At 37.9% G+C, this 60948-nt stretch overlaps 2 protein-coding genes and 3 long non-coding RNA genes across 6 annotated transcripts; 4 read left to right on the top strand and 1 right to left on the bottom strand.

Annotated features, from left to right (window-relative positions):
* Positions 1-621: 621 nt before the first annotated feature.
* LOC147475627 (uncharacterized) lies at positions 622-1593 on the top strand. Its single transcript, XM_086585474.1, has one exon. It carries the CDS (start codon positions 622-624, stop codon positions 1591-1593), a length of 972 nt encoding a protein of 323 aa, XP_086441600.1.
* Positions 1594-3130: 1537 nt separating this feature from the next.
* On the top strand, positions 3131-3925 carry LOC147475626 (uncharacterized). Its single transcript, XM_086585473.1, has one exon. It carries the CDS (start codon positions 3131-3133, stop codon positions 3923-3925), a length of 795 nt encoding a protein of 264 aa, XP_086441599.1.
* Positions 3926-8436: 4511 nt separating this feature from the next.
* On the top strand, positions 8437-9841 carry LOC147475625 (uncharacterized). Its single transcript, XR_015208624.1, has 2 exons — positions 8437-8571; positions 8837-9841. It is a non-coding gene; the product is annotated as an uncharacterized LOC147475625 (long non-coding RNA).
* A 178-nt stretch (positions 9842-10019) lies between these two features.
* On the bottom strand, positions 10020-11805 carry LOC147475624 (uncharacterized). Its single transcript, XR_015209464.1, has 2 exons — positions 11574-11805; positions 10020-10650 (listed from the first exon to the last, which is right to left on the bottom strand). It is a non-coding gene; the product is annotated as an uncharacterized LOC147475624 (long non-coding RNA).
* A 2633-nt stretch (positions 11806-14438) lies between these two features.
* On the top strand, positions 14439-23623 carry LOC147475623 (uncharacterized). Of its 2 annotated transcripts, XR_015208044.1 has the most exons (4): positions 22217-22543; positions 22702-22772; positions 23048-23122; positions 23238-23623. It is a non-coding gene; the product is annotated as an uncharacterized LOC147475623 (long non-coding RNA). The 2 variants fall into 2 exon arrangements; XR_015208043.1 differs by lacking the exons at positions 22217-22543; positions 22702-22772 and adding an exon at positions 14439-14955.
* The last annotated feature ends 37325 nt before the right edge of the window (positions 23624-60948 follow it).

Raw genomic sequence — 60948 nt, 5'->3', positions numbered from 1 at the left:
CCAAGATTCGAGAGATACGATGGAACGGGAGATCCGGCAGATCACATCCATCACTTTCGGCAGCAGATGCCTCTCTGGCAAGAGGCGAGGTACGATGGTCTGCGGTTTATGATGTTCCCGGCCAGTCTTAAAGGGGGGGCTTCCGACTGGTACTATTGGTTACCGTCAAGGAGTATAACCAATTTCCAAGAGTTGGAGCAAGCGTTTGTTGATCATTTTATACATCAGAAGAGGAGGGTGCTAGACATCGCGACCTTATTTAATGTCAGACAAAGGTCCGCCAAATCAGTCAGGGAGTATCTATGTCTCTTCAAGGCGGAGACGCTTAAAGTGGAGAATTTGGATGAGAGGACGGCGGTAATAGCGTTCGAGAGGGGGCTACGACCGGGGACGGCGGTACATCAGTCCGTGGCGAAGAATGAGATTGCAACACTGCACGAGCTATATCCGCGGGTAGAGAAGTATATTAGATATGAGGACACTATGTAGAAGGACTCAAAGAAGGGAGCCAAGGCAGTTACAGCGGTAGAAAAAGGAAGAGAGCGCAGAAAGACAAAGGGAGAAGACAGAGGTGGGGAGAGGTACCGCGGTCAGTCATCACGGCCGGGGAGGGGAAGAGAAATGGTGCGCAGGGAGCAGAGGGGGAAAAAGCCATACCGCGAGGTGGAACAGGTGCCCTTGGCGAGACCATTGAGTGAGATACTGCCGTTGATAAAAAACTTGCCGGGATATGAAGGGCCGCGAACCTTTCCTGCCGAAATGCCTAACAAGCCGTACTGCGAGTATCACCAGGTGCACAATCATGAAACAAACGATTGCTATGCCTTAAAATGGTTGGTTCAGAGATTAGTAGAGAAGGGAGTGATGAGGGAATTTGTAGCGGAACCACAAAATAGGGAGCCGGTGCCCGCCGCAGGAAGAATATTGGGAACCATAAATGTTATCTTCAGTGGGGAAGCACTGAGTCACAATGCCCACCGGGATAAGGTCAGGAGGACAGCGAGTATTCAACAAGTCAATGAGTCCCACCGAGGGCAGAGATACGGCACGGAGCTAACGAGCGGGGAAGAGAGGATTGCATTCTCTAGTGCAGATCTCCGAACCGTGGACACTCCACATGAGGATGCGCTAGTCATTACGGTAGCGATGGGTAATTATGTGGTCAAAAGAGTCCTGATTGACTGTGGCAGCGCCGTGGATTTGCTGTTCAAGGGAGCTCTTGAAGAGATGGGGATCGACCCGGGGCAACTAAGACCTCCGCGGACTAGTTTGTATGGATTCAATGGGAGCGTCACGGAGCCTATGGGTGAACTTCTGCTGCCGGTAACAACGGGTTCGGTGACGGTGTTCTCAAGATTTATGGTGGTCGACTCCCATTCCCAATACAACGCGATCCTGGGGAGGAGATGGATACATGAGATGAGAGCGGTACCCTCGACCTATTATCAAGTCATACGCTTCCCTACCCCTGCGGGAACATACGAGGTTCGCGTAGATCAGGTGGCCTTCAAGAATAGTCACCAGAACACCATTAAGAGGATGTCCCACGGGCCGGGATGTGGACCGGTGAACCCTAGGAAGAGGCCGGCATAGCAATTATAGTGCGGGGCCGTGGAAGGGGCTGAAGAGGCCGCGATGGTTCCGAAGACTTTAGATGAAACAGAAAAAGTGAACTTGGGAGAGGGCGGAGAGGAGAAGTTGACGTTGATTGGGTCGAGATTGACGGGCGAATGGAAAGATAAGTTGGTGCAGTGTTTGGTGGAGAACAAGGACGTATTTGCTTGGGGGATAGAGGATGTCACAGGTTTAGATCCGGAATTCGCATGTCATCGCTTACATATGAGGGAGGGCCGCCGGCCGGTGAAGACGAAGAGAGAGGGGATGAGAACTAAATACGCAGAAGGAATCCGGGAAGAGGTTGCCAGGCTAAAGAGCGCAGGAATCATAAGAGAGGTGGAGTTCACGGAATGGCTGTCCAATATAGTCGCGGTTCCAAAGAAAAATGGGAAGGTGTGAATGTGTGTTGACTTCACGGACGTAAACCTAGAGTGCCCGAAGGACAGTTATCCTATGCCGCGAGTGGACGAATTGGTAGACAGGACGGCGGGATTCAGCATATTCTCATTTATGGATGCGACCATGGGGTACAACTAGGTTGCGATGTATGGACCTGATCAGGAGAATACCTCATTCGTTGTGGAAAGAGGCACATACTGCTATACGAGGATGCCATTTGGGTTGAAGAATGCAGGGGCTACTTTCCAGCGATTGGGGGAGAAAATGTTTGAGGGCAAAATCCGAAGGGGCATTGAGATATACATCGATGATATGGTGGAGAAAAGCATGTCAGAACCAGAGCACCTGGAGGGGTTGAAGGAGATGTTCTAGATACTGCGGGTCCACAATTTGAAACTCAACCCAGAGAAATGCACATTTGGAGTTACCATGGGGAAATTTCTGGGGTATATTATGACACAGCGGGGAATAGAGGCAAACCCCGAACAGATAAGATCACTGGTGGAGATGCCGCCACCACGCATGAAGAAGGAAGGAGGTGCGGCCGGTTGGAGAGTCGCGGCTCTCAACAGATTCATCTCAAAGTCATCCGACAAATGTAGGCCCCTGTATCGGCTGTTGAGGAACACCACGAATTTCAAATGGACAGCGGAGTGCGAAGAGGCATTCCAGGGGCTTAAAAGGTATCTAGAGGAAACGCCGCTGTTGTCGCGGCCCGAAGTAGGAGAAAAGTTATTTTTGTACCTGAGTGTCACAGATTATGCGATCAGCTCGGTCCTCGTCCGGGTAGTGGGTAAAATAGAAAGACCAGTGTACTTCCAGAGCAAGACCTTGTTAGATGCGGAGACTAGGTACAGCCGAGTAGAGAAGTACGCCCTTGCCTTGGTGTTCTCACCGGGTCAAACCCTATTTCGAAGCCCACGCAGTGATTGTGGTAACCAACTTGCCCCTTAAGCAGGCTCTGAGGGCAGAAAAGTCAGGGAGAATGCTGAAATGGGCTGTGATGCTTAGTTCATATGAGATTCAGTATCAAGTTAGGACGGCTGTGAAGGCACAGGCAGTGGCGGAGTTCTTGGCGGAGTTCCCAGCAGAGGATCCTACCTAGGGGGAGGAGATGGTTTTGGAACCCGAGAGAGAAGAGGAACTGGATTGTTTGAACCCATGGGATGTACGGAATGGTTGGAGGGTGTTTGCCGATGGATCGGCAACGGATGCAGGCATCGGAATAGGCGTGGTATTGGTCACTCCGGAGAACGATAGATTAGAGCAGATGATGAAATTGGGCTTCGCAGCATCAAATAACGAGGCAGAGTATGAAGCGGTAATCGCGGGCATGAGAATGGCAGAAGGCCTGGGCGTGAAGGTACTCACCGTATACTCTGACTCCAATTTGGTGGTATGCCGGGCGAATGGAGGGTTCATGGCTAGATGTCCTAGAATGGCAAGGTATTTGGGGGTCCTGCAGGTGTGGGCCTCAAAGTTCGACCAAATCCGATTCATCCATCTGAACCGTGGGGAGAACCGCCACGCCGATGCTCTGGCCTACATGGCTGCCGCCAATCCAGGGTCTGAAGAAAGGACAATCAAGATAAGGAAATTGAGCAGACCGAGTACCGAGGAAAGACTGGAGGTAATGAGTACAGCGGAGGGAGACGATGGATGGATGGGGCCTTTCAAGCAGTTCTTGGAAAGGGTTGAGGTGACCGACCCTAGAGAAAGGCGGAGATTGGAACAAGCGTCTCGGAGATACACACTGATTAGAGGAGAATTATATCGAAGAAACTTCAACGGGCCTTTGTTGAAATGTTTGGGGCCGAAGCTGGCTCAAGAGGTGCTCGCCGAAAACGACGGGCGAGATCTGCGGGAGCCATTCGGTTGGCCGGACGGACGGCGGTACCTGTGTTGTTAACACAAGGTTACTTTTGGCCGCACATGAAAAGAGATGCTGTGGAATTTGCCAGAAAGTGTGAGAAATGTCAAAGATTTGCTCAATTAATATGGGCCCCAGCAGAGCCGCTGCACTGTGTATCTAGCCCATGGCCATTTGCAATGTGGGCCCTCGACATAGTGGGGCCGCTGCCCACGTCTAGAGGTAAGAGGAGGTTTCTGTTGGTCGCAACGGACTACTTTACAAAGTGGATCGAGGCCGTACCTCTGCAATTGGTAAAGGAGGTCCAAGTGATCAAGTTCTTGTGGGAGAACATTATTTATCGTTTCGGGTTGCCTTATGCTATCATTACGGATAATGGAACGCAGTTCACGGGATCGAGAGTTAAGAGCTTTCTGCAGGCCTATCATGTGAAGCAGGGATTCTCGGCCTCGTACAACCCTGAGGGCAATGGGCAGGCGGAATCCTTCAACAAGACCATACTAAACAATCTCAAGAGAAAACTGGAGGACAAGAAAGGGTCTTGGGCCGACGAGCTCAATCATGTACTGTGGGCCTATCGGACAACTCCGCGGACCACTACAAAGGAGACCCCTTTTCGTTAGCATATGGTGTGGAGGCCGTGATACCAACGAAATGGTGGCAGCGACCACTAGAACCTTAGCCGCCGAGGATGGATCAAACCGGGGCATCCCGCCGGAGATATGAATCTAGGCAAGAAAGAAAAGACACACCGCAAGCGCATCGACTAGAAGAGTACCATCGCCGCCTCCAACGTCAATACAACAAGAAGGTGAAACTAAGGAGCTTTAAGGTGGGAGACAAGGTACTTCGGCGGGTGACCCCCAATACCGTGAAAGTGAGCTTAGGGAAAGCCGGGTCCAACGTGGGAGGGACCTTATTTGGTGGTTGAGGTGGGAGGATCGGGCACCTACAAAGTCATGGACCTTGAAGGGAAAACGGTTGAAAACCGTGGAATGTAAGGCTGCTGAAAAAATTTCATGAGTAAATGTAATGGAAGTGGCTATAAACTGCATGAGCTAGTTGTACATATATAAAACCTTAGCACTTTTGAGATGGGTAATGTCGCATGAATTTTTACTGCCTTCAGAGTAAAGGGAACGGAAGGGGGGAGCCTTCCAAGGACGAGAGGTCTAGAACTCAGTCGGGGCAAAAAGAGTTGTCCATGACGGTGCGGTTCAGTCGGTTGGCCGGGACGAGAGGAGTCGCCCCGGACAAGATATGAGATGCCGGCAAGAGGAAGCGAAGAGGCTTCCTATCGCCGCGGACAAGGGGTCCGACATGTGTAGAGAGGAAGGGCGGGGCCCCGACCTAAACATGGGGCAAATGAATAGAGCGCTCCCGACCAAACGGATGAAGACGATGATAGAGGTTCACTATGGTTAAAGTCACACAGGTGTCGGAGGCCGACAAGAACACTTGGAAGGCATAAAGACAAAATATAAGATAAATACCACAATCAGTTATCCTCAACCAGATAGAGTAAAAATAAAATAAAATGTATCATAAGTACTACAAAACTGCAGCAAAAGAAGCCTGGCCAGGGCACAAAATGGGCCATTTCAAGTGAAACACACTCAAGCATTTTCACGGATCACTGACTCGGCTTCCTCGATGACGGCATCCGCAGTAGCGTCTATCACCCCGACCACTAGGACAGCGGCCTCATTGACCACGGGAGCAGATTTCAGAGGTGGTGCAGCAACCTCAGAAAGGGGGGCAGCGGCCGGGGCTTCAGGAAGAAGCCGTCTTTCTTTGATAAGCCGCTCATGCTCCTCCTTGATCTTCTTGGCCAATCTCTTGTCAGCCTGGGCCGGAAGTGATCCTGGAGCTCGTCCATGTCGGTGTCATGCTGCTTATGGAGAGCTTCCATTTCAGTCTGGTGCTTCTCGGAGAGGGAGGCAAGAGCGGCAGTATGCTGCGCTAGGAGGGTTTCCCGCTGATTACTCAAGCGGTCATTAACCTTATCCATGTAAGCGAGGTGGGCGGCCTCAGCAGTCTTCAGCTCGTCTTGTGCTTTGAGCTTCTCTAAGTCCGCGGCCGCGTTCTTTTGCTCCAGGCGGGCAACGTCACCGTCCAATTGGTCGATCCTGGCCCTTGCACCAAAGAGGCCTCAGATCATGTAAGAGATGTCCAAGCTCATCTGAAAAGAAGTAAATGGAGTTAGAGTATTCAGAGGGAGGAAAGGAAAGACACCCAGTACGAAGGAGAGAGTACCTTCTCCCAACCAGTGTAAAATGAGGTCCGGTGAGAGTCAAACGTTCCCCCGTCGGCATACGCCATGTCCCTAGGAAGATGAGACTCGTAGAACAGAGAAGAGGCCACTGCAGCGTTGTCCAAGGCCGAATCGCGGATGTTGAGAGTGCGGTTTCGAACCTTGAAAGTGGGGCAGAAAGTAGGAATGGGCTCAGTGCCCCCTTTTTCGGAGCGGAGAGCCACCTCCTTCCCAGACCGCTACTCGGCACGAGAGGGAGCAGCAGGGTGTTCGGTGGACTGATGGGCAGGGTCCTCTTCAGACGCCTGAGACCGTGGACGTTTAGACGCCGGGGGAGGAGAGGATTGAGCCGTGGCCGTAGGGACAACAACGGAGACCGCCTCCTCATCTGAGTCGCTGTCAAAGAGCTTACGTTTGTGGGCGCCCATGTCTGGATGGGGAGAAGTTGTGGAGGGTGAATGAGGGGACGAGTATTGGTCTTCCCAAGCGGTCAGGGACCGATAAGGGTGAGGATCAGCGGAATGATGTGGTGAAGCAGAGGATGAAGGTGGGGGACAGTGGACTGGTCTGTGGTGGGGAAGCTTTCTTGGGGTGGGGCTTCTTCTTGGGAGGGGGTGTGTCCCGAGGCTTTCTCTCTTTGGGCGGTGGGGGGCGATAAAAAGGGGAACAATATTTTCCAATAAACTTCAGTTGAGGATCGGAGAGGAGGGGAGTGGCGGTGACAGGATCAATCCCAAGTATCGCGGATTATGCTGGTCCCAGGTCGCGGATCTTCCGAAAGGTGGTGGAAAAGAAATTATCGTAGGGCTGCGACTTTGAGTCCGGACGCCAACCTGTAAAAGAAAACGGTCAAGTTAGGTGGGAGAACAAAAGACCTATACCAAGGGGATTAGTAGAGAGGCAGACTCACCGCTGGGGAGAAAAGCCAGGTGATTAAGGTTCAGGTAGGGAGGAAGATCCGTGGAGAGGAAGTTCCCAGAGATGTAAAGGGGAAATGGTGCCACAACTTGTCCGAGGAGGTGACACGGAGGATAAAGTGCTGTTTTCTAGGGTGAACGCAGAAAGAGTGGTATCCCATGCTGACATCCTTGGTGCTCTTTTTTATGTAAAAATGAGCAGTCATGTCGCAGAATGTTATTTTGGGGACTTCGGACCGGTTGTAGTGGTTCGCAGCATACATGACCCTCCAGAAATTGCCGATGCCTTGGCAGGGAGGGATGTTGAAGTGATTGCACACCTCGATGTCAAGACGGGTGAGGGGCAAACGGAGGCCAGCTACAATCTGCCCTACCGTGGCTACTAGACAGCCCGGTTTGTAGGGAACCAAGTGAGGGTAGTGTGTTAAGGCAGGGACATGCTCTAAGATGATGTCGGCGGTATTCTCGTAAAGCATTTAACAGCTTCGAGGTTAGGTCCGTGGGGCGGGGGTGGGGGGGGTGGGGCAAAGCGGGCTTCACGGGTGGAAGGAGCCTCGATCCGGTCGGGGGTGAGAGGGGAGGCGACACCATGGGACGGGGGGAGGAGGATGAGGTGTCGGATCCGAAACCGACATCGAGGTCGGGGAAGAAGTCACCTGTCCAAGACAGATGGAGAGAGGAGAAACCGAAATTCTCAAATTCAAGAGAGAAACACGCAATATAGCAAATAAATGGACTAGAGAGGAAAAGGGACCAACCCGAGGGAAGGGGGGAAGCAGGAACAAAAACCTCAAAGAAAAGAAAACAGAAGGACGACCTGCGCGTGACCGAGAGTAGTTAACCGAGGAGGAAGAGAGAGAGGGAGAGAGCAACCGGGAAGAAAATGAAAGACCGAATGGAGGAGAGAAAGAATCGAAATGGCTTTTATAAGAGGAAGGGGCAAAGAGAGTAATTGAAGGGGGCTGAAATCGAGGCGACACCGAAGGGATCGGATCGGTGTGTGACGCGTGGATGCACAAGGAACGAGGGACACAAGTCATAATTGCGAGGGGACTCGTGAGTCCAGCGGTGAAAGAGAATTTTTGGGGCCGCGGATAGAACACGTGACATGGTGAACTCTCAACTCCCCGATCACCAAATGGTCGCGGACTCGAGAGGGGGTGTAGTGGTAGTATGGGGGTCCGAAATATCAAAGGGAGGATGCGCCCGAGTCGACAAAAGGAATTTAGCCACGGCGTACAGGATCAGAGCTAAGGCACATGGCCGCAGTACGGAAACCCTACACGCGGAGAGAAGGAGACCGCGAGATTGAGGGACAGGTGGAGGGCCTGGATGGAGGAAGAAAGAGATATAAATAGAAAGAGGAAGAGAGGAAATGAGGAGGATTCATTAAGATACGAGGGAAAACCTAAGAAAAGAGAGGAGAGCGGCCAACAGAGAGTAGGGGAATAGTGCTTTAAGAACCAGGGAATAATGACAGTAACAGCGATCGGGTTGTAACAACTTGGATTTTGGTATGTGTTAAATTCCATTTTGTTTAGGACATCATTTTGGTCGTGAATCTGAATTATAAGGGTAATTGACAGTTTGTTAACGATTTTGTGGGGTAAAAGGGAGGGGTTCCTGCTATGACAGTTTGTTCTTAAGGTGCTATGATATGGAATTTATAGTTTTGCCACATTTGTTTGTATAAACATTATACACTATACAACTATACCTTGTGTAATGTTATACAATGGGATTCCTGAAGATTCAATTTTCTTCTCTTCAATTGTACAGTATATGCTTGCTTCTCTGAATGTATGCGCACAAGAGGTTGGAATGCGAGAGTGGGGAAATGGTGGTCCTCTTGGAGCTGGCAATTTGATGCAGAATCCAGAAGAAACATAATTTTTTAAGTGATGGGTCTTGGAATACGGCAGATTTTTTCTTGAATGGTAATCTGGTATGTTGCTTCTACATGGGGAGAGGCTGTGTCTGACGGCATAAACCATATTTTGGGGGACTGGAGTAAGCATTTCTGGGAAATTGGCAGGGATGCTCTGGCACTATGGCACCGAATCTCATCCATCTGAGTTGACTGTTGGTTACTACAATACCTCTATCAGAGATGGATACCTCCCCATAGCTTGCCTCTTTGGTAGGTATGGAGTGATCTTATGCTGTGTTGGCTTTGAAATGAGAGACTCAGAGGAGAAGCAGATGCATCCACTCAGCAGTTCAGAAGGGTTGCTTAGACAAATTCTGTTGGCTGCCAGGGCATCTGATCTACCTCTTGATGGTGAAAATTCTGCCGTAAGACTCAATAACTAGTCATTGCAGTAGGTGCTGAAGATGTCCAGGGTTTATTCAGACGGTCTTGACGAGCTGTTCTTCTCCTTCAACTTTCTAAGAATGGGGCAGACTCTATTTGAACGTGATAACTGGACCCGCTTCACTGAATTTGTGAAGCAGATATCACATGGTAGTAATTTTCAGGCCAAGCGAAATTTTGGAGGGAGTGAATTATGCTTGTCCACATCAGCTGCTAAGAAGGTCCGAGTTGCACTTGCATATTGTTGAAAGCCTTTTTCTCAATATCATCAACTGAAGCTGTATACATTGATTTGACAATCATTTGAGATCTTGTTCATTACAGAATTTGTAACCTTACTGTACTGTTTCCAAAGAAGATGTAACTAAGCTTTCTTGATTTTTTAGAAGAGGATGGCTTTTTCTCAGTGTTTACACTCTTGAAAAATCAATTGGATCTTTTGCCTCTTTGAGTAGTGTTAATTCACTAAATCATTTTTTGCAATTTCTGACTGAAAACAAAATCAATGCCGCAGAATGAAATACAATTGCAAGTTGTTTATCCAGAGGCTTTAAACGCAAATATCAAAATGTCAATTACTCCTATGTTAACACCTCTGCAGTTCGCTTTCATTGGTTTCATATAAACACAATTGTCACTATCTTGAAATTTTTACAACAGATATCCTTGATATCACCATCAACATAAATACATAATCTCTAACTGTTTCAAAAATCAGCGTTATAGTGTTACACCAGCACTTATCACCAATTTGGATATATATAAGTTAAAAGATTTCAAAGACATACATACACCCAAAGTTGGACACAGACAGAGATCTATAAATTGATTGAACTGAACTGACTGCTACAAATAATGTCACTCAAAAAAACTTATGGACTCATATTTTTTAAGTTCTTTTACAGACGTCAAATATCAAGGTTGATGAAACGAGTTTCCGTCATGCTCACGGTGGTCATCAACTGGCAGAGTTATCACAAGAATATCTAAGCTAGTACCTGTTGCCTCGGGCATGATTTCCTTTACATCAGATATCCTTGAATCTGTTGCCTGGATATCACTCCACTCACCATCCCCTATGGATTGGGGATGAACCTGATCAACATCCAACTGAACTACACCATCCCTAGAAATTGATATTGATCTCGAATCGCTGAGACATGCTTTATCCACATTCTCATCTGACAAGTCCACGTGCTTTGTCAATGGAAGCAAGTCAATAGTATCTGAACAGGACTCCATCCTCTCTTCAAGAACCTGCTTTGTATCACTTTGTTGTCTGTCAAAATGATGACAACTGTTAAGTTTTCATAATTTGGAAGAAACGAAAATGGGTTTAAACCTTAATAAGAACTCTTAAACAACAATGAACCACTCCGACAAAGATTCATCTGATTGCACACGTTACACTACCTTTTTCTTAAGGATATGGATTAAATTTTGGAAACATGAATGTGTGCTGCTTTACACTACTGATTCTTGTAGGGGATTTACAAGAAATGCTTGCTGCTTGAAAAATGACAAGAGATTTGAAGTCATTATGTATAGTGTGACCTTTGACACTAACAGAAACCAGCCTGTCAAGCCTTTGGATGTGTTAATTAAAATTGGGTGGACTTAGAATAGCTATCATTTATAAACAAAACTTGCACTTTCAGCCATGCTTTTACGTTGAGATTCATAAAACCATTCTTCCTATGAAATGCAGAATCGTGCTTAAGGTACAGTTATTCTGACATGGCCTAATGCTGAAAATCAAGGCAACCATAGATCAACATGACAACAACATATTATATTGAAAATGAAACGTACTTATTCATCAAATTGAACAAAATATTGACTAATAAAACAAATAAGATAAGTGAACTAATAAAAGATGGTATGGTGCAATATGGAAAATCAGAAACGTAATGCAAAACTAGGTTTGGAAGCAAGCGATTGATCATAGCTAGGAAACCATCAAAAATAGAAAACATAACAAATTTTATGCAAATTGTCTGACAACAAGAGATCAGAATATAGAGCCTTTCAACTTGTGCTTGCAATGCATTAACATATGCCAGAAGCTCTTCCCTGTTTGTGAAATTGAAAAAGAGAAAAAACTCTGGGGTGGTGGTGGTGTGTGTGCGGGAGGGGTGAGTTCCAGTAAAGTTGCGGTAGGAGGATGGAAGTTGTGTGTGCGGTAGGAGGAAGGAAAAGTACCATTTTGGGTTATTCCAATTTTCGATTTCCAGTAGTAGTGGAGGAGAGAGAGAGAGCGCGCGAGAAGGTAATAAGGGTTTTTGATCGCAGAAACAGAAACGAAAAGAAAAATGGTCTCTTGACTTTGCTTACGTGGACATGACACGTTACCAGCCACCTCAGTGTGTTGGTTCACTGTGTCGATATCTTGTGTCAGTGTAGTATTAGGGGATGCCCAATACTTTTCACTCGTGCTAACTCAGCCTGCGTACCACACTACATGTAGCTGCAAGAGCTAGTCATTTCGAGATAGTAAATTATCTAATTGATTGTGCTAAAACTTATTTCAGTTCACATTTAAGGGCATCACCAATGGGTCCTTCATATAGCCCTCTATCTTCAAATTTGAGGGAGCAAAGGAAAAACTCTCTTCCAATGCAACCCCTATACGGGACTCTAATATTACCATCCTTTATAACTGTCTCTAATTTTATCGGTGATTTTCCACTTTCCAGTTGCCCCGCATTTTCGCTATTTGACTTTCAACCCAAGTTCGAACCCCAGCGTGCTTACTTGTTGTGATTTGTTTTTCTGTTCAATTACAAAAAACAAAAAAGAAACAATGTTCAAGCTGAGAATCGAACATGCGACCTACCACTTGAGAGGCCACATAGAATATTACCGTACCCACAACATATGAGCTATGATAGATTTCTAAACATTTAATCTTGATTTTGAAGGTGTGCACTATAGAACCCAATTTTGAAGATCCTCTATACCAATTTGCTCCTTCATACACACCTTGAAAAAGCTGATGTGGCCCTCTATTTTAAGGGCCTGCATTGGTGATGCCCTAAGAGACCTAGAAATAGGCCAAGGTGAAGCAACTGAAAGCAGTCTTATAAGGAAGGGCAATGGAAAGAACGACATCGTGATGCATGAAGCAGTGAGAAACTGTAACCTTGAGATGGTAAAATTGCTCATCAAAGAAGACCCTGAACTGCTATGTTTGAATAGCTATGCTGGTGAGTCTCCACTGTATCTTGCGGTGGAAAAGGGGGAGCTAGATATCATTAAGCAAATCTTGAAAGCTGAACATGTTTCTTACAACAGTTCGAGATCTCTACAACCGGGTACAGAGATCATCTCTGTAACCGTGTTATCTCGCCGTTGATCCGAATCCGAGATGTGTGTGTGTGCCTCGATATCTGTGTGTGTGCTCCGAAATGTGTGTGTGCGTGCTGAGATACGAGATGTATGTGTCAATCTCTATACCAGTTATAGAGGAACCAGACTCTTCTTACAAAGGACCCAATGGTCGAAAAGCTTTACACGCGGCCATTATTAATAAAAAGCCAGGTAATATTATTTTATTCTTTCATAGAAAATTAGAAATAATTAACAGTAAATGGATCGGCTCATCCACAAACTAGAATGATTGCATACAGCCTTGACGAAAAAAGAAAAGATTTAAAAAGGATTATTCACGTACACGTCCAGTGCCCATTTCAAAACTGTGTCATCTCTTTGTACGGGAGCTAGATTAAAAGCACAATCAGAACATTTGAGTGTTTTACTTGTTTTGTAGCCCACTGCTTGAACCAAATCTATAGTATAAACCATAGTACAAAATATCTCGATATATCACGATATTTGAAGATATTTATCCATATTTCAAAAAAAAATATTTAAATATCACGATATGTTTAGAGATATATACGACTGCAAATATCAGTTATATTTCGATAATATTTGCGATATTTGTGATATTTATGGGTATTTTGTGATATTTGGCGATATTTTGTATATATAACAATTGTATTTAATATTTACCATTATATTTCAAATAAATATAAATAATATATCATGATATATCAATAAATATCCACAATATCTACGATATTTATTGATATTTTGGATATATCCACGATATTTGCATGTGAAACAATGTCAAATATCCCCAAAGAGAGGGATATATCCACGATACATATCCAGAAATTGAATATCGATAAATACCCATATCCTGATATTTTGTACTATGGTATAAACTATAGATTATTATCTATCCAGTGTAGTTATTTGTCATTACCAGAGCTGTGAGTGTATGATATCGGTCTGATTATATTCTTTATCCAGTGTAGTTAGGTAATAGTCAAGGAAACAAATTTCGGATTTGATGAATTTGAAAAGCGAAACTTTCATGAAATGTTCTTGAAATTTTTGGAAAATATTGAAAAATCAAACAAAACCATTAATGAAATGTTCACTCATACAGAAACTTTGGATTCACTGAAAGTATGGATTGCCACGGAGAACAAAACTTTCCCGAAAATTTCATGAAACTTTCGGTAATTTAGTTTTTTTAGGTAATACATAGGTTGACATCTAGAGATTAACTTTGTAGATCATAAGTCATACTATTATTTTGTGTACTATTGATGTTAGATTCAACTTCCCGCTTTGGTAAGGGTTGTCAGGTTGCATACCATGTTCTCTGTAACTGATCCTCCCTATAACAAGCACTTATATATCAGGGAGAACTGTGAGTTTCATCATACTTTGGTTTAATGAAACAGGGAAGGGTATGCCTCAACCCTACAACTTAATCCAAAATAGATCGAAAGAAAAAAACGAGAAGAAGAAGAAGCTTTAGAATCGATTTGATGTTAATAATTATAACAGATGTAGGTGACTACTAGCAAAGTCGGTAAAATCTTTGGGTGATGATACCAGAGGTCTGCTCAAACCCCACTAGCATCAAAGAGTTACTGATCTAATTTAAAATAGGCTTGCCAATTAAAAAAAAAATTATAACATATTAACTTGCTTTTTATAACGACATTATTAATCCTGCTCGGTACTTCGAACAGTTATAGCCAAGTTGTTGCTAAAAACAAAGCCAGAACTCGTGAAACAGGCAGACAACAATAGAAGAACTCCTCTTCATTTCGCATCAACACTTGGGTTCCACGAGTTGGTGGCGATGCTATTGGAGTTAGATTATTCGCCAGCCTATTCTTTTGACATAGATGGATCTGCTCCAATTCACATGTCAGTTCATTTTGGCCGGATCAGAGTAATAAAAGAATTGTTACGGTATTGCCCAGATCTAAAAGACTTGGTCGATAGAAAAGGCCAAAATATACTTCATATGGCCGTTGAATGTCAGCAAGTAGGCGTGATTAGATACATATTACAAGAGAAGAAGCTTGAGAGCCTTATAAATGGCATTGATAAAGATGGCAATACTCCTCTGCATTGTGCTTCTATCAAAAGTTATCCTTACATGGTAAATCTTCTGGTTAGAGATAAGAGAGTAGATGTCTCGACTTTAAACAGAAAACGGTGGACAGCATTAGATATCGCAAGAATGCAAAGTTATGAAAGTAAGGAAGATCATCAGGTATGTAGTACCGTTTCATTAATCTAGCTATTTATTTATCTAAATTGTTCATTTGTGTTCATTCTTCTTTCTTTCCCATTACTATGAGAAAGACTATTAACAACTAGGAATCCAATGTACTGATGATGTAGAAGGGGCTGGTTGCCTCGGTTCGATAGAGATAACAAATAGGTGTCCATGTAGTAGACAATGTACTTACGGTTCGAGACTAGATCCAAGGGAGTATGTGTTCAAACATCACTTTTCTAGTTTTCTTGCTTCAAATAAGCTGGAAATTCCATCTATCTATATGTATAAGTATATAAGCAATAATATATATTATTTAATAGGTCATTTTCCTGTCTTTAATTAGTTGAATATTCTAGATGTACATGTGTAGCAATTAGTCTTTGCAACCTTGCTGCATTTTGCAAGTTCACCGTGTTGCAGTTGGAGAAGAGTTCGGATGGAAATGTTACACTGCGGGATATATCAAAGAATAATGTCAATTGACTGGTACAAGAACAAAGCCAATACTCTCCTGGTGGTCGCAACCCTAGTAACCACAGTCACATTTGCCGCAGGATTCACAATGCCAGGGGGATGCCAAAGTGATGATTCGCTCCAAGGAATGCCAACTCTAGTGAAACATAAAAAGTTCGAAGAATTTGTCTGGTGGGATGCAATGGCCATGTTTCTCTCCATGGTGGCCATGATTTCCCTTGTCTGTGTACATTTTGTTCGCCGTTTGCCACCTACATTCCTTTTGTTACATTGCTCACAAGTTTTTACCGTCTTGGCACTTGAATGCATGGCACAAGCATTTGTTTCAGGACTAAACTTGACGCTGGTAGAAAATAGAAATCTGAGCGAAAACATCTCTAGATTTGGATGCACAGCTTACTTAATTGGTTTAGTGACTGCCTGTCAATACCTTATACCAGTTATGTATATTTTTCCAGGATACATCCGCTTCCGGTCATGGATCAACCAAATCTCTGGGGAGGTTTTTAGATTATTCGATAAAAATAAGCTAGGACACAGGCGAGATGACATGTCTTTCTTATTTTCTTAGTTATTGAGCTTCAAAATGTGTATCATTTAAAAATTCCCACTTTGAAGTGTATATATAACTAGCTAATGCCCTTGCCAAAATGTTTTAGAATTTCTTGATTTTTTTAATATTATTTTTCATTGATTTTTTTTGTTGGGCGTTATCCCTCACATGAGGAAGATTGGCAAAACAAGAAGCTAGGTTGTATTGGGAGAGTGGATGACATTGTGAAGTATGGTCGGCTTGGTCCTGCCAACTTTTCCACTCATGGACGGCCCATCAGAACTGTCTCACTTCTAAAGTTCCTACTTCGATACTGTTTCAAAGTCGGTCTGGTCTGACCAACTTTAAGAAGTGTGGACGACCTAGTTGAACCGACCGAGATTCGTTTTCGTTGAAATATTTTGAAATTTCATAATACTATAAAACCAAAGTTAGGCTTTGAATAACACAAATCTTTGAGAGAAACCAATTTTGAGAGCAACCAAAATTGAGAGGAAACCTTTGCAAAGAGAAAAAGTTTGTAAGGAGAGAAAAGAGATCTAGTAGGTTTGGAGAGACTTGAGAGGAGTGATTGTAATCTTCCTTCTCATACTTATAAAAGGATTTGCTCTTGTGGAAGTAGGCATCATTGGCCGAACTACGTTCCATCTTTGTGTTGTGGTATGTTTTACTTTCTCTAATATTTCTATTGCTTGTTTGTGAGTTATATATATAGTTTAGGTTTGTGGTTGTTGGTTGTAGTGAAAGATTAGATTTTTGGGTTGGAGTAGTAGATTGTCCAAAGTGCAAGCTATCTTAGTGGAGATCAATTGGTATCGTTTTCCCCAATAAGTGGTATCAAAGCCAGGTTAGATTAATCACAGAAGATAGTTATCTAAATCTTGCCTAGAAGGTGTTTGATAAAATTCCTGAGAGGAGGTTTAAGTTGAAATAGCTTGTTGAGATAGACCATTCTATAAATACTCGCATGACTAGTCTAAATAAAGGTAACTACACTATTTGGAAAGCCAAGATGGAAGACTTGCCCTATTACAAGGACTTGGCACAACCCACTAAGAATGGAGGAATAAAACCAGAAACAACTGTCGTGACTGAGTGGAGCAAGCTTGACAGGAAAGCAATTGGGTATATTCGACAGTGGATTGACGACAGTGTCTTCCACCATGTATCCTAAGAGACTACCGCTTTTGGCTTGTGGAAGAAACTCGAAGACCACTATGAGAGGAAGTCGGACAGAAACAAAGTGCTACTCATTAAGAAGTTTGCTAATACGATGCACAAAGAAGGTTATTCAATATCTGAGCATCTTAATGACGTACATAATACCATCAATCAACTGCATTTGATGAAGATTCATACGGGTGACGAAGTTGAGGCTTTGTTACTATTAAACTCTCTACCCGACAGTTGGGAGACTTTGGTAGTTTCTTTTGGCGGAGCTGCCACGGATGGAATTGTTACGATGGAAATGGCTACCGGGGCATTGTTAAATGAGGAGACAAGAAGGGGTTCACAAAGCTGCTCCTCTCACTCAGAGATCTTTGTCATAGAGAAGCGGGGGAGAGGTAAGAGCAGAAAACCATCTCATTCTAGAGGTGATGATAGAAGCAAATCTAGGGGTGATACTAATACTCCTAAGGCAAAGAGACAATGTTACTATTGTGCCACCAAGGGTCACTTCAGGTATGAATGTAGAACACTGAAAAGGGATGAGAAGAATAACTGTATACATGAAGACATGGTAAAGAGGAACGGAAGCACAGGTCGAGATACTACCGCACTAGTAGACGATGGTCTAGTGGGAATTGTGTCAAATTGTGGTGAGTGCTGTGTTAGTACCTCATGCTAGGATATAGAGTGGGTGATAGATACAGGAGCGTCCTATCACGTCACACCGCACAAGAGCTTCTTCACTACCTACAGTTGTGGTGAATTTGGTGAGGTAAAGATAGGTAACAGTGGCGTCTCTAAGATTATAGGCATTGGGGATGTTCATGTAGAAACCAATGTCGGCTACACCTTGACACTCAAGGATGTAAGACATGTCCCTGACATTCGGCTAAGCCTAATTTCCGCTAGGAAGTTAGATGATGCTGGCTTTCTAAACTTGTTTGGTAACGGGGTATGAAAACTGAGCAGAGGTTCCATTATAGTAGCCAAAGGGAAGAAAACTTGCATGTTTTACAAGACACAGGCTAGTTTGTGTAAAATAGAGTTAAATGCGACACAAGAAGAAGCTTCCTCTGAACTATGACATAAGAGACTATGTCATATGGGAGAAAAAGGCATGGGAGTTCTTGCCAAGCAAAAGGCCTTGCCAAACATCAAAGGTACGCATTTAAATAGATGTACTCATTGTTTGGTTGGAAAATAACACAGGGTGTCTTTCCAAAGATTCCCCTCTCACCGCAATGAGAATGTCCTTGAGCTAGTACACACAGATTTATGTGGTCTTATGAAAGTGAAGTCCCACGGGGGAGCTTTGTACTTCTTGACTTTCATTGATGATGCATCAAGAAAGATATAGGCATATAGTCTAAATACCAAGGATAAAGTACTTGGCGTGTTCAAGACTTTCCATAACATGGTGGAAAGAGAGACAGGGAAGCCTTTGAAGTTTATTCGTTCAGATAATAGGGGAGAATACATTGGGTCATTTGAAGAGTACTGCAAGAGTCATGGGATTCGTCAAGAGCAGACTGTTCCCAAGACACCACAACAGAATGGTATAGCGGAGAGGATGAACCGTACCATTGTAGAGAGGATGCGATGCATGTTGTCTCACTCTAAGTTACCAAGAAGTTACTGGGTAGAAGCAATGCGCACAGTCGTACATGTGATCAATCTATCACCTTCGAAACCTCTGAATAGTGATTATCCAGAGAGAGTATGGTTAGGCAGAGATGTTGATTATGGATACTTGAGGGTATTTGGATGCAGGGCATTTGTTCATATTCCCAAGGATGAGAGATCCAAGCTTGATGACAAAGCTAAGTAGTGTATTTTTCTGGGTTATGGGGATGAGAAGTTTGGCTACAAACTTTATGATCCGATCAACAAGAAAGTAATCCGAAGTCGAGATATTGTGTTAGTGGAAGACCAAACAATAGCAGACTTTGAGAATGGTGAGAAGCTAGAAGTTTTCATTGATGATCTTGTTGAGTTAGAACCAGAAGTTCCTACTGTGGAATGTGTAGAAGGCATTGAGAATGCAGAGAACCATGGGTTTGAAGCTCATGATGATGATCCTATTGCTCATGATAGGATAGAACCTATTGATATAGAAGATGCAGATGAAGTGCATGAACCACCACCTGAGCAAGACGAAGTGCATCCTCCTGAGCCACAAGAAGATGGGGTAAGGAGATTTGAGAGAGAAAGACAAGCTTCAACCAGGTATCCATCACATACGTATGTTTTACTATCTGATGGTGGAGAACTTATGTAATATCAAGAGGCTCTTGAAGGTATAGACAAGGAGAAGTGGTTGAAGGCCATGCAAGATGAGATGAGTTATTTGCATAAGAATCACACTTATGACTTTGTTAAGAAACCGAAAGGAAGAAAAGTTCTCAAGAATAAGTGGATTTTCAAAGTCAAGCATGAGGAGAATAATCCACATCCAAGGCACAAAGTTCGCCTTGTTGTGAAGGGATTCGGTCAAAGGAAAGGTATTGACTTTGATGAAATTTTCTCTCCTGTAGTTAAGATGACTTCTATCAGGGTGGTATTGGGTTTGGATGCAAGAATGAATCTAGAGGTTGAGCAACTAGATGTCAAGACAACTTTTCTTCATGGGGATCTTGAGGAAGATGTCTACATGGACCAGCCAGAGGGGTTTGAGGTCAAAGGCAAGGAGCACCTGGTATGCAAGCTGAAAAAGAGTTTGTATGGGTTAAAGCAAGCACCGAGATAGTGGTATATGAAGTTTGAGGCCTTTATAGTGAAGCATGGATACAAGAAGTTTGCTTCTGATCATTGTGTGTTTGTTCAAAAATTTTAGTCGGAGATTTCATAGTGCTCTTGTTATATGTGGATGATATGTTGATAGTTGGCCAAAACATCAACAAGATATCCAAGCTGAAGAAAGACTTGAGTAAGTCCTTTGGGATGAAGGATTTGGGTTAAACAAAGCAGATACTTGGTATGCGGATCACTCGTGACAGAAAGAGTAGGAAGTTGTGGCTTTTCCAAGCAAGATACATTGAGAAGGTGTTGAAGAGATTCAACTTAGATCAAGCTTGGCCAGTCAGTTGTCCGCTTGGTGGCCAGTTCTGCATGACCAAAGATAAGTGTCCAAAAGGTGAGCATGAGCAAAATAAAATGCAAAAGATTCGTTATGCATCCACAGTGGATAGTTTGATGTATGTAATGGTGTGTACAAGACCAGATATTGCTTTCGCCGTTGGTGTTGTAAGCCGATTTCTCTCAAATCTGGGTAAAGAGCATTGGGAAGGTGTTAAGTGGATATTGAGATATCTCAAGGGCACTTCTAAAGCGTGTTTGTGTTATGGTGGGAGTAAGTCCTTACTTGAATGTTACACAGATGCATACATGGCAGGTGATGTTGACTCGATGAAGTCCACTTCCAGTTATCTATTTACTTTTGCAGGGGGAGTAGTTTCTTGGCAATCCAAGTTGCAAAAATGTGTTGCCCTCTCTACCATAGAAGTTAGCATATATGTAGCCGAAAGTGTTGTAAAGAGATGCTATGGGCCGAAGAGGTTATTCGATGAACTAAAATTAAAAGCAAAAAAATACTTGTAGTTCTATGTGATAGTCAGAGCGCCATCCATTTGAGCAAGAATCTGAGCTTTCATTCTAGATCCAAACACATACATGTGCGTTATCATTGGATTAGAGAAGTTCTTGTAGAGAAGCAATTGTGCATTGAGAAGATCCATACTGACAAGAACGGGTCGGATATGATGACCAAAGTCTTGCCGAAAGGTAAGTTTGATGTTTGTTGTGCTACCACCAGAATGGTAACACACTCCTCCTGTTGGTTTGGGAATGCGTGGAGGTATCCCCCCTCATGGCTCAGGTGGGAGAGATTGTTGGGTGTTATCCTTCACATGAGGAAGATTGGCAAAACAAGTAGCTAGGTTGTATTGGGAGAGTGGATGACATTGCGAAGTATGGTCGGCTTGGTCCTGCAAACTTTCCCACTGATGTACGGCCCGTCAGAACTGTCTCACTTCTAAAGTTCCTACTTCGATCCTGTTTCGAAGTCGGTCTGGTCTGATCAGCTTTAAGAAGTGTAGACGACCCAGTTGAACCGATCGAGATTTGTTTTTATCGAAATATTCTGAAATTTCAGAGTACTATAAAACCAAAGTTAGGTTTTGAATAACACAATTCTTTGAGAGAAACCAATTTTGAGAGCAACCAAAATTGAGAGGAAAGCTTTGCAAAGAGAAAAAGTTTGTAAGGAGGGAAGAGAGATCTAGTAAGTTTGGAGACACTTGAGAGGAGTGATTGTAATCTTCATTCCCATACTTATAAAATGATTTGCTCTTGTGGAAGTAGGCATCATTGGCCAAACCACGTTCCATCTTTGTGTTGTGGTATGTTTTACTTTATATAATATTTATATTGCTTGTTTGTGGTAGTTATATCTATAGTTTAGGTTTGTGGTTGTTGGTTGTAGTGAAAGATTAGATTTTTGGATTGGAGTTGTAGATTGTCCAAAGTGCAAGCTATCTCAGTGGGGATATCGATTGAACGCGTTTTCCCAATATTTTTTGTTTTTTTTTTTTTTTTTTGTTTTTTGTATTTTATTTTGTATTTTATTTTTTTAATTGAGATTCACTGATTTTTTCTCCTAGCCACAATTTTAAAAAACATCATCTCTCTGTTCGTCTCTTATCACTACTAGTAGCATATCCTATAATGATCGTGGCCTCTTAAATTCATCCGGGTCTTTTTCTTATGCATAATGCCCCTAGATGAATAATTAAATTAAAACACTCCAATACTATTTAGACGGACAACTTGGTCTTTTTCTCTTTTAGTGAATTTATCGTACCCATTTTCTCCTTAAATTGAAATATTGCTTAACACCTTTTGAATGGGAGTAATCAGTCATTTCACGTGGTGGTAAATTAAAAAACCAAATCCATGCAATCAAATCAAATTGAATTGTATGCCCACCATAAATACAATTAATTGGCAATTTAATTAGGTAATTAAATAAGGAAATTAATTAGACGTTTAGAAAATGAAATGACTAGAGAGAGAGAGTACAAACGAAGTAAACCCATCTATTATTTTCTTCTCGCTAACCCAAAATACTTCCATTATATTATCGAAAAAAAAAATACTTCCATCATCGTCAGCAAATTCTTCTTCACCATCTGGCGGCTTGGAAGGCCTGCCATTAGCATCCCCATCTAATTCTTCTAATTGATTGGAATGTGAAGCATCAGCGGGTGTAGTGAGCTGCTGAGATTCCCCTTCTTCAAGCTCCACCTCTTTGATCTCCTTCTGCCATAATAGAGGATATACAGATCAAGAGTGAAGGAATTCTACTAATTCAAGTAACGACCTAAGGTAACTCTGTATCTTTGTACACTTACTGCTGTAAATTTAAGTTGGAAACTTGTAACGTGATATAGAACATTGTAGATTAGGGTATTATATAAGTACTGTAAATTTAATTATTATTGAAGATTTATGTTTTTTTTTCAAGAAGCATAAAATGTCTGCAGAACGAGGTACAACAAAAATTTGACTACAGAACACAAGAGTTTTGAACTGAATATTGCAATCTTTGACAGAGGTACAACAAATTTTAAGTCACGGTACTTAGTTAAATTTCAAATTTCTATTCCCATCCATACCATTTTAATCCAAATATAACTATTATCAAGTATTGAAAACCATGACACAACTTAAAAAGTTCTCTTAGTTTTTTGTATTCATCCATTTGATTGATTCATACTATTTGTCTATTATGTATTTGTTGTTCTTGATTAAGGCCGAATGATTTTTTATTTTTCCGATGGCTATTGAAAAGTTACATATATGATATTGCTAATTGATATTAATGTCCAGGTGTTGGTGTTGAGTCAAGTGAACAAGATGACACTATTAATGAATGTTCACCAGTAGCAATTGTGTTGAGTTCGAGTTATGACTCCTTTCCTCTTTTTAAATCATGGATTTTTTAGGTGAATCACGCATCTTCAGATTCCTCATGTTGATTCTCTATCTGATTCAGTGTACTATTGTTGCCGCTTTGCAGGTTGCCTTCCATTTGGAGAATAGATTTTACAAAATTTTAGGTACTCTTTTTTAAGCTTCACTATTATTTTCTTTTCCTATTATACAACGTTCTACTTTATGTAGCGTCATATCCCATATTGATCTATGTTTGCTATGTGTGATAGAAACTATTCTCTTAGAAACCTGTATAACCTAATATTTTATTTTTGATATACCTTTAATACAGTGAAAAAAATATACTCTTAGACTTATCTAGATTTACATTACATTTTATTACATTATTATTTTATTTATTTTTTGACCGTTGAATAGTAAAGTCTGCCTTGCCAAATTCATTGCCAATGTTTTGAAAACATCATTTTTTCATCCATCAAAATTTTGAGCGTAAAGATATCCTGTTATATAGGCTAGACCAATCTAGAAAAGCCAACACAAGGGTGCACCTTAACCAATCTAATGATTTAAGTTTTAGAACGATAATAGTGACATGTCCAGACTGTCTTGGTCGTGGGGAATATGTTATTTTGTATTTAACTTCAAGGGGTAAACTCTATATTGAATCCTTTGGAAGTTTACTCCTAATCATATGAATGTTTTTAAGAAAAAATATCAGTGTGGCAGGTACATGCAGTAGGTGCTACATTTCATCATACACATGCCAATTTTCTCTTTCAAGTACCTATCAGTCTACTTTTTGTTGCAAATTTTGTTTCCTCCTTTTAGCACTAGGAAGCTGGTACCATAATACCACACGTCTTGCTAACCCCAATGATACGAGATTCGAACTTGAGTCCTTCTTGAATATTTAGCGTTTCTATGGTAATCTCTATCCTTTATTTTTAGTCCATACTTTGGGGACAAAACATGATTTTGTTTGGGGGTGGTTTAAAAACACATTGTTAATGTTTAATCACATATTAGGTTGTATATTACGAACTTTTCTTTATAAAAATATTAAAATCATAACTATAGTTTATATTATTCGCTTAGTGATAATAATATTGTTCCCTTCTCCATGATGAATGATATGTCTAGAAATCTCACATAGTACTTGCATTAGGATTTAATTTTTGAAACTTAGATTAATATGTAGGTAATAGTCATTGCGTGTTTTCATTAACATTTTGCATGAGCATCTATGGTTGTACTTGGCAGTATTTTTTTGTGACCTAGGTTAGAGTACTTAATACATATCCTATGAGCATCTAGCCTAAAAAGATTCATAAAAGTGAAATATCTGAGTGATGACACAAGAAAGAAGTAAAATTCGCATAGATAAATAACATATCATCTTGTTTGATCACCATACCATATCCTAAGCGAGAATTTAGGCCCTCTTTGGATCGATATAACAAGAAATTATGACCTAAGTATATTTTTCCGCTAGTTGCTCCACTAAGCTTTTCATTACCCTTTCCACAAACCACAAATCTTTTACCTAATAAAACAAAATTAAAAATAAAATCAGCCTACCTATCTATATAAGTCTGAGAAATAGGATAAGTGAAGAAAAGAGAAGAGAAAAACATGTGTAAACAAAAATTAGTTAATTGCTTCAAAAGAAAAAGAAATAGAGAAAGAAAAGAACAGAAAAGAAAGTTTTCATTTAAAGAAAAAAAAATTAAAGTAGAAATAAAATAAAAAGTTAGAACTCCAAAAAACAGAATCAAAGGAATCAAAAGCCAAAACAAAAGGGTAAAGGATGGAAACAAAGTGTAGAAGCAAAGTAAGAACAAGGTTTTCTCAAGTTACATAATATGAAGACCCTATTTTCTCAGACTTGTCTTTTTGATTATCCATTTCCTTCCTTCTTTAACCAACACCTATGCCCCGTATCACCTAATAAAGACCTCTATCTCAATTAGGAATAGGTTGGTGTGATAGTAAGTGGTAGATGTATTTGATAGACCTTGGCATCTTTGGATTGTCAATGAGATTATTAGGAAACTTGTGCTCACTACACACTGGAGTTAGCAATCTTGAGTGGAAAAATCAAAGTGTTATATGTCTTGACACATTCCTTGTGAGAACCTACTTAGGCACGCTACCCAAAAGTTTCATAAATGGACATGCCATTGCATTTCATAGCATAGTTCATTGTATAGTTGTTTATCTTAAGATGATTTGATTATTATGCATGTATTAATTAAGGAGTTAGATTGACGATTCTTGTTTAACTACTAGTGAGATGTATAGATTCTGAGATAAAATTAGGAGACAATTACTTTTATTATTTAGTCGTTATAGTATAAATGAAGTTTGTAAGTATCTTCTCTGGAAAACACTCACGAGGCTATAACTCATCCACTAGGGAATTCCTAGTGGTTTAAAAATCTTATTGCATATGGTCAATGCAATCCTTTCAAATAAAACGAGATTAGTTAGGACCACATTTTTGGCTATTTATCTATTTTTATTTCTCATCTTTGCTTGAGGACAAGTAAAATGTTGTTTGGGGGTGGTTTGATAAGCACCTAAAAGTGTAGTTTGAACCCTTTAATAGTATTCTACTTAGGCCAATTATGTTTATAATAAATAAGAGTTAGTATTGTTCACGTGTTTTTGTGTATTTCAAGTATTGAAGATGTTTATGTACTTAAAGTCGCCATTTTGCGTGAAAAATGAGTCAAGATGATTGCTAGAAAAGTTCTATGTTTAAAGCCCAAGAATCAAGAAGAAAAAGCCTTTTCAAGCCCAGTCAAAGTTAATTCGTGTAGAAAAATGACAAAAAACCATCAGAACTTCAAAAGGTTGTATCATTAGACTCGAGACTCAGCATTGGACCTACTTCATGTCAAAACAACCGTATCGGAATAAGCTTTCAAATGGATCTAGTCTTGTCCCAATCAGAGCTGTAAAAAAGGATGAAAAGGGCACTGAAGTAATTTTTAGTAGAATTAGACCTTTTAGACTTAACCTAATGGACTTTGGGCCCACATTAGAAGCCCAAAGTCTTGCCTCCCTGCCTATGCACGAAAAAAATATAACCCTAATCCTCTCCTATATAAAAAGGATTAATGTTAAATCTAACTAGGCTACTCCCCAATTAGTTTTGTAGTAATTAGGGTTCTCTCTCTCTCTCCCTTTTCTTTAGTGTAGTTTAGTTTAGGGTTAGAATTAGTTTTAGATTGTAGCCTCAATTAGAAACTTTCAATAAAAGCTTTAGTTTATTCAATTCAATTCAAGTTCTTTATTATTATATCTTCTTATTATTGTTTTGGTTTAATTAATCCGTTGACACAAGGCTAAACCTCCATTATAGGGGGTTTATGAAGCCACGTGAGGATGATAGCTAATTACTATAGTTATTGTTTTGTATAGCGTTTTAAGTTTGATTCTTCTGATTATTTAGAGATAAAAATTATAAGAGTTTATCTAGAGATTAGAAACCCCATCAAAGAGATTTGTGGGGGTGTTAATCTCTCATGCTAGTGAAGCCATGATTAGAGATGACTTGGTATTCACTAGGGATCAAGAAAAGTGAATTGATTGGTGAAGCCATGATCAGAGATGACTTGGTATTCACTAGGGATCAAGAAAAGTGATTTGATGACTAAACTAATAGTTAATTGAATTCCGTGGTAGATTAACCTTCTCTATATCTTCTCTCATCAATTTAAATTCACTGTTTTAGCATCATAATTTACTATTTTCCTAGCATATTACTCTGTGATTAGTTATTTTCTATGCTTATTCGTTAAGTGTTTGAGAAGCAAGAGTGGAACGACCTCGTGACTCATCTATGCTATAGATTATGTTATGAGAGTAGATTAGAATTAAGTATTGATAACATTAGAAGCAGTAGCAAAACTATTGTTTTAGTGAAAATCAAGCCCGCGATATCGCATGCTTGATTTGTTAACATATGGTATTATTTTATTTTTGTTAGAGTCCACTTATGTCCTAAGCTATTTATTATTTCATGTTGTCCCCATAATGGGTGGAACTCATATAGGAGTTGTGTATGCTTTTATTTCTTTATATTAGTATAGATTAACTTTCTTTTCAGGTGCTCCCATTTACAAACACGTTTCTATGGTACTATCTATCTTTTATATTCATTCCATACTTTGGGGACAAAACATGATTCTGTTTTAAAGGTGGTATAGAAACACGTTGTAAATATTTCAGCACATATTAGGTTATATATTACGATTATTTGTCATATAAAAATTAGAAAAATATAACAATCATAAAAATAGTTTATACTATGCTTATTGATAATGGTATTGTTTCCTTCTCCATGATGATACTAGTCTAGAAATCTCACGTTGTACTTAAATTAGGATTTAATTTTTGAAACTTAAATTAATATGTAGGTAATAGTTATTGCATCTTTTCATGAACATCTTGCATGAACATCTAAGATTGTACTTGGCAAGATTTTTAGAGACCTAGGTTAGAGTACTTAATACATATCCCGTGAGTATCTAGCCAAAAAGCCCATTGATTAGTCCCAAAATGTGCATTTTATTACCTTTACGATACTTCAATTATGCCCTTCTTGTGCTTAATGAACGGACAACATATAGCTTTTGCTACCGTTTGCAAGATTCAGCCATTTAGGACGATATTCGAATCACGTGCATTTTAGCACAAAAAGAATTGCTATTTGGCCGCTTAGGGAAGATTCCAAATTAGGAGCAAAAGTGTCGAAAAAGTCAAAGTCAACTGTCAAGGAATCATGACTAAAACCCGAAGACTCAAGGACTCAAAGCTAAAAGCTATGGACTCGGGGATTTAAAGCCAAAATCAAGAATTCAATTGTATAGGCTTAAGTCAAAAGCCCACAAAGCTTAAAGGTTGTTTCTAGAAGAAAGGGCAAATATGTAATTGGTGTCATATATAAACCAAAGTTGTAGAGAAAGAACATTTCCCTAGAGCTAATCTTTGGTCATTAGGAATAGATAATATGGTTTAATTTAATAGTGTAATTTGTTATTTACTTGTTTTCCCTTTTTATGTTATTCAAGCTTTAGTGATTAAACTAAGTTCTTAGTATCTTCAATACTAGTTTTCATCTTCTCTTCAATACAAGTTTTCATTACTTATCTCATCTTTGATTCAGTACCAAAACACTAGTCATACTCATTTGACAAGTTCAAATGAGTATAACTTTGTGAGCAAGATATCCATCCAACCTATTTTCATACCTGTTTCTCTATTAAATCCATAGTGTGTTTAAGATTCCAAACTATTCTAGATAAAGAACTAGTGTTTCCACCATTAAAACTTAAAAACAAGAGAAAGAAAGATTAGAAAGACTAGAAAGTGAGTTTTTAACCCATCAATCCATTCCCCCAACCAAAGGATTTAAGATGAATAACACAACCTGCAACACCACTATTACACCCTCTTCACCCATATGAATTAATATCTGAGTGATGACACAAGGGAGTAGTCAAATCCGAGTAGAGAAATCACACATCCTATAATACCCCGTATTTTTATATATTTCCTAGTACTATAAAAAGAATAAAAATAATAAGAATAAGAATAAATAAAATAAAACAAAATAGGATAAAGATTAGTTGGATATAGGAAACATTGGTAAACAGGATAAACTCTCTTCCATGTTTTCGGGGGTTTAAAAAATGGAGAGGAAAAAAAAAGTTTGACACAGAGACAAAGGAGAGTTTTTGACATAGAGAAAAAAAAAAAAATTATTGGGATTGCTTTCTGACGATTGTTACGTGGCGTTTTTTGTTTTCAAGTTTATATTCATTCATGCCACTCATAAACACAATAGAGGTTAGTAGATTTTATCTTTGACTGAATTTTTATTGAAAGTTTTCTCTCCAAACAAAAGGTTTTCTATCAAAACAAAAGGTTTTCTGTTTATATAAAATTGATTATATATAACTGTGTTAGAATTATAATGCTTAAACTATGGAAATTGATTCTGTGTCGTTTTACAGTTATTTTGCATGCGCTGATACTAAACTTTCGCACCCCAAATTTCTAGAAAATTAAAATAGGGAATTTTCCAAGATATAATTATGTCAATCGTCACCCTATACGTCTCATCTTGGGCTGAGATTAAATAGGGAATTCCGAGATGAATAGGGTGATGATTGAGATAATTATATCTTGAAAAATTTCCTATTTTATTTTTGAAAAAATTTGGGTTGTGAAAGTTTGGTATCAGAACATGCAAAATAACCGTAGAATGGCACAAAATGAATCTTCACAGTTTAAGCATTATAATCCTAACACAGTTATATATAATTAGTTTTATATAAACAACAAACATTTTGTTTTGATAGAAAACCTTTTGTTTGGAGAGAAAACTTTCAATAAAAATTCCGTCAAAGATAAAATCTAGTCACCTCTGTTGTGTTTACGAGCGGTGTGAATGAATATAAACTTGAGAACGAAAAATCTCATGTAACAATCATCAGAAAGCAATCCTAACAAATTTTTTTTTTCTGTGTCAAAAACTCCCCTTTGTCTCTGTGTCAAACTCTCCTTTTTCCTTTTCGTTTTTAAAATCCCTTGAAAACAGGGAAGAGAGTTTATCCTGTTTACCCACGTTTCCTATCTCCAACTAATCTTTATCCTATTTTGTTTTATTTTATTTATTCTTATTCTTATTATTTTTATTCTTTTTATAGTACTAGGAAATATATAAAAATTTGGGGTGTTATAATATACACACCTTAAAGGAATCTTGTCCCGAGATTCTAGGAAAGAATGTAGATTAACCAAACGAACATATGCCATAAAATAATTTTTATAGAGTTTTAAAGTTAACAGATATAAACTCAACGACTATGCTACAAGAAATAATCTAAAACATGCCAGCAAAATTAATTACAGTTCATTTAGAGCTTGCACCAAAAGGTCATGATAAACAAATATCAAAAATGAGATATCAGTGTATACCTAAGTATACACACCTTAAAAGGAATACACATATACAATATCATATAATCTTATATGTAGACATAGATAAATACAAACCACATAATGAGATGCACCACCTTTTAAAAATAATGTATAAGACCAAAATCCAAAATGAGAACAAAACAAACATGAAAACAATAAGGAAACTTACCACCCATTACCACAATCCGAGGATCACCTAGACCTTCTCATTATAGGCTAACCTAAGCTCTGATGCCAAACTTTCACACCCCAAATTTCCAAAAAATTAAAATAGGAAATTTTCCAAAGATATAATTATCTCAATCGTCACAATATTCAATCATCAGAAAACCCGGGATGGGAGCGAATAGGGGTGACGATTGAGATAATTATATATTGAAAAAAAATTTCTATTTTAATTTTCTGAAATTTCGGTGTGAAAAAGTTTGCATCGAGCATGCAAAAGAATCGTAGAACGGCACATAATGAATCTCCATAGTTTAAGCATTATAATCCTAACACAATTATATATAATCAGTTTTATATAAACAACAAACCTTTTGTTTCGATAGAAAACCTTTTGTTTGGAGAGAAAACTTTCAATAAAAATTCAGTCAAAGATAAAATCTACTCACCTCTTTTGTGTTTAAGAGCAGTGCGAATAAATATAAACTTGAGAACGAAAAACGCAACATAACAATCGTTAAAAAGCAATCCCAATAATCTTTTTTTTTCTATGTGTCAAAAACTCCGCTTTGTCTCTGTATCAAACTCCCTTTTTTTTCTCTCTCGTTTTAAAACCCCCAAAACAAGGAAGATAGTTTATCCTGTTTTACCCATGTTTCCTATCTCCAACTAATCTTTATCCTATTTTATTTTATTTTATTTTATTTATTCTTATTCTTTTTTATAATACTAGGAAATATATAAAAATATGGGGTGTTATACATCCATTTGCTTGATCACCATACCATAACCTAAGTGAGAATTTAGGCCCTCTTTGGATCGATATAACCAGAAAATTTTGACCTAAGTATATTTTTTCCTAGTCCTACCCAATCGAGCTTTTCATTAGCCTTTTCACAAACCACAAATCCTTTAGCCAATAAAACAAAATAAAAATAAAATCAGCCTACCTATCCGGATAAGTCTAAGAGATATGATGAGTGAACAAAAGAGATGAGAAAAACCCGTGTAAACAAAAATTAGTTAGTTGCTTTAAAAGAAAAATAAAAGAAAGTTTACATCCAAAGGAAAGAAAAACAAAATAGAAATAAAATAAAAAGTTAGTACTCCAAAAACATAATCAAATGAGTCAAAAGGTAAAACAAAAGGGCTAAGGATGGAAACAAAGTGTAGAAACAAAGTAAGAACAAGGTTTCCTCTGGTTACATAATATGAAGACCCTATTTTCTCATACTTGTCTTTCTGATTTTCCATTTCCTTCATTCTTTAACCAACACCTATGCCCCATATCACCTAATTACGATCTCTAGCTTAAATAGGAATATGTTGGTGTGATAGTAAGTGGTAGATGTGTTTGATCGACCTCAGCTTCCTGTATTGTCATTGAGATTTTGAGAGAATGTGTACCCACTACACACTGGAGTTAGCAAACTTGAGTGGAAAAATCAAAGTATTATGTGTCTTGACACATTCCTTGTGAGAACCTACTTAAAGACGATATTCCAAAAGTTTCAGAAACGGATCTGCCATTACATTTCATAGCATAGTTCATTATATAGTTATTTATCATAAGATGATTTGATTATTATGCATGTATTAATTTAGGAGTTAGATTGATGACCCTTGTTTAAATGTTATTGAAATGTATATATTCTAAGATAAAATTAGGGGACAATTACTTTTATTATTTAGTCGTTGTAGTATAAATGAAGTTTGTGAGTATCTTCTCTGGAAAACACTCACGAAACTATAACTCGTCCACTAGGGAATTCCTTGTGGTTTAAGGCCTTATTGCATATGGTTAATGCAATCACACTCTGCGAAATGAGATTAGTTAGGACCATATTTTTGGCCACTTATCTGTTTTTATTTTTCATCTTTGCTTGAGGACAAACAAAATGTTGTTTGGGGGTGGTGTGATAAGCACCCAAAACTGTAGTTTAAACCCTTTCATAGTATTACATTTAATTCAATTATGTTTATAATAAATAAGAGTTAGTATTGTTTACGTGTTTTTGTGTATTTCAGGTCTTGAAGTTGCCTGTTTCTGTACTGAAAGATGCCATTTTACATGGAAAATGAGTGAAAATGATTGCTAGAAGAGTTCTATATTTTAAGCCCAAGAATCAGGAAGAGAAAGTCTTATCAAGCCCAGTCAAAAACTGGGAAGTCAAAATCAATTCGGGTAGAAAAAGGACAAAAAGCCATCAGAACTTTAAAAGGGCGTATCTTTGGACTCGGGCCTCAGAAGTGGGCTACTTTATGTCAAAACAATCGGCTCAAATGAGCTTTCCAAAAGTCCCGGCCTTGCCCCAATCAAAGTCAAATGTGGGCTAAAAGGGTAATGAAGTAATTTCCAACAACATTAGCCCTTTAGACTTGACCTAATGGACTTTGGGCTAACTTTAGAGGCCCAAAGTCTAACCTCCAGGCCTATACACGAAAATGTAACCATAATTCTCTCCTATATAAAGAGGTTTAAGGCTAAACTTAAGGCTACTCCTCATTAGTTTAGTTTTAATTAAGTCTCTCTATCTCTTCCCCCTTTCTTTAGTATAGTTTAGTTTAGGGTTAGAATTAGGGTTTGTAGCCTCCATAAAACTTTCAATAAAAATAACTTCAAGTTCTTAGTTTTAATACAAGTTTATTGAGGATTATGTCTCCCTATTCTTATTGTTTTAGTAGAATAAATCCAATGAAACAAGACTAAACCTCCAAATAGAGGGGGTTTATGAAGCCTATGTGAGGATTAGAACTGTTTGTCTTAGTTATTGTGTATGAATTAGTGTTTCAAGTTTGATTCTCATGATTGTTTTGAGATAAAAATCATAAGAGTTGAGCTAGAGATTAGAAACCCCATTAAAGAGATTTGTAAAGGTGATAATCTCTCGTGCTCGTATATTCATGCTTAGAGATAACTTGGATTTACTAGGGATCAATCCAAAGCTTGAGACTTTATATTGAAACCTCATGTTTCATTGGAAAGGCTCTAGTTTTATATTTAATAAATAAGTTAAGTAGTTTTATGAATCATATAGGTTGATTAACACTTCTATTACTCATTATTCATCAATTTAATTATTGTTTCAAGTAGTTTAACATCTTTAATTTACTGTTTTCATCATCACTTCATTACTCTCATATAAATTAAAGTATTTTCCATGTTTATTAATTAAGTGTTAGAGAAGCAAGAGTGGAATGACCTCGTGACTTATCTATGCTATAGATTGTGTTATGAGAGTAGATTAGAATTAAATATTGATAACATTAGAAGCAGTAGTAAAACTACTGTTTTTAGAGTGATCAGATAGTAACCTTGATGTTGAGAAACAACAAAGAACAACGAAGAAACAACATCAGTGATTGATTGTGAGTGGAGAAGAAGACGAAGAATATGCCACTTCGAATGAGTTGGGAAACCGCACTTTGCTTGAACAGGAAAAGTACAAACTAGACGGACCACACTATATGTCGATTACCATGGATGATGGATTGTATTCAACCTTATCTCAAGGCACAAACATAAACAGATAACCACAAAAAAACCATAGCGACATATACTCAAACAGTTGGTGGTATTCATAACTTACCAAGCTTAAACTCAGCTGCAAGTATGAATTACCTAGCTCATGTGTACACAATCAATATAGTAACAACCCTAAAGAAAGAGTTTGAAGAAAATAACAAATGTGGTTTAATTATTCCTCTAACTCAACAAAAATACACGTACCCAACCAAGACATATTCAATCAAAACCTCCCAGAAACAACAACCAAAAAGCAAAATTAACAACAACCTATCACATAAACACACACCCAACTCATAAAAAAACATATTTTATGAGACGAATTATAAATAAAATAGAAAATGAGTAGAATCAGGTTATAGGGTTAGGTGATATGTGAAGATTTCAGGGAGTTCTCTATTGGAATTAATGAAGCTTGATGTAGATATCGTTCATCAAGACTAAGGCGTTATGAGATCGAAAGGCTCTTTCATTGTACCCCGATTCTCTTCATGACCCTAATTTAATGGACTCGTCAATTTTTCTTTTTAGTTGAGGGAGCCACGGAGCCGTAAGGTGTTTGTATATTTTTGCTTGTGTCGCTTTTTCCAAATAATGAAATACAAGTGAAAATTGACGTGTCCCATTATCAACAAAGTAATACATAACATTTCTATATTCCTCTAGCTCCCAAATTTAAACCCGACACTTAAACCCAATTTGTTGTGTCACTTTTGTAAGAAAAACATAACCGTCCTCATTTTCTACAAAAGTGACACAAAAGATATTCGGGTGCCACTTTATTTAGTAAGTGACATCTAAGCTTAAAACAAAAGTGACACGAAAAGCCCTTTTGTTTAGTATGATAGGATATATTTAGAATATATCTACCAAAATAGTAATGAGAATATGGGAAACAATGATTTGATGATATGAAACTCTCTAAATCATGTGATAGAGGGAGAAGTAATCGTGTTCATACCACTCTAGTCATATGCTACTTGAATGCAAGTATAGATTAGAATAATGTTTTACTAGTGAGAGTCAAAATAGTAGATTTTAGGGTGAAAAATAGTGAATTTAAATGATAAGAGAAGATATTAGAAGCGGTTTAATCGCCCGCGTGATTCGATTGACTATTAGTTAGTATTGAATCGCTTGTTTTAATCAATAGTGGACACCAAGTCTTCTCCAGATCAAGACATCACTAGCATGAGAGTTTAGCTCCACCTCAAATCTCTTTGGTGGTGGCTCTAAACTCTAGTTCTCCATTATGAGCTCTATCTCTAGACACTCACAATGAAGAACTTGAAGTTCTTGAAGCAAAACAATACTAAACTAATGGTTAATCATCCTCACATGGCTACATGAACCTCCTCTAATTGAGGTTTAGCCTTGTGTTATTGAATCATATAAACTACACAATTAACATAAGACATAATATAAAAGACAATTATTAAAAAGTAACTAAAGCTTTTATTGATGGGAATTAATGGTGGCTGATAAAACATAAAATGAATAGTTTACCTACGAAATGAATGATGAAACTCAAAACATAAGTAAACTAAATCTATCTTATGTGCCTATGTTTATCAAAGATTTCTACTCTCAATCATATGAGATATAGTGGAGTAGAGTGATTCGTTCCACTCCTAGTCCTTCCGCATGCTGTGTTCTCTACGTATAAGTATTCTTGACTCTAAAGTCCGATGAGATTCTGAAATGGCAACTTGACTACGATGCAACTACCCACAAGATGCAACTAGTGGACTATCGGAAACAACTATGGGAATGCTACGCTGATTCATGATAAGGAGTTAGAGGGGGATTGATTCCACCTTAACTCGACTTAATCCTATTAATCTACCTAATCGTCAAATCCAATTTGAATCGCCGCTAAACAATATGGTTTCTCCTAATCCCTAATTACACATGGCATTTATACCAATTCACAACTAGTATGTGAACGATTAAACCCATTCTCATGGTGAACTAATCGTTTCTAGAGTGGAAGGAAAATTACGACGACTCTATGATAATCGAAATCAAGCTTTCATCAAGGCTTCTCAACCCCCTCTAATGGAGGTTTAGTCGAGAATCATTACGCAATCATTTCCGATTAAATTAAAACTAAACATAATATAAAGAATTGAAATTTACTAATCTAAATTAAACAATAATTAAAATCTAATTAATAACTAAGAATTGAATAACAAGTAATAAATGAAATGAAATCTAACACAAATGTAAATGACAAGAATTGAAATTGACAAATAGCTATTTTATTAATCAAACTAATTAAGAGTAATGATTCTAAGAGTTTAATCTAAAACAAGAATTGAATATAAACTAAACTCAATTTAATTAAATAAAAACTAGATCTATTGTTTTAGGTCTAAAACTAGCTACCTTAACTATCTACTCTATCTACCATTAACAAAGAGCTAAGCTTTGGTTTTTATACTTTCAGATCCAAAAATCGTGCATGGGCTTGGAGCCACGTTTTGGGCCGCAGAATCGCCCAAACCCAGTCTTCGGTCCAAAAGGCCTCTTTCCGTGTAGTTGGCTTCAACGGACTTTTCATCCACTTCCTCGCTCCTCTGATTGGATCAAGGCTTAGACCATTGGAAAGCTCTTTCTGGCCCGGTCGTTTTGACATAAGGTACCCCATTCCAAGGTCCGAGGTCCGAGTCGTAGTTAGGATGGCGTCATCTAACGTAAGTGATGGCGATTCATATTCACCACAGACTTCTTTGCTTATTTCTACGACCACGTTAAATTCTATAATCGGGGATGGAGAACAAGAATTCTCCGTCGTAATGTAATTATGACTCACACATCAATTCAATAAAAATGTGGTCGCTTTAGTTTCGTGATTACCAATACGATCCTGCCTCACACATGGGCATATATGACCGATAATGCATATCTTTATGATTATACATATTTCCATGAGTATTATAGGGGAGGTATTTCGAAAGTAATGGACTAGGGCGAATATAGCCGCTTCGTACTTTTCCTAAACGTAGGCACCACCATGTTATTCATCCCGATGAATATTTCTGGGGAATGGCGTTCATTTCGGGGAACAGTACTTTTGGTGACATTTTCCCCGCTTTAGAGGGACGCCGATATGACATTCCCCGAAGCCTTTTAGTCGCTAGTCTTAAGAGAGCCCCAAACCATGGCGTAAGTATCTTCTTATGCCATGTTGGTAAGCCGCATCATCGCGAAGTTGTTTACCCGTATTCGTGCACAATTCACAGATTGGAAAAGGTCAAGTCATGAGACCCACCAATTGAGCGGTTCGCTCATTCTCGAATAATGACTTGGCGGATGGCAGGTGCAACCTCAATTGAATTCGGCCCGTCACCCCATCGCACATAATAACACTTAACATGTTAGCATTAGTAGTTGATAAAATGGCGGCAAGCTTGGCAAGTTATAATGGACCGGCGGGATCGCGAAGAACCCCTCATCCTTTACTAAGGAGGGCGTTTAAGCTCGAGATAAGGTAAGTTTTAGTTTTGTTATCGTTATGCGCTTATGTCCCAAGCATATTTAATTCTGTTAACCCCATAATGGGTGGAACTCTTTATGGTCGCTTTATTATTAGTAATGTTCTAACTTTCCGTTTTGCGGATGTTCCCCGATTTCACACGCTTCAATGGTATTTTTCCTACCCTCTTTATTTACAATACTTTGAGGGACAGGAAATTCGAGTGATGCCTATGACTTCTAAATCCTATAAAGCCAACATGAAAAGAGTAATGACAAGCAATATATCGAGAAAAGATTTCAAAGTGGGTCAAAAAGTTTTGTTGTACAACTCAAGATTACACATTTTTCCAAGAAAATTAAAAAACTCGATGGTCCGGGTCCTTTCACCGCCTCCGCTGTCACCCCTTATGGGGCTATTTCTTTGAAAAACGTAAATGATGACAAATAATTTCAAGTAAATGGCCAACTTTAAATATTATCATAAGTTGCGCCTCCGGATGTCGAAGAGACTCTTCTCAATGATCCAAATTTTACATAGACTAATAGATTCGATGGTGTACTTCTTTCCATATGTTTAAACAGAGAAAGTACCATTTGGGGTAGCCGGCCCTCTTATATTTTTCTTTCTAAACATCCCTAGAGTGTGTGTGGTTGCATGCTTGCCTTAACTATAGTCCACAAAAACTATACTTCAAAACTGAGTATAAATGTCTTCGATAATCGAAAGCAAACGTGCCTCCCCGGAAAACAATGGGTACCAAAATTTCAACTCCTTCTTTCTCTCCCACTTTTCTATTCTCTTCTCGCTAACTCCAATTCATCATTTGGTCCAAATCTCACCCATCTCGAATAGGTAATGGTCGAGTACTTTTGCTTTCGAAGCGACGGGCTTAAAAGGATGCGGTGTATGAACCGGCCAAACTCCTTTCTTCGGTGTCTTGATCTTATCCGAGATGAGCCGGTATAAGGTATATTATTGTCCGACACCAGCTCAGCAGATAAATTTCGTTGTCGTCCCGCTATTCCCACAGGTTGGGATTCATCTTGAGGATCGACGTTAAAAAGACTCACATTCGCCTTGAGAATTTGAATGTTAAAAGACTTCACATTCATCTTGAGGATCGGCGTAAAAAGACTTCGACATGTATATACTGCTTTTTATTATCACAAGCATGGCTCTTAAAGAGAGTCGTGATATGCAACATCGACATTTCTAGTTCGTGGCGGGCAATGGATTCCACCAGCCAACCCCGATCGGTTTCTATGATCAGATCAAGGGCGTTTGAGGCTTATACCATATGTACTAAGGGTAATATTATTATTGACCATTGCACATTGGTCGTGGATGGTACCGCCCCGAACCCTAGGCCCCAAAACATAAAGGTTAAGCCACAAAATGGCTGGATTGGTTCCGCCTTGTTTCCATTATGAAAGTTGCCCCGAGTTAAGTTGTTGTGATGTGTTGTTTTATTTGGACTTCCTGTTGTTGACCGTTCCTTTAAACTTGTACATTTGTATATAAAAAAATATAAAAATTGTAAATAAATAAAAACTAAAAAAAAAAAAAATAAATAAAAAAAAGGTTTGAATGTGATTTTGTCATATTCGATTGAATGTCATTTTTAATACCGCATCGTTTTGATATATCATTGTTTCAATTTGAGTTAAAATGAATCGAAATTCCACATTTGAAATTTCGAACATTTCGACATAAGAGGAATTTCTGAATTCATTTGGGTTTGGGCCAAAAATTGGACCCGACCCAAAATCATGGACCCATTTTACAAAATCCCACACACCGGGGCACCCACGATCCAACCCTCACATTTCTTCCCCTCAAAATCCGGATCTTGGTCTCCTCACACTCACCTCAGACGACTAGATTGCATTCTAATTCAACCGATACGCGCGGCTAAACTCCACCAATTCGAACCCCTTCCTCCAAAGACTATCTCCTCCATCGCCCTAGCAATTTCCACCCTCAGAAATTCATCTAGATCTTGCTATGGCAGCACGGGAGAATCACAGTTGAGAGAAATTTTGAAAATCTCTACAATTTTGATGTTTCATCCATTTTTCGATGAGGAAATTGCTAGTAGGAGAGTGTGAATATCTCTTGCATCGAATTCCAAACGCTTATTCAAGATTTGGTGTTGAAATTTTACAACAATGGAGGTTTCCGGGGTGATGAATTTTGATTACGGGATGGGTTGGAACGCGGAACTCACTGGAGTTAATATCGAATACAACACGATTCCAATAAACTATGATAGTCCGACCCTGTTGTTGTCGAATATCCGACTATGAGGGACTTAATGTTTGACACGCTTCTCGGGAGAGTACAATAATGGCTCGAATCTGCGCGGTACCAGCACTCGCCTTTCATTAAAACCAACTAGCCACACTAATGGCTGGCGTCTAACGCCATTGAACTTCAAAGACGCCCGACGTGAATAAGACATTCTTGCACTCACCGTGGATCCTCCAGAGAAGAAGAACACTTTCTGTAGATGGTCCATTTCTTGGGCCATATTCTTACTGACAGCGTCAAACAAAGTTAGCTCCTCTTCTTTTGTACTTGTTACTCACCTTATGCTTAACTTAGGGTTCCAAATTACTCCTTTCATTCCAACAAGGTCTTTTCGAGAATTTTGGAATTTTCGAGACTTGTGTTCGGACCATCGGGACCAAGAGCTAGAGATGATATTGAGCTGATAACGTACCTCCTCCTCCCCCTCACCACCCGAACAATGTTTTAATGAGGCTACCATGCACCAATTCAACACTCCCATGGAAGCCTTGAGACACATGAACACTAGTATCACGAATGATGTTTCTTCGCCGTGAAGAGATGCTTACTTCCCAAAATGACTTCCAACAAGAAATGCACTAATCGCCAAGGCCATTTCCGCAGAGAATAATGATGGCAAATCGGTGGCAATTCAAGATAAATTGCTATAGTCTATAGGCCACATTCCATACCGGTCACTTCATTTGGTTCGCCGTTTGGCGAGACGTAGAAGTCTGGTTCATCTTCTTACTAACCCGGAGGATTCCCAAGAGTCGTTTATTTCCTTGGTTTAGAAATGACTATGTCATTTATTTCCCTTATGCATTACATTTTTAGTTTTCTTGTGATAAAAAATATTATATATCGGTTAATTTCATAATTTTTTATCTCCACGGTTTTGAATGAGAAATTATTTATGTTATGCAATCATTGTACTTTCTAATATGTTAGTTTGTTCCTAAGCATTGGGCCTACTCTCAAAGCCCAACAACGAACCAACGGATCGATCCAAACGGTCGGAAGCCAAACGGTCGATGCCCAACGGTTGAGGAGCTAATTATAAATACAACTCTCCTTTTCCACTGCACTCATCCCCTTCTCTCACTCTCCACACTTCACACACAAATTCTCATTTTTTGATGATCATAATGAATCCAATCGAAATAATGGGAAAAGGAGCAATGCGAATGGGCTATCACAAGATTCGTTGATAATGTTGTTTATCATTATTCTCCTCATCACTCATGCATAACATGATCCAAAACATCTAGATCTATGTAACCATTTTTTTTTTCGACTTTCATTTTGTATATTAGTATGGTGTGTTAAATAATTCTCACACATTTGTATGGGTTCGATAAAATGGAGAAGTTTAAGTATTAAATATTTGTGTATATTAGTTGTCTTTTCCTCTCTAAAAAAAATAAATAAATAAAAAAAAAAAAAAAAAAAAAAAACCATAACAAAGAAAGATCATCCAAAACTCACCAAATTAATTAATTGATACTCATGCTGTTCAGAAAAAATCGCGTACGCTACAAGGTACGCATAATACTTGTCACACATGCAGCTCGACTATTCTATCCATATGCTATTACTGAGGTCTGATAATCATTTATGAAATTACGTGTAAGTCTAACTACCATGTGAAACTTTCCTTCGTATTTTCTAACATTGAAACATCTCATTAATTGTTTTTGGAAATCTGACATAACAAGACTTACTATGGATCCCCATTGTTGCTGTTCATAATCACATGGGTCATTAACTACACTTGGAATCCAAATTGGTACAGACTCATAGATTGGCTATAAATCTCTTCTTTTTCAGCCATTCTCATTCAAACAATTCTCATTATCATTCCCCCAGTAATACTACCAATGGATCAACCAAGAAAAATAATGCCCGAGAAAGACTACCTAAAAGTTTTGGAAGATGGCCGTTTATCCTTATTTTGATACCGAAATAATATGTCGGGGATGGACCTTTCTTCTATATCATTCAAAGAGCTTGTTATTCCCAAGAATTGGTTTTGATGTTCTACCAATTTATAGAACCGAGAATGGAAAATTCTACTTCAATACTTATGGACTGATTTTGGAATTGACTAGGAAATTATCTCCAAATATATTTCAAATACCAATGAATACCCAGAGTGCCTTTTTCCAGAGTCATCATTTTATTATGTCAAAAGTTTACTAAGAGCTACCATATCTTATGGCTAAGGGGGAAATAGACATCACGCTTGTTCTTCGCTCTTGGAAACAGAATCAACGAGTGGTGCTCCATCGGTTGGGACCACAATGTGATCGGTACATCTCACCAATCGAAGTCACAAAGACTCAACTTCACCTACTTTGATTTTGCAGACTCAAAGAGATGATTTTTGTCTAATCCAACACCTATGGAACGCGATCACTAGGAAAACAAGAAGGTCGGCACCTCTACCTCTACCCACCTTAGTCACGCAAAATTATGATGCGTTGGGGGTTATCCAAATCATTTCTCTAAACACCACTTCAAAGAGCACATATTAGCGTGCATCAATAGACTACTCCACTGGTTTTGGACTCCCCGACACTGGACATGAAATGTAAATGACCCAAGCTCAAACCCCGACCATTTCTTTGATGAAAATGCCATGCTAAAGTTTTTAACCCCATGGAAAGCATTCAATTTCTTCATCACGGCATCGCGAGAACTACACGCTTCGTCGAAATATCATCATTACAACTCTTAAGGATTTCCAAGAACGCCAAGGAAAGCATGATGTTGAACAGGAGGAAATCTTGGAAAATCATTCTCGGTCCCTTGCAGAATCCGCGCCTCCTTATGGAGAATCAAACTACAATCTTTGCTAGCCAAGGGGACATTCAGATGCAGCTCGGCCAACAAATGGAAGAACTAAACAGTCTGGTGCACGATATGCGTCTCCAAGATCAACATAATAATCCATAATTTTCTAATATTACTAAGTCAATAAATAAATAATCGTATATGTTATTACATTTTTCGTCGTATTATGAATTTTGTCTTACCTTTGTGTTTTCTTTTGTATGAAATGCTTAATAGGATTGTCATCATTTGCGTTGTGACTAATATAATTTAACATGTGCTTACAGGAGGGTCTATTCTCTTACATACTCATTTATCCATCCAGTTTGCCTTTGTCGTTACCTATTTCTTTACTTCATCCACTATGGCATCTTTATCAATTGAATCTTCATCAAACATGGTATCTCCCAAACTCATTCCTGAGCAATCCTTTTAGTCTATGATGGATTCCAATAGCTATGGCCATCTTTTCCGTGACTACATTACAAACATCGGGTGGTCTTCCCTAATTCTTCAACCTGACCAAACTTATTTTCCGAGTTTAGCTGCATACTTTTATGCTAATATGGAAGACACACCAGCATTCAACCATGTGCATGGTTTCTACTTACACGGGTTCACAATCCAAGTTGGTGACACACCTCACATCTTTTCTCAACAACAACTTGCCTCTAACTTTGGATCTTCCATACCACGAACCTCGGCCGTGATCATGGCATTACATATATCATAATTCTTACCGTTCCTTTCAGTGGCAAGCATTTTGCGACTCTTATGGTGATGGTCTTGAGATTAAAAGAGAAGGAAATGGCCATGTGCCATGGCGTGACATCACCATTCCATTAGCAAGCATGACCATGAACATGGGGATCGCGATGTTATTTGTTCTCCGAACATTATGGGAGATTGACATTTTTCTATCGCCAATGAGGATGCCTCAAGGCTGCCTTCATTAGTAAATCGCTCAAGGTCATATATTATTTAACATCTTATGTTGTGTTATCTCCAACCCAAACGAGCTCGCGACTTTTCGTGATCGATTATATACTTTTACCGGTCACCGCTGGAATCATGAAGACACACTTCCCACAGTTTGTAGCTACTTTTCATGACTGGGTCAAGGTAGATTCTATGTGCCCGGCAAACAGAATCATTCGTTCATTAAGGTTTCGGCAATGGAAGTGTCCCGCTCAGTACCTAAGGCATGTTCGTTGCTACCCGAAGGATGAAAATATGAAGAAACATTTGAGGAAATCTGGAGACGAAGAATGGGCAGAAATTTGGCAGACTATTATCTTTTGGCGCGATGCTAAGGAAATGCATTTCCTTAAAGAGGACGCCAGACCTTCACATCCTGCTGGATGGTAAACTTGAGCTTGCCATTGTACATATATCTAGCTAAACCTTATGTTTGGTGTGCTATTGTTTTTCATGTTTCGAATGCTATTGTTTTTCATTATTTCGTGTGCTATGTTTAGTGTGCTATTGAACATTTTATTGTTCTTTCTGAATAATATATTATGTTCTCCAACCTTTCTGCTCCAAAGAATCTAGCCCTAATTTTGCTCACTTCGGTTCTCGTACTTTCTCTCTTTAATTATTGATACTTCGAGGACTAAGCATAATTTGTCAGGGGTGCTTTAACCCTCAGAGCAAATATTAGGCAAATTGTAACCTATATATAGTTTTTATTTTCATGATAATAATTGTACTTAGTGACAAAGTCTTGTTTCCTTTTCAATGATGAAAATTGTCTAGAAATCTCACATTAGTATCCTAATTAGGATTTGTTTTAAGAAACTTAAGATAATAATGTGATGCAATAGTTTATACATCTTTTCATGAACATTCATGTACTGAGTATCATCGATTGTACATAGCAATAAGTTTCTGGAACCAACAGTTAGTTACTTAAACTATAAATCCTGTGAGAATCTAACTAAAAACCTTGACATGAGTGATTTGTGTGTGATGACATAGAGGAGTAGTTTTCCCGATTAGAGAAAATCACGCATCTACTTACTTGATCACCACCCGAACCCTAGGCGAGAATTTAGGCCAACTTTGGATCGACATAGCTAAAAATTCTTACCTGTTACAAATTTTACCGCTAGTCACTCCATTAAACCTTTCACTTTCACCAAAAAAAAAAAAAAAAAAAAAATTACCCATCTATTAAACCAAATAAAAGAACCTACCTAAGTGATGAGTATGATAAATATGATGAAATGTGGAAAGAATAAAGAGAAAGACTTGTCCCAAATAAAAGTTAGTTATTTGCTTCAGGAAAGAAAAATAGAATCATGTTCTTAAGCCATCTAGATAAAAAAAAAAAAAAAAAAAAAAAAAAAAAAAAAAAAAAATAAGAACAAGGTTGGAAAAACTTCGATTAGAAGAAGGAAAGAAAACAATGATTTCTCTAGTGTAAATAAATAAAGACCCTATTCTCTCATACTCGTAAATTTTGATTATCCATTTCCATTTTCTTGTACACTATCACCTAAGCCCCACAATACCTAATAAAGATCTCTAGCTCAATTAGGAGTAGGGTGGTGTGATAATAAGTAGTAGACGTGATTGATCGACATCAGCTCCTCTGACTGTCATTGAGATGTGAGGAAAAGTGTGCCCACTGCACACTGGAGTTAACAAAACCTGAGTGGAAATTTTTTGAGTGAAATTGTGTTTTGACACATACTTGTGAGAACCCATTTAGGTACACTCTCCAAAGGATTCAGAAACAACCCTGCTAGTACATTTCAATGAAAAGTTCACTGCATACATGATCATATGTAGATGTTTTAATTATTGAATACATATTAACTTGAGTTTCAAAGAAATCAATCCTCGTTCCCTGCTAAGGAGATGTATGGATACCTGAGATTAATTTAGGAAACGAGTTTCTGTCACTGAGTCGTTGTAGTATAAATGAAGTTTGTGAGTATCTTCTCTGGAAAACTTTCACGAGGCTATAACTCGTCCCTTAGGAATTTCCTAGTGGTTTAAGGCCTTGTTGCATATGGTCAATGCAACCGCACTCTGCGAAACGAGAATTAGTTAGGACTACACATTTTTGACCACTTATCTGTTTTAATGTCTCTTCTTTGCTTGAGGACAAGCAAAGTGCTATTTGGGGGTAGTGTGATAAGCACCCAAAAGTGTATTATGAAACCCCGTTGAGACATATAAATTTGGTTAACTATGTGTTTAATAATCATGAAATAAATATATTTTCATACTTTTGCAAGTATTCACAGTAAACATGGAAATATGGTTTAAACCTGCGATAAAGCACGAGGAACGACATATATATGAATTCTTCCAAATCCGCACAGAAGCATCAAACTTCCGAAGCTCATACCTCTTGAACCAGGACTCCGAATGTGACAAGTGAGCTACCCAGACAATCAAGGCGATGAACTCTACGCATAGGCGGGAAGTTGTAAAATAGCCCAAAGACTGGACCGCCACTGGACTACACATAAGACCCACTATGCGGGCCCACAAGATTGGATGAGTCATCAATCTTGGAGCATGTCAAGACAAAAATGACAAATTATTGGTGCAAAGTTGACACCTTGCATGTAATTAATTAGATTAGGTGTTAACAGTGAAAAAAAGGCAAGGCATCACTTTGTTTTAATGTGGTGGATAAAAATGAAGTAAATGTGGTTTGATTTTTCACATGGGAGGAAATGAGATGTCTTTCCTTACCTTATATTATTCTAGTTCCTTAGCCATTTTTATTATTTAGTTTTTAGTTTTGTAAAAAAAGCTTGTATAGTTTTAATGGAGGAAACTTTGGTTTTCTTCTAGTTGAAAATAAATCAAAAGCAAGTGAGTTAGATAATTAGTCTTCTTTTTCCTTTTTCTCTCTCTCTTTTTATACTTTCTAACATGTAATCCTTCATCCCAAGGATCATGAGCTAACTTCCCCTTGGGGAGTTAATCAAACTCATCTGAGGGAAAAATCTTTGTTGTTGGTTTGGTGGGTTGTTTAGGAAGAACAACTAGACCTACACCCTATCCCAAAATGATAGTTGGCGTAGTGTCTAGTTAGGGATCAAAGTGATGAGCTTAGAGATAAGTCATTGCTTTGATTCCACTTGCTAGCATGTATGAGCTTAGAGATGAGCCATACATGTTGTGGATCAAGTTTTCTTCTATTAGACTTGTCTATGAGTTCTAGGAAGAATAAAATAAACTTATTAAAATCAACAACAAAAGTTAACTTCACATGAGGAGGATTAACTCTCCATATTTTCTTTTAGTAAATCATTATTGTGTTTAGTTGCATTCACTTGAAACTTAATTTTTTATGTTTGTGTAGAAAAGAAACCTAGTATTAGTATTTAAACTTACTCACTAGTTCCCTAAGAGTAAAAACCAAGTTGTAGTTGTCCTAGACTTTAGGTTAAATCGAATCTTTACTCCAACTATATGAACACGAAATTTTGTGAGTAAGGAAACTTTGAAATTGCACTTTTGTCAAAATTAGAAGAGACAATCTCTAACGTAGTAAAAGTGGATATCAATAATCTCTTTTTCTAACTAATTTTTAATTTTTAATTAATTTTTTATTTTTCTAATTTTTCTTCTTTCATCTTTAGCCAACACAAACAACAAATATAAAAATGCCAAATATGGGTGCAAAAAACTTTAAGACTTTGGAATCGTGCACTACACGTGAAAGAAATCAATGTGCAAAGCAAATAAAGAGGGAGGAGGAAAAAAATGAGGAGAGGAAGAAAAATTCCAAAAACAAAAAGATAGATTATATATTTAAAAACTCGAGAGATCTTATTTCGTAAACCCAAAGAAGGGTGGAAATAATGGGAAAAAGGAGGCAAAGAAAGGAAGATAAGAAATGAGATTCAAGATGAATGATAAACCACATTTCACAATTTGTTTTCATCTTAATAATAATGTTTTGTCATATAAACTCTTTTTCATTGTAATCATTTAATTTTAAACTATTTGCTAGCTAATCAATAACAAATATATACTTTGATACTTTTGTTTTTGGTTTTCGTTTGACAATTTGTACAAGCAAATATGGATTAACTAGTTCAAATTGATATTATAAAAACCTCTCATCCAAATATCATTTTCAATTGAAGCATGCTTATGCGGCATAACAATGCTTATTCTTTCCAACCTCTTTAGTTATCTTACTACTAGCAAGATGCACGTGCTATGCACGTGATGTTAAACAAAACTTGCCGAAAAGTGTAAACATAATTTGGGTGAGCACACTTACAATTGACATTATGTCTGCACAGACACATTGGCGGCTGTTTAAATTTTGAATTGAATGGAACTCCATTCCTATTTGATTTCCAGACATACCTAAGCAATAAACTTTAAAGTATAGCTCCAAATAACATGTACTTTGAGCCTCTCATCCTAGCAAGTGCACGTTGCAAACGATAAAGATATAATGTTAGTGCATCAAAAACAACTATGTAACAGTATTCACTGAAATCAATATCCAACCCTTAGGTAAATTGGGCACGCTCGATAATCCTGAACTGGAGAGGTAGTCTTGAGTAATTGCTTCTATTTAACCGAGGACATTGCCTCTGGTATTTCGCAATGTCGGTTGACATGATGACATGTGTTGTAGAACGTAGACAACAAAAATTTTGAATATTTAAACAAAAAAATTTATTTGTGTATCTCAAATACATGATAGCAAATTAAAGAAAATGGTGATATACATGGTAAGAGAAAAAAAGGCTGAGCTATGATGTCAGAAGAGAAAGGATGAAGCCTTGTGAACTGCATACTGCTTCAAGCTAGCAAATGCTCCGACCAAGTAATATGGCACTTGGATGTTGGAATAGTGTTATGTAGTAGAAGCACAAACTTATATATCTGACCATCACAATCCAATATGTTCAATATTTTACTTGCCAAAGCAACGACACCGATCCTAGTCGTGATTTAATTGCATTACAACCATTCGAAGTCAATATGCTAAAGTGCAATATATTCTATGTGTAGTGTTGTTGCATTTTAGGTACTTTAGTAATGTATCAACTAATTTTAAGTATCCACATGGAATAATCTCCAAGTAACACACTAAAAAAAATAAGATATGCTTTGTACAATACTGACACATCTTAGAACCTATACTAATAGGATACTCGGTAATATAGAATTTTTACGTGGCGCATCGCATTTGTATTTTATATCAACATATTGTGATGCTATGTTAGTATCTAATGAGGTTAATCTCTACATATCTCATTGTGTGTGGACATCATATATGTTGTTTAACCTTTAAGAATTGGAATGAAATTCGACCAGATAAAAACATAATTGGTATTGCCCATAACTCGAATTAGTAAATTATATTCAATAAGTAAATTTGATTGATTGGGTAAAGTATTAAGCACAGTTGCAAAGGCGACATAGTCGAACTAACAAAATTAGATGATACAATTAACAGCAAAGATGCATGGTGGTGATAACTCTATCGAGTCAAGTCCTAAGTATTGATTAGACTCGTGGTAGACATTTAAAAGAAATGATCTTGAAACTTTGGACACATTGGTCCGGTGTAAATGGTGTCCGGTTGGTTCCTTTTCAATATCGGGTTGATAACATCGGGCGCAAAGTGCATGGTTGGACTCGGCGGCTGCGTTGCATCATGTGTCCCCCTGCGCCGTCACAACTAAAAAGCCATTTAAGATTGCTTGAGAAACTTAGTTATAGACATTTTACGCCTCAAGTAACCATCAAATTAAGTATTTTAACGACACTTTTGTATATCAATGCAGAACATGTATCATTAGTGCAAACTAAAGACCATCTCTCCCACGTCTCATACAATCCCTGTTAGCCAATTGTTACTACATAAGTAACGTTTCCCAAGCATTGGCAACCCAATTACACTTAAATTCCTCCTGATAGTACCTGCTAAACAAATGGCTGTTGAAGCCATCAGTGAAACTCTTATGTTCAGTTATTATTTGGTGTAAATAATGTTTGGCACTTCGCATAATGTTTCACAAGTAATAAGAAAATAATGGTCTTCTGAAAGACATAACATGAATTTGAAGTTTCAACATTATTTTCTAGCGAATCAGTGTTTTGATTATTTTCTAATTTTTTTATGGGACTAAAATAATTGTTCTAATACTACGTACCCGCTATTATCTTTATCAAAGTATTGGAATTGGAATATAGTATAGAGACGCTCTTGTCCATCCGTTATGTTCGTATGCATTGCCGCTGTGATGAACTCATCATAGTTTATATTGCCATTGCCATCTGCGTCAACCTATTTTGAAGATTGATTTTCTGATTAAAAATTAAAGAGAAATGATAAAAGTTTTCCTTCAAAATGCTCAACTGTCGATATTTCTCACTATGTTATTGGACTTACAGCTACCATTAACTGTTTAACTTCATATTCGGAAAGCTTTGTTCCTTGCTTGGACAGTACCTGCTCCAGTTCTTAGAGCATTATGGTCCTGAGAGTACCTGCTAAACAAATGGCTGTTGAAGCCATCAGTGAAACTCTTATGTTCAGTTATTATTTGGTGTAAATATTGTTTGGCACTTCGTATAATGTTTCACAAGTAATAAGAAAATAATGGTCTTCCTCGAAAGACATAACATGAATTTGAAGTTTCAACATTATTTTCTAGCTTAATCAGTGTTTTGATTATTTTCTAATTTTTTTATGGGACTAAAATAATTGTTCTAATACTAAGTACCCCAGCTATTATCTTTATCAAAGTATTGGAATTGGAATATAGTATAGAGACGCTCTTGTCCATCCATTATGTTCATATGCATTGCACTGATGAACTCATCATAGTTTATGGTGCCATTGTCATCTCATAAGTAGCCTATTTTGAAGATTGATTTTCTGATTAAAAATTAAAGAGAAATGATAAAGAATAATCTAAAAGTTTTCCTTCAAAATGCTCAACTGTCGATATTTCTCACTATGTTATTGGACTTGCGGCTTCCATTAACCTGCTTAACTTCATATTCGAAAAGCTTTGTTCCTTGCTTGACAAGACTGCTCCAGTTCTTAGAGCTATGGTCCCACCCACTACTGTCACGGCCATGTTCCTTAACATTTCCTTTGAGTCCCATGATTTTTGCTTCGATAGACAACCTACAATCACCTAGTATCAATAAAAGAAAAAGGGAATTTTTCAGGTGCATGTAGACATACAACCTAAACTAAAAGGGATCCCGTGCCAAGTCATTTGGAGTGTTAAATTACCCTTGCTACCAAATTGTTCTAAGGTCAATAACTAATAGTGTTACCCCTCAAATATATATAGAAATCAAATGATATTAGGGGAGTATCATTAATGGGAGCTACTGATATTAGGGGAGTATCATTGCAATGGAGATACTCAAATATATTTTTGCCTCATTACTGGGAGCTATCTTAGTCCAGGATCTTAGTCCTTTCTAGTGTTAATGATTGTTGGTTGGAATAAATAAAACAATCATATATGGAGTGGTTATCTTGGTAGAGCAACTGGCTATAGATTGAGAACATGATTTTGAGGCGAAACTTCGTCAAACAATAGTTAGAAATATACCACTATAGTACTCCGAGACTCTACTTCACAACTTACTTTATAAAAAAAAAAAAAACTGTACTTCACAACTTAGAATATTTTTGAATTTCATATCTAATATTCTCAAGAAAAAATCTTCATATACAGTGAGACGAAGACTTCTCCAAGCAACTAAGAACAACATTTATCTCTAAATTAACTACTGCAATTATAGTAGCTGTAAAACAGGAACTGATATCCATGTGCAACTATAATTATTTATATCAAGTACAAAATTACAAATTATAAGTTATGACTTGGCTATTCAAATGTTATCTGTTAAGCCATTTTGCAAGTATTCTTTACAAATATTAAACCAAACATCATGGTTAACAAACAAAACAAAGAGACCAAAGCTCAAAGCCTCTCTTCTACAGCTAAAGGACCAAAAAAGAAAAGAAAAAAAGAACAAAACATCAATTCTACGGATCCGAACAACACATATTGCATTTCAAAAGGAAATACAAAAGAACAACACAACTTCTAGAAATTCCTTTTTCCGTTAAAGATCTCATTTGGGGAGGAGAGTGTTTGGTGTTCTGTGGGTGAAAAGGAAGTGAGGTGAAATAAGAGAAAGAGTCTTATATGGAAGTTCGCAGGGTTTTATTAATGAAATGAAATCAAAAAATTAAAAATAAGACCGTATGTTCATATTTTTTAGGGGATTCAATTACTAGTTTTTAAAGCCCAAACGTTATTAACCCAATCGTTATTTGACTTCTCTCTCACTAATAGCCTAATAACTAACCCCCAAATGCAAGTGCATAATTTAAAGTAAACCAGAAACAATTTGGTGGAAAAATACCTATAAAATGCTTTGAACTTTAAGTATCCAAAGCACTCTAAAATTCTTGGAAGCCACTAAAAAGATTGGAAGTTGCTGCCAATCACAAACTTAAACAACTAATTGAACACCATAGCTTCCATATCCATTTAGACCGTGTGTTCATTTTTTATACGAATTTCCCAACTAGTTGGCAAAATAATATTTTCTCCCGTCTTGGCCTAGTGCGTGATTTCACACCAAAAATATATAACTTCTTTCCAATTATGAACAACTCAACAACCCCTAGTTTCAAAACTAATATTATTAGAAGCCTTATTAAGGGATAAGCTATGGAAGAAGGTGGGAATTTTTACCTTTGAAACATGACGGCCTGACCTAATTCGCAACACTTGAACTAAACTGACTTTAAAGCTTACTTCCAGCTCAATGAAGTTATAGGCAAGGCACCAGCTCTTCTTCCATCCCTTGTACATCAGTGCTAAAAATCAAATACTTTGGATGTGTTAGTGTTCTAAATGACATCTTCGAAAGGGATATAAGTGTTGGGATACCTCCACCTCTCAAGCATCTCATCAACAATACCGGCTGATCCTTCTTTAGTTAAAAGTGAAGCATCTGATTGAAACATACCCTTGTGTTTCTTCAAGTTTGAATAATAATTATTATCAAAAGACAAAGAGTCTGAGGTTCCATTGGTACTGTGGTTGTGTTGTCTGAGAGACTTCGGCATTTTGTTTTCAAGAAAGCTGTGTAAGTTGAGTTTAAGGAAGGATTTGAATCTCCTTTTCCAGTGAAATTGTAGAGTTTGTTGCTGAAAAATTTGCAATGCCCAACACCGATGGTATGTGAACCTCTACATGCAAATGCAATTGGTGAAACCGCATTAGTGCAGACCCAGCCACCCCTTGCCAACAGTAAAATTTGATATTGTCAGCATGAACTTCACATAATATAAAGCACATACCTGATAAAACCACAAGATCATGAATCGTAAGGCCTTTCCTGCTGAAATTTTGTTTAAGAATGCTGAAGCTCGAGAAATGTGATGGTATGTTGGCAAGGGCCTCAGATTGGCTTGAGATTTTACCATCTCTTCTCCCAGTCAATACTTCCCACATCGGCTTTTGGAACTGTAATTGAAACACAGAAGGAAACATCATTTATAACTACTATTATCTTACATTTTTACTATCGTAGTATATCATATACAATAGTAGTCTATTTCACTACGGAGTTTGTTGAACAACTAATTGCTCCTGAATCGCAATACAAACTACGCCCCTAATTTTCAACTTTAAACTTGGAACTTACCTAGTACGAAACGGAGTCCCTAGCACCCAAAGCAACAATATCAACACAGGAAACGGTTCCTGGGCAGGTCTTCTCTAGTTGTGTCTTCACCTCGTCGATAACATCAAAACCTGCCAATGATAGGTTTGGTATTGCTTCCTTTTCAGCTTTGTTATTAGACGTGGAGTTCAATAATACTAAAGCAGCACAACCCTGAAAAGAGTAAATAATATATGCATCAACCAAATTAACTCATTTGGTGCTGCTTATGGAGCGTGCACTATATTTCAGGTACAACTACAAATAATTTTTCCAAACCAACAAAGAAGAAAAGAAAGAGAACCCATTCGATGTGTTCGACCCCTTCAAATTTAATTGCCTCATGAGGTTTTCACGAACGAGCAGACAAACACAGATTATACAAATGCTTCAAAGCAAGCGGTGACCAAATATGTACATCTCAAAGCGATGATGTCGCTACTTTGATTCTGAAATAAAACAAAATTGATCAAGTGACGAATTAAATAGAAGGGGCAAGAGATTTTTGGATTGAACAACCATTAAAATTCCTGGAAGAGAGAGAGATAATGGCGAGGGGGAGGCGGCGACGCCATCATTTTCAATTGGGAGAGATAGATGTAGAATCCCTAGTTATATTAGTCGAGAATGAGAAGTGGGGTTTTGCAAAAAATGCAAACCGAACAGTTTTCCTCCAAGAATTGGGATTGTTTTGAAGATTAGAGAGACAATCAGGTATTTTTTTTTCGTGGCTTGGAAAGTAAATTAGGGGAGATTTGGGAGAGAGAAGAAGAAGAGAAGAAGAAAATAGACGGTTGGTTTCTTCCATTTAATTTCAATATAAAATGTAATTATTTAGCAATTAATGAAGGGTAAGTCACGAACAATTGAATAGTGGCGTGTAGTTGATTTCCGACCTGAATTTACACATACGTTCTTAAGTTATTATGTAATCTTAAGGGTATAGATGGCAGTAAATTTTGAAATGACGAAGTAGTCCTTCTTAAAAGCATTGAATAATTGATTTTAATATTTTATCAAGGGTATTTCATGGCAGAAAAAAGGTTGGTCCAATTTAAATGCCCATGTTAATTATGGTATACTCTACTAATTAAAAAAATAAAAGAAAGAAGGAGAAAATTTTAGCGGGATATTTTCACCTCATCGCTCATTAGGTCAACTGGTCAGTACCTTTATGGAAAAGAGTAAACAAAACAAAACAAAACAAAAAAGGAAAAGGGGATGAAGTGCTGCCGCTGCCGTTGCCACTTCCAGGAGCCAGATGGGGTCTTTCTTTTTCCTTTTCCTTCTATTTAATTTCTTCTCAATCAATCTCAATTCTATTTCATATATGATAGGACTAATGGGAATTTGTTTTTTTGGTCGATCTACTAGGTTTTTTGAAGCTAGTTGGTTGTGTACCTAAAGGACAAAACTTTCATTATTTCAACACAAAATTGCTCGATCTATGGAAGAAAGCTTGCTTTAACCAAGGTAACAACTAATTATGGTTTCAATTTTTTTGAAAATGGGGTTTTGGCTAAATAAACATAAAAGTGTGTGATCTGTTCATTCAATAGTTGTTTGTTGTGCTTGTTTAACCTTAAGTAATTTAGTTATTAAATGTTATGATCCTTTTAATTTCGAATTAGTTTAGTGTATTTGTTATTATACTTTTCAGTGTTTGATTTTCTGGTTTTTGCTAAATGTGTTCTTGTACTTATCTTGAATGGCCTTGCTTTGTTCTTGAAGCCCTTCGTGATTTTAATGTATTATATACATCAAGATGATAAGTTTGATGGAAGAAGTCGAATCTGAAATTTTATTTGAGTATGGGGATCTTTGAAAGGTGTTTTTAGGTTGGGTCTTCTTTGGCGATATTGCTTTGGCTTCTGGAAAAGCACTTACTGGGTACTTGTCTGGAAGTACTGCTATCATTGCTGACACAGTTCATTCCGTGTAAGATGTCGTAAGTTTTAAGTGATTTATTTGGTGGAAAATAGGTTTGGGCTTGTATATAATTTGAGTTATTGATATTTTATTTGTTTTCTTAGGTGCTTAGTGGTGTGGCATTGTGGTTGTTTAAAGTTGTGAGGGCTCCTAAGGATAAAGAACATCCATATGGTCACTTTTGATTCGTACCCACGCACTACTCTATGAATATCTTTAGTGAGTATCAAATTATGTAAGTGTTAAACTATTGTATCTTTTATCCTATCCAGGGCATGGTAAATTTGAGACTCTAGGAGCTCTTGGGATTTCTTCTATGCTTTTAGTAACTGCAGGAGGTATTGCGTGACATGCTATGGATATTTTATTGGTAAGAATCACATTAAGAAAGGCAATGAGGTAGATGTGTAGAACATTGCAACCAAAAGTAGTATTTTTAGTTATTTTAGTTTTTCGAGTACTTTGATTGGTTTCTTCATAATGTAAGTTCTTGAAAATCTGCAGGGGCTACTGGCATCAAATCTGGGAATGGATAGCCATGGCCATAGTGGAGGGCATCATCACGGGGTTGACATGGATCACCCTATCTTGGTTGTGAGTATGATTATTATATCAATTTCTGTTAAAGAAGGGTATTGACCAATCAAATCTAAAGCTTTTAACTCTTAAATATTGTTGGTCTTTTTTTTCACCCCTAATTTAAGCATATACAGCGTACCCTGCAATTAGTATGTCTCCATTTAAATTCTTATACTGTCATTTGCTTTCAAAATTAATATTAGGGCAGCTGAGCCAAAAATGTATACGAGGTTGTGTAAGGTGTTATTAATATGGTTCTAGTTCACTAGGGCAGTCATTATCTTTGCAGTAGTAGAATCTATTAGTCAACACATCCAGATCTTCCATTTCATTTGATTACTTTATTGGCCTTGCGTGTTGGAACCGTTGTTACTCAAAATGTTTATAATGTGAAAAAAGAGAGTAAATTAAATAACCGTTGTCACTTTTTCTGTAAAATTATCTATTGAGTATTGTTAAATTTGTATTCTTTTTTCATATAACTTGCTTCATGCCATGCACATGTTCATTAAACTTCATGTGTGTGTGAATTTTTCATCTCTTTGATGTATGATTTGTGTTTTTTTTTCATTTCTTATGATTTACGGCAATACTCACAAGTTTTTTTATGCATTACATACTTCAATTGCGAGGGAGTAACTAACTTATGGCTATGACATACTTTTTTCAGAAGGATCATAATTTTTATCTAGTGTAATTGTTAAGAGAGATGACTAAGAGTGAAGATTTTGGTAGTCCTGGATGGAGTGCTGCATATTTTATGCAGACTATTGAGGATGTTACGAAAGATGTTGCAGTAGTAGCTACTGCTGCAGCGCTTCGTTCCCCACGTCCTTCTGCTGTATTTTCAATTAAAGATGACAATTGCCAATTTCAAAATTTTCAACGCCAGTTCACAAGGTTATTAAATGGCTCCTCACCTTCTGCTTTCGAAGTCAAGAAAGCGGCATATAATCCCGAAGTTTTGACTAGCCTGAAGCGTCAGTGGGCAAGGTTTCAGTTGCATGCCATGGTATGGTAATCTCTTTCTTTGTTCTTCTTCCGATCAAGTAGTTGGCGTGGAATTCTGCTTAAATTTTCACTTATTACACTCGTGAGTACAAAGATAATCAATCATTGATAATCGTTTACATTAATGAAATCGAACTTAAATATCAAAGTGTGAATCTTTATGGAAATTCCGCATATTTGATGGCAATACTATTTATCAATCTCTTAAAAAGAGTAGCACTTTAGTCGAGAAAAATGAATATGCAAAGGTGCCTTCCAGAGTTCATTTGTTGCAAAACTTAAAATTCATTTACCTTTGTGTTTCTTATGTAGTCTCCGGTGTAGGATCCACTCGATTATCTATGTTCGTAGGGGTCACAGATCTGTAAAAGAGCCTTCGAGGGTGTTTGAGAGCATGGTAGTTCTTGGACTGCATCCTAATCTTGATATCCCGCACTTGAACAACAAATTCTTGAATTTTTAAATTTTAAGTCTATAGTGGAGTGTTTAGTTAGAAACTCTTAAAGATGTTGGATCCAGAGAGTCCAGACCTACATGGTGGGTAACTACTAAGTAGTAGTAGTATTGTAGGAGTAGTAGGATATCATATTTTTCCTTGCTTTTTTTAGATACCCAAATCTAACTTTTTTTTTTTTTTTATATATATATATAAACATAAACATGAGACTATGAGAGGGATTTGGTATTTAGAGCAGTAGTCAGAGAAAAATTTAGAGACTTACTTTGAGCCACTCAAAAAAAATCTAACTTTTTTCTTTTTGGTTCATTTATATCTTTTTACAGAACAGCAGCAGTGAGGCAAGAAAAGGAAAAGTCGTAGGAGAATTGAAGGTAAAGGATTACTCTGAGTGAGTGAGTGAGTGAGTAAGTCATTTATTTATTTTAGAGGTTGGAGTGTACTTTTTTATTTTTCAAGTCCAAAACCATCATCTTTGTCCAACACCGAAAGAAAATCCAAATCATGGATGCTTATGAAGCAACAAGAATAGTTTTTTCAAGGATTCAAAGCATAGACCCAGAGAATGCGGCTAAGATCATGGGTTTTCTCTTGATCCAAGATCATGGTGACAAAGAAATGATCCGCCTTGCTTTTGGACCTGAATCCCTTATCCACTCTCTCATGCTTAAAGCCTGTAATGAACTAGGTCTCTCCCATGACCTTTCTGTTCTTCCCACTTTCCGGTAGAATTCTTCCGTTACTCTGCTCTCACTCTTTTGCCTCTGCTGGTTTTAATGTTTTGAGCATCAATGGCTTCCACCACAATGTCAAAAACAACCACATGGATGAATTTCATCTCCAAGGCCACTTGTCTTTCCTCGACGAAGGCCCGAAAGACCCCGACTTGTTTTTGCCCTCTTCCAACTTTGCCACCGACACTGATGCTATGTTCTTTAATTCCCCTCCTCCCAATTGGGGTGTCAACAATGAGCAACACCGATGCAGCCACTTTGTCACAGATATTGGCTCAGATCCTTTTGGGTGGAAGACATGCCATTACTATGCTAGTGGCTACTGTAAAAATGGGACAAGCTGTCGTTTCCTCCATGATTATACTGATTCAACCGCATTTGGTGGTGAATTTGATGTCATGGAACGATTAATCGCGAGCTTCTTAGATCCGAGTCCTGAAACATTGTCACATCAATAGCAGATTGACCAATGCCACCCAGATACTTGCTTCTGGTTCTTTCCTTTACACTGGCAGCAAATGCTCAAATTTATTGTTGCAACAGTAGCAGAATGATACTTTGAGGTGCAGTGTGCTATTTATTATTACTATTCTTGTTTTCACTAGTATAGAGCTCTATTTTGAGGATTGGTTCATTTTGTTTCATTGATTTGTTTTGATTGAGGTATTAGTTTTTCAGGTGGCAGCAGCCGGGGTTAATGTTGGATGGGGATGATTTGCACCATTATGGTCGGTCTCGAATTAAGAGAAGTGACTTTTTAAGCAACCCCTCGAGGAATGGCTAACTCAGTATCCAGGCAGATATATACTTGACTTTCCTAGTCGACATCACTTCGAGAAGAAGATGTCTCCAATTACTTCAGGTTTCTCCTTACTCCTCATCTCTACCTGAGTGAAGATTCTTTTCTTGTTTTTTGCTATTGTTTCTACGATTTAAAGACTTGGGGATTGAAGTGTACTTCTTGTTTCTTTTCCAAGTATTTATTATGAGACTGCGAAGCTCATACTCGCCAAAGGCAACCCACACATTGTCTGTGATGCTCGTGTGCTTGTTAAGCCCTACAAAGAGAAAGGGAAAGTCTCAGATAGGTACATGCACTCCACATTCCAATTTCTAGAAATTGGGCTCTAGACACTTTCTTTAGTATGCTTTTTGTCTAGAGAAAGACCAATATTATCTTTTGATTCTACTCCAATTTTAGTAACACGTCACTTTTTGGGTGTATTAATTGTTTTTAAAACTTCTTATTTCTCCTTTTTACCTTTTCATTTGTAACTGCCAATTTCTTCCACAAATAAATAATACAAAAATCTAATGTGCGCAGGCTATAGGTGTGTGTGTCAATCGAGGCCACTTATCAGGCAAGGGTGCATGTGTGTTGCTCCAAGATGTACTGCAATCAAATAATACAATTGTCTTATAAAAAAAAAACCATTTGCCCTTTCACAATTTCACAATTTGAATTACATCAAGCTTAAACATGCTATTCAAAATTTTTAGAGATGCATTTTAAATTGTTAAAGCTGTATTGAAATTAGTTGTAATCAACATACATTTTTTCCATTTTTGAAGTTGATGTTTTCCACATTGTTTTGGTCTCTCCAGAAATTCATCTCACTTTTAATTGGAATTTTGTAGATTTTGGATGAATTTTAGTTATTTTGATTAACCCATTACTCTTTTGGTAACTAATTTAGTTCGTAGCTTTTTTTTTGTTGGTAGTTGACTTCTTTAGTTGGGACTAATAAAAGAGGTCAAAATTGTAAAAGTCAGTTTGAAATTTGAGACAGATGTCAAATTTCAGTTTTTATGGAGGAAAAACAAAAAAAAAGTTTGCTATTTCCTTTGAACTTAAGAAATTTGTGTCTGTGTACCTATACCTAATTTTCTGATTCCAATTTCATAGTTTCAATATTTTTTTTATGCGACAAATACATTTACCACCTCTTCCCAATAAACATGAAGCAACAACAACCAATGATGAGTTGGGAGATTTCTCACCATTTGGTATTATTGGCCATGATTACCGGGACCCCTTTGACCTTCAGCTCAGTACGCAAATGGAAAGCAGTTCGAGGATGTTGTACAATACCAACGAACTGCTTATGAGAAGAAAGTTGGAGCCGGCTGAATTGCAGCAAGCAATGGAGCTTCATAGTAGGAAACTGATGGACCTGCACCTTTTTTATGGTAATAAGCACCATCGTCGCAATCTTTCTACTGGAACTGGTTCCGTTCCTTCCCCAATTCACTCCTACACCTATGTCAATCAGAATTTCATGATTCTGACATCTTCACCTGGTCAGAGTAGTCCTATGACACAATTAGGTAAGCATGAACAACAATTAAGGTTCTACAAACTCCTAAAGGTAGGAGCACGTGTTACATTTTTTTTTTCTGATGCCATCTTGTTTACTTGCAGATAATTGTGCAGTAAGCTGTGCGACTTCCTTATCCTTATCCATTATTGCTGATAATGTCTCAAAGCCTCAAGCCGAGTTAGATCGTGGGGACAACGATACGGAGGAGAACTCCAAGCATGGCGACAACAACACCCATGTCAGGTAATAATGTAACAGTAAACGATAAGGATTGAAGAGTTTCATTTTTCAATCTTTGCTTTGGCAAAACTTCACGATTTTTCTTGTTTTAGTTCATAAGGATTGGAAAGTTGTTCAATTTTTAAATCCTTGGTTTGGTGCCACAAATTTTTATGATCTATTTCTTATTTTGGTTCGATTTAAGGACTGTTGGATTTTTAGAGCAAAGCTCTATGATTTTTTATAAGTGGGTTTTGAAAGGTAGATTCTAATAATTTATTCGTATACGTTTTACTCTTAAGTCTTGCCATGGATGCCAAATTCAATTATACATATGTCGTATTTCAGAAGTGATATGGATGAAGCCTCTACCTCTGGTCGAGAAATTTTCAATGATCACAACATTCTTGAATGGGCAAGGTGTTGTAAAAATTGTACTTAAATAGTTATGTCGGAGAAGATATGATCTTTCATTCTGATGTGAAAGGATTGCTTACTCGAATAATTATTTAGTTTGTACTCAGGTGGTGCGGATTTATTTATACCTACGTTTTATTTTCTTAAGTTGTTTATATGATACTCTGAA

The sequence above is a fragment of the Coptis chinensis genome, chromosome 9 (genome assembly GCF_015680905.1).
Source record: "Coptis chinensis isolate HL-2020 chromosome 9, ASM1568090v1, whole genome shotgun sequence".
NCBI lineage: Eukaryota > Viridiplantae > Streptophyta > Magnoliopsida > Ranunculales > Ranunculaceae > Coptis > Coptis chinensis.
The sequence above is the reverse complement of the archived record's forward strand: the minus strand, read 5'-3'. Positions and strand labels throughout refer to the sequence as shown.

Bases quoted from the DNA above. Each gene is read 5' to 3' on its own strand.
- LOC147475627 (XM_086585474.1), top strand. From the start codon at position 622: ATGGTGCGCAGGGAGCAGAGGGGGAAAAAGCCATACCGCGAGGTGGAA.
- LOC147475626 (XM_086585473.1), top strand. From the start codon at position 3,131: ATGGTTTTGGAACCCGAGAGAGAAGAGGAACTGGATTGTTTGAACCCA.